This window comes from Anarhichas minor, unplaced genomic scaffold (assembly GCF_050575085.1).
Source record: "Anarhichas minor isolate MPS153535 unplaced genomic scaffold, ASM5057508v1 ptg000028l, whole genome shotgun sequence".
Lineage (NCBI taxonomy): Eukaryota > Metazoa > Chordata > Actinopteri > Perciformes > Anarhichadidae > Anarhichas > Anarhichas minor.
The window spans coordinates 13,153,446-13,223,359 of record NW_027466474.1 but is presented as its reverse complement, the minus strand read 5'-3'; the positions used below and the strand labels follow the sequence as shown (position 1 = coordinate 13,223,359).

The 69,914-nt window shown below is 42.7% G+C and overlaps 5 protein-coding genes across 10 annotated transcripts; 3 read left to right on the top strand and 2 right to left on the bottom strand.

Annotated features, from left to right (window-relative positions):
• Window positions 1-1,384: 1,384 nt before the first annotated feature.
• LOC142962651 (cationic amino acid transporter 2) lies at window positions 1,385-6,206 on the bottom strand. The gene is made up of 11 exons (XM_076103241.1): window positions 5,837-6,206; window positions 5,145-5,300; window positions 4,892-5,057; window positions 4,628-4,764; window positions 3,811-4,033; window positions 2,555-2,691; window positions 2,360-2,462; window positions 2,134-2,267; window positions 1,817-1,983; window positions 1,617-1,725; window positions 1,385-1,531 (listed from the first exon to the last, which is right to left on the bottom strand). The coding sequence occupies exons 1-11, from the start codon at window positions 6,204-6,206 to the stop codon at window positions 1,401-1,403; spliced, it is 1,833 nt and encodes a 610-aa protein (XP_075959356.1). The 3' UTR covers window positions 1,385-1,400.
• Window positions 6,207-11,625: 5,419 nt separating this feature from the next.
• anxa6 (annexin A6) lies at window positions 11,626-21,291 on the top strand. The gene is made up of 24 exons (XM_076103801.1): window positions 11,626-11,688; window positions 12,362-12,446; window positions 12,627-12,721; window positions 12,838-12,951; window positions 13,041-13,131; window positions 13,222-13,301; window positions 13,401-13,457; window positions 14,100-14,193; window positions 14,683-14,778; window positions 14,881-14,939; window positions 15,055-15,177; window positions 15,272-15,330; window positions 15,637-15,715; window positions 16,322-16,403; window positions 16,490-16,584; window positions 16,738-16,851; window positions 17,561-17,651; window positions 17,736-17,815; window positions 18,050-18,103; window positions 18,195-18,288; window positions 18,400-18,495; window positions 18,602-18,660; window positions 18,889-19,011; window positions 20,074-21,291. Exons 1-24 carry the CDS (start codon window positions 11,626-11,628, stop codon window positions 20,131-20,133), a joined length of 2,043 nt encoding a protein of 680 aa, XP_075959916.1. The 3' UTR covers window positions 20,134-21,291.
• A 3,547-nt stretch (window positions 21,292-24,838) lies between these two features.
• Window positions 24,839-35,263, top strand: tnip1 (TNFAIP3 interacting protein 1). Of its 5 annotated transcripts, XM_076102982.1 has the most exons (19): window positions 24,882-24,938; window positions 25,599-25,652; window positions 26,008-26,190; window positions 26,615-26,779; window positions 26,894-26,979; window positions 27,165-27,221; window positions 27,870-28,079; window positions 28,756-28,850; window positions 29,246-29,417; window positions 29,629-29,721; window positions 29,835-29,900; window positions 31,071-31,202; window positions 31,304-31,432; window positions 31,513-31,647; window positions 31,985-32,110; window positions 32,270-32,353; window positions 32,822-33,037; window positions 33,312-33,396; window positions 33,724-35,263. In XM_076102982.1, exons 3-19 carry the CDS (start codon window positions 26,043-26,045, stop codon window positions 33,825-33,827), a joined length of 2,103 nt encoding a protein of 700 aa, XP_075959097.1. In that variant the 5' UTR covers window positions 24,882-24,938; window positions 25,599-25,652; window positions 26,008-26,042; the 3' UTR covers window positions 33,828-35,263. The 5 variants fall into 5 exon arrangements, with proteins under 5 accessions (XP_075959098.1, XP_075959099.1, XP_075959096.1 ...); XM_076102983.1 differs by lacking the exon at window positions 25,599-25,652 and having other exon boundaries at window positions 24,839-24,938; window positions 26,615-26,758; XM_076102984.1 differs by lacking the exon at window positions 25,599-25,652 and having other exon boundaries at window positions 24,839-24,938; window positions 32,912-33,037.
• A 180-nt stretch (window positions 35,264-35,443) lies between these two features.
• gpx3 (glutathione peroxidase 3) lies at window positions 35,444-38,380 on the bottom strand. Its single transcript, XM_076103800.1, has 5 exons — window positions 38,309-38,380; window positions 37,012-37,171; window positions 36,796-36,913; window positions 36,206-36,305; window positions 35,444-35,922 (listed from the first exon to the last, which is right to left on the bottom strand). The coding sequence occupies exons 1-5, from the start codon at window positions 38,378-38,380 to the stop codon at window positions 35,698-35,700; spliced, it is 675 nt and encodes a 224-aa protein (XP_075959915.1). The 3' UTR covers window positions 35,444-35,697.
• A 2,052-nt stretch (window positions 38,381-40,432) lies between these two features.
• On the top strand, window positions 40,433-49,492 carry dctn4 (dynactin 4). Of its 2 annotated transcripts, XM_076103239.1 has the most exons (14): window positions 40,433-40,634; window positions 41,248-41,318; window positions 41,468-41,646; window positions 41,841-41,884; window positions 42,632-42,739; window positions 43,527-43,547; window positions 44,084-44,157; window positions 44,687-44,799; window positions 44,878-44,987; window positions 45,086-45,159; window positions 45,520-45,574; window positions 45,974-46,081; window positions 47,866-47,963; window positions 48,040-49,492. In XM_076103239.1, exons 1-14 carry the CDS (start codon window positions 40,500-40,502, stop codon window positions 48,266-48,268), a joined length of 1,419 nt encoding a protein of 472 aa, XP_075959354.1. In that variant the 5' UTR covers window positions 40,433-40,499; the 3' UTR covers window positions 48,269-49,492. The 2 variants fall into 2 exon arrangements, with proteins under 2 accessions (XP_075959354.1, XP_075959355.1); XM_076103240.1 differs by lacking the exon at window positions 43,527-43,547 and having other exon boundaries at window positions 40,434-40,634.
• Window positions 49,493-69,914: the final 20,422 nt, after the last annotated feature.

Genomic DNA, 69,914 nt, shown 5'->3' with positions numbered 1-69,914 from the left:
AGTCCTCCTCCTGAGAGTGCCATTAGTACCCCAAATTCCTCCTGACTGGCTCAATGGAGGCTTTCAAGCCTGTCCTGACCAATGACGGTCCAGAGACGGAGGCCCCTCCGTGTGAAATCACATAGCCTGTTTGCTTAGCTGCTGGACTGGAAGTGTGCTAGCTGCATGAGTCTGGCCCATCAACACAGCCCAGACAGGGAGTACTGTGGCAGGCAAGGTTATTAAAAGCATTTGGTGCCCAATAAACCCTTTGTCCAACATTTACTGATAGGCTTTAAACGATTAAAACAAATCACAGGCTTTACCAGCATTAGACGAGTATAAAATCATCATCGTCATCATGCAAAATCATTCATGAAAACTAATGATCAACTTAACTTGGTCTTTTTTACCAATATTTTAAACACAATAACCTGCTGTAGAGATTGTAACGTGCTCTGAGAAGAGACTACAGTACAGTACAGTATATAAATACACTTTACAATATATCTATACTACCAACTATCCTTGGTGAAAATGACATGTTTCTAAAGAGGAAAAGAAATCAAGGTTTTGCATATTTGATTAAATCCATAGCATGCTGTACCCAGTGAGAACAATGTAAACCTTTCCTTTTGAGGGACTAGCTAAGCCACAATCTTGAACATGACACAGGTAAGCTGCTGTGAAAGGTCCCTTTGTTCTCAGTGAACTCTGGGTAGTGAGCCGCCTCTGGCTCTTTATCCAAGATTACGAGTGGAACTGAACATCAACATGCCCTGCAGAAAATTACCTTCAGAAAATTACCTTCAGTTTGAAAATTTCTTTCTTTTTAATCAAGGAATACATTTACAATATATAATTAGAAAACATGTACAGTTTGCATATTTACACTTTGAAACAACAATTAATAAAATAGATCTTTAAACACACTAAGAGCAAAAGACATTCCACAAGATGTTCTGTATCTACATTGTACTTTTGTCTAATTCTACATTTTTATACGTAAAAAACTATTCTTTTGTTATTCATAATCGTAATTAGAATTGTAAAAATTGATATGGAAAGTATAAACTTGTTAACAAAATAGTAATCATCAACAGAAAATAGTTCTAGCCCTTTTTTCTTTTTAAACAGAGGTGTAAACTACTTTGATAGTAGATTTAAAGGCTCCAGGACACTCTGACATTGATACATAAAACATATACAGGTCCACAAATACGTCTGGCATCGGTTCAATTTTGGCACAGATAATATTTAGATAAATTCAGACTCCATCATACAGTGGAACAAAAGTTAACAAGTTGGCCCATCTGTCCATTTGCCTGCACCTCATCACCGACCACCTGTTGCACTCTGTAGTTACGAACTTAAAGCAGTTACTGACTGTAACATCTCAATCTATTTCTCTCCAGCTGAGCTCAGAATTTTTCTTCCTTAAAGATGTGCTTGTCTATTTTGCCGCTGACGGTTTCGATCTTCATCTGGCTGGTCCTGAGGCGCTGCCTCTGAACACTGTGACTAACACCGTAGCCAAAATAGATGACTAACCCTGGCGAGAGAAGAGGGGGATCGTTACAGTTCAGCAGCTAACTCAATAAAAGATCTAAACCTTTCAAGCAGAAATATGTTCTTACCCACTAACATCCAAATAGCATATCGTATCCATGTTTCTCCACCTAACTGGACCATCAGGTAGACGTTGATGAATGTACTCACTAACGGCAGAGCAGGGAGAAATGGCACCTGTGAACAGAGAATACAAGATGTGAAAGGATATTCTACTTGATGTCTGTTAGAACTTGCTCAGAATGCTCAGTTGCACAACTCCTCTCACCATGAAAGATGCCTTGGAAGTGTTTTGTGGGTGCCTCCAGATGAGGAAAGTGTTTAGCAACACAATGAAGGCGAGGACGCAGACAACCACCACACTCCATGCTTCCAAACGGGACAGAGCATCTAAGGCTTGCGTCAGGACGACACACAGTGCAACCAAACATGCAACTGCAGAAAAAGAAAAGATGAAAAAGAGACATCAGTTCGTGGACCAGAGAGACAAAGGAATTTTCCAAAGCAAAGAAATTGGTGGTCAAGAAAAGGTACTTAAAAAAAACAAAAAGGCACAGGCGCTTCAGTAATGTTTGCCTTGCTTACCAGAGATTACAGTCAAGATTGTGACTCTTCTTGAGGTGGATGCATTGGGAGTTGAGGGAGGCTTCAGGAGGCCAAACTTGGTGTTTGATTCTTTAATCTGTAGGTCTGTGTCTTCAGATGGACCCACTTGGTACCTTGATTGGGAAAAAAAATACATTTGTATCATAGATATTTTTTCTCAGTAGGTAAAGCACTGTGGGAGAAGAAACGGATGGAATAAATATACCTCAGTATTAAGATGCATATGGCCACGAGTGTGTAAGCAAACAAAGTGCCGATGGACATCATTTCCACCAAGGCTTCCAGGTCAAACAGCAGAGCCATGATGGCTAAAGATGACAAAGAGGCATACAGTGTTACTTAAGTCCGTAAACCTCACCACATGTACATAGAAGCTGATGAACAGCTGGAACATCTGTACCTGCCACAGTTCCAGACGATATGGTAGCTATGGCAGGACTGCCCTTGGGGGTAACTTTGGTCAGGGGTTGGAAAAGCAGGCCGTCTCTTGCCATGGCGAATAGTACCCGGGGCATTGGGAACATCGAACCCAGCAGGCTGGAGAGCCAAAACGCAAACAGTGTCGGTCAACAAACATTTATATACTTTTAGTAACAGGCCAGCATGGCTTTACTCCAATTTAGTAAAAAAATAAATAAAAAAACAGGTTATTCATTATAACATCTTATATGCTGTATTCATACTCCAAAATGTATTTGCTGGCAAGTGTTTGTCATGATATGTTGATTTAGGCCCTTTCCTGATTAATTAAAGTCATACTAATAGACATTGCATTTAAAGAAAAGCTTGTTGGACCTAGATGCTGAACTGAGCTTTGTGATGATTCCTTTGCATTGTTTCTAGATGTCATTTGAAGCCCTTCCTCTTTCACAGATGGCAGTTCTATAGAACATATGTCAGCTGAGGTTGTTCCCCAGGAAGAGCTGGAAAGTGTTGTGGAGAAGGACGTCTGGAATACCCTCCTAAGCCTGTTGCCCCTGTGACCCATCCCCGGATAAGCGTAATATGATGGATGGCTGGAGGATTTTCTGATTAATGTTGCTGTAGAGCACACTTTTATTTCAATACAGGGCATTACAGCAGAGTGCTATGGCTCTGTGAGGTTGTACTTAGACACAGCAGTGCGTTGAGCATGCTCACAATGAAATCATGCTGATGATAACCATGCTCATCGTCTTGGTTTAGTGTTAAAAGTTCTTTAGAATCGTTGTATACGTACAGAGAAGTACATGAAATTTGACCCCTGCATTTATCCCATCCTATACGCATTTAGGACAAGTGGTTTGCTGTAAAGCGCCTGGGCAGAAACCTGGACACTGGGAGCCGGGAAACAAATCGCCAAACTCCACGGTTAAAGGAAAGTTACTACAATTCGTCCTGAGAGGAACATGAATGTCTGTATCACATTTCATGGCAATCTATCCAAGGAAAAGTCAGGGGATCACCAAAGTCACTGTGATCCTCTGGGGAACATTATTGTAAGTTTTATGGCAATCTATGCAATAGTTGTTGCGATATTTCAGTCTGGAACAAAGTAGTGGAATGACCTTGCTGCAGGCATGGCTAAGGAAAGTGAAACGTTTTAAGCCCATACATTGTTTTCTCCAACGACAGTCACATCACATGACCCCGCCTGTACTACCAGTGGTTTCCTACCTGGTGGATAGAGCACACAGCGATCCCACAGCCACAACGTATTTGGCAGGACCCCAGCCGATGTAGTCAAAAGCCACTGGCAGGGGGCTTTTTTCACTGAGCAGGTAGTAGGGCATCATGAGGGTGAGAGCAGCAGACACAGCAAAGTAGGCCACGAAACAGATGAGTAGCGAGGCCACAATGCCCAGAGGGATGGACTTCTGGGGGTTCTTCACTTCTTCACCTATAAAGAAAAGCAAAGAAGTCGGTGAGATTTTCAGCCTTGTTTGGGTAACATGACATTAAAAAGGTAATATCCCACAAATATGACAAAATGATAATTGTAATAATTCAAAAACCCTCAAGGGACTATCATTTACAAGGCAGTTTGATGAACACAATGCTAGGGTGCACTCGTGACCTTCATCAGAGGGAGTTGGCTCAGTTGTAACAGAGACACTTCAGTTGTTATCAAGCAACCGGAATTGCTGATAACAACTGAACCAACTGAAGATGGGTTAGCAAACTCCTTCCACTGATAAAGGCCACAAGACACAGATAAAAAAAGCTCTAGAATGTTTTCAGTACCACTTTTCTTTTGTCAAATCTTATCAGGAGTCATACCACATAAAATCCTTCAATGTTTCAGCAACAACACACCAAACATACTGACATATGTTGCTACACTTCAAAGTCTGGCACACATTTCTGCTTTGTCATCGTGCATGCAGTATTATGTGTGTTTGTGCTTGTTTATTTAGCAAAAGGATCTCATCTACTGGTAAAAAAAATGAACAACATATAATCACACTGATAAAAGGAGACGTTGTCATCTCACCTGTTGTAGCGATGCAGTCAAATCCAACAAAAGCATAGAAACATGTTGCAGCGCCGGCCACCGTTCCACTAATGCCATAGGGGAAAAATCCACCCTCTCCATACAAACTTGTCAGATTGGCAGTAGAGCTCAAATTTCTGCAGTGGACAGGGAACATTATTTAGTGTTTATTTAAAGTGAGGGAGCAATACTACGGTATTTATGTAAGAAATGATCCCGCACACACACAAACACAGAAATGCTTCCATTGCTCTTTGACATTACTTGAATTCTGCCGTGGCGTTTATAAGAGCCTCCTCACTGATTTGCCAGTTGGCGATGTCCCCGTTGATAAACCCAGCGATGATCACAAACACCAGCACCAGGATGTTGATCACTGTGAAGATCTTGTTGATTGCTGTTGATTCTTTCACTCCAAATGCCAGCACACCTTCATCGGAAACATGGTGAGTGTTATTTTCTTTATAGCCTATATATTACTGCTGCCACCATAACCACACCGGTTTCATAATTGTACCTGACAGTAGGATGACGAGAACGGCAGCAAAGACATCTGGGTAAGGTGCAAGGCCAGTAAGGCTCATGGCCGCATTTGCTTCAAAGTATTTCGATATGGCCCCCCCTATTAGGTCATCAAATGTCCCACTCCATGCCAGCGCGACACTAGATGTCCCTGAGAAAAGGATGCAATAAATTAATCACCAGAGTCACCATTTAACTGAAGTCATAAACAGTAAAATACTCATGGTGATAGCTCCTTCGTCTTTCACACTTTATGGCTCTGTTACTTCAAACCACAAGGGTTAATGACACGCAAGCAATGACTTTAACTAGTTTTTGTGAAAACTTTCGCTGTTAAAAGAGCCATTAAGAATCTGCTTGTAGAACAAGTGAAAGGTCAAAGTGTTCACATGTCTCATGTTGATGGTTGATCATTTATAGGTTTCAGTGTTCTCAGTGAATGTTACATAAACACAAACATGTTACATGAGAGGAAAATGTGTTTTTCGGAGGATGGAAATCAAAAGAATTGAGCCAGAAATAAATATTACGACAGAGATTATATTGAAAATATATATTTTTTTCCGATACATTTTTAGCTGGAGGCAACTTTTTAAAGGGGACAAAACCTACCTCGCTGAATAACAGACACGATAATCTATTGTAATTGACATATTGAATGAAACAAATCCCGTGAAGCACACTTGCCTATGACGTAGGAGAGTAACAGATTCCACCCAGTGATAAAAGCCAGCAGCTCTCCGACAGTCACATAGCTGTAAAGGTATGCTGAGCCTGTTTTTGGAACCCGCGCTCCAAACTCTGCATAGCACAGCCCGGCGAATATGGAGGCCATGGCGGCGATGAAGAAGGAGACGATGATGCTGGGTCCAGCAGTGTCTCTGGCCACCTCTCCAGAGAGGACGTAGACCCCGGCCCCCAGGGTGCTGCCCACACCGAGGGCCACCAGGTCCAGGGTGGTCAGGCATCGGTTAAACGTGGACTGCTCCCCCTCTGGCTCCAGGGGCTTCCTTTGAGACACGCTCACCAGAAGGGACTTCATCCAGCCGCACGACATGCTTCTATGCGTTTGGATCAGGGATGGGAAAGGAAGAGACAGGTGGGAGTGTAGTTTGATGTTGTGGAGAAAGAGGGAGTCAATGGAAGAAGGAGCGAGGGGAGAGGAGAGGAGTGGGGAAGAAAGGGCAGAACAGTGAACCTGTCAGTGAATAATTGTCATGTCAGCTCCACTGTAGAACATTTACTCTTCAAATAAATGTGTAACAGTGGCAAAACGAGATAGTTAAAAGGCATCAAGGAAGATCAATAAACCATGGAGACTTGGACAAATTCCATTTTGTTAAACCTTAATCATGATTAGATGATGAAATGTTAAACAATTGCTCTACTAATATTTCATTGGATTTACATTAAGGACAGAAGAAGACTGAATTCACTCACCTCTCCTGTATAATCCTTTGCCTCACAGGGACACTTAGAAGAGACAATTAATAGGATCCGTCATGCCCGTAAATCACATTATTCTTTTATACGTGCCCTACTTTATCACCCCCCCTGATATGATAGTGCTGATGCCTGGAGTTTCCATCGCCGCCCACATCTCAAAAGTAACGCCCTGCTTTGTGAACTGCACTTTACTCAACCTTCAATTACTTACACAATTACTTCCTTGAACGTTCCTGATAATGCAGAAGATCTGTTTATAATTTGCTTTCCCTGCGTGGCAATAAAAATTAATTATTTTTTAATTCGCAAAGTGTGTTTCCACATCACGGGAGCAGTAGCATGTCAGAGATGCACTGATGCAGTGTTTACATTACCTGTGTCGACATGCTTGTTTTTTTTTAAGAAAAGGCATTTTTACTTTTCTTTTCCTGTTTTAAATGACTACACCTCCTGCACAGTTTGTAATTTGTAACGTTCGTTTTTGTTGTTTTTTTTACTTCTAAGCCAGAAGTAATTTGGCTTTTTATCCCACATTTTCAATATCTGACACGGCAGGGAGAAAAGAAATGAAGAGAAGGAAATTAACAAAACCTTTAAGGAAATTACACTTGTTTTCTTTAATGCATATTTTAAAAAATGTGACTCTTGGTGTGTGTGTAACTCATGCTTGTATTGTAAGCCAGAGCGGGGGGCTTTGATGGTCTTTTCATGATTATGCCTTCAAGATAATCCAAGACTTTACACTGTACACATTCGTCTATGACTTTGGATTTTGTCCTTCACAAACCCAATAAAACAGAAAGGTCTGAATGTGGCAGCAGTAGAAACTGAGAAACACTCTGACAACATCCTCAGTGTCTGGCACCCATCAATAAAACGTGATAATTTATAAGAAACAACAAGGATACACTTTATCTTTATAGCACCTTTCCAAACTGTGTTTACAAGGTGCATGTACTTTAGAGATATGCAGATGTGTTGCTGTTCAGTACGTAATACCAAAGAAAAACTACACTATGTTCTCAAAGTTTACATGCATGTGTGCATACAACAAGTCTGTGACCTTATCACTGCGGCTACGTTGGAGTTTTTCCTGCCGTATCCCCATATCTACCTGGGGGTGTGAGCCTGCCAGACCAATGGTTAGAGTAAAGGAAACAGAGGGGGACAAAGCAGCTTTCATGGCTTATGCACACAGCGGGCTGCACACTTGCTCTGTGAAAGGTAGCTTTCGCCATCTCATCTCCCATCATGGGATTTCAGCTCACCTAATCTCTCCTGGCATCTAACGCAGAAGACAGGAGGCGAGTGGGAAAGCAGAGGTGTGGACAGTCAAAGTACCTTTGACCAAACTTGAAGCTCAGGCTTCCTATCTGCAGATCTTGGATGAGATACCGTTTCCAAAAGGGGACAATGGGGTAATACTTAACTGAACAACAGCTACTACGCACGTGATGTGCAGCTTTATGATCAGAGGGTTGATCTGCATGATAGTGAAGCTCAGTTAATGATCATTAATCATCATGTCTACTGTGCAATTACAGAAGTGTTACAGAGAAATATTGCAGTCCAGCATTCAGACAGAAGTTAAAGCAGAGGTCAGGGTTTAAATCTGACCGGCTTCTGGTCATTTCATTCAGTAGATACACAAGTTGTTTACCTTGTCTTCAGTCCCACGAGGAGTGACTGGTGACTGTGTGGTCAAAACAGCAAAATGAAGCAAAAATATCCGCGCTGTTGACTTGGACAAAGGAAACATGATTTTGACTGTGATATATACAAGAGTGCCCTGTGTGACCCTCCCACTCAATGGAATTACTTACAAAGTAGCCTTTCTCACTCCCGACCAGTTCTGTCCATAATGTGCTCATTATTGCATGGGGGGCACGGGGTGAGAATTGTGAACAGCAAATCCCATTCAGAATGTCAAAAATGCTTTTGTGCTCACTTCATTTGTTGTTTTGTTTTCACGTTTTTTTTCATTTAATTTGTTTTAAATCCATGAATTTGTGGTGTTAGAAAAATAGCTTTTTTTCAGATATGTCTCTGTTATTGTTAAAAATTGAAGTCACTGGTTAGTTTAGGGACACAAATATATGGTTTTAAATATATATTACACACATTTATTTTGTGCCCTCGGGGATGTTACTGAGCCCAATTGTTGTTTGTCTGTAGATCCCATTTGGGCTGCAATTTTGCAGTTTTTCCCAACACTGCCTGAGATACGATGAGGTTCTCATGCAATGCATTTTAAACGCAGTAGAGGTCAGCATATAACAATTACATTTCATCACTGGTGCCTCCCACCTCCATCTGTGTTGACCTCATATGGTCCCCTCTCACTCTGAACAGTGGCAGAAAGAAAATCGAAATGTAAATAAAATCCAGTTGGAAGTCATTTCTGATACCATGGTGCCTCTTACCACGCCACTTTTTTTTCCCCTTATCTAGTCCACAATGCTGACATGCCTCTCTCGCTCTCTCTCCCCCGCCCCCACTAACTATGCTGGCAACTGTCTCCCCCTCTTACTGGAATAGAGGCCTGACAGGACAGAAATAGAGCAGGCAAGCTCTCACATCATGTATGTATGTATCAGGTGTATCATTGATTTTAACAAGAGGGAAACACTGTTCGACCGGGTAACAGACATCGACATAACACCTGCAGCTCCCTTCTGTTAAAATCGCATCTGAACTCTTGGTCATGTGACAAAGTTAAAGAAATTCCGGAGTGATAAGGGTCTTTATCCAAACTCAACATGAAGGTGTGCGTGCACACTGACGCTTTGCGTGGCCCATTTAAATTGCTTTTCAATGTTTTTAAAGATGTAGGCAACTTAACAAATACATGCGAACAATTGCGCGGCCTCCACGCGTTTATGCTTCAGTTAGGACTGGGTGATATCGGTCACATATGCATGTCTTCACCGTGGGACATTGCATTGCTAAAACCAGGCTCGCACACACACGCGCACGCGCACGCACACACGCTTCAAGCTGCGCGACGGAGGGGCGCCGCAGTCGTTGCGTCAAGGAGGACACGTAACGGGACTGCTTAGCCTGGCCGGAGGAGACAGACATACCGGGGACACAGCAAAGACAGCAGAAACACTCTCACTGGATACTTCCTGCACACACAAGGTAAAATATGTTTACTATTATTACGTAAACCTTTTCAGTTCGAAGCAAAACTGCTCCTGGAGAAGTTTACTGATGCTTCATTTTTCAACGTGCCAATGGACTGCAGTAGGCAAGATAATTCTGGGAATTATTGCACATAAAAGTGATATCATGTACAACTATAACGTCTTAAAATGTCAGAGAGAGTTAGAAAAAAAACATTAGAAAAAAAACATATGTCCTTTAGTTAATGTAAAGCCCCCGAAGTTCATTCTATGTGGGGCACATAGAAGGGTGTGGTTCTACATGGCCCACTCCCCCCAGACCTTCATTCTGACATTAAACTGTGCCTGCATGCTATTTTGGGATAGCTTCACATTCAGTGGTAAACAAAAAGCACAGCATTTCAAACCACGAAGGCGTTTCCTCTCTTATTCTCTTTAGAAAAGCTGAATAAATATAAGTCTGTATTTACCCTGTCCTCAGTTTGATCTGTAAGGTTTTGTAATTTTGCACCGTGATTCTAAATTGAGAAATGTAGTCACTAGAGTTAGCAGAAATACTGTCTCTATATAGCAGCTGCCTCCATATGCTTTACTGAATGGCTGCATTATATGTTAGAGTATATGGAAAATGTGATGAAATCATTTTCCTGCCAGTTGGCTGAATGCAAATTCCATCGGCCTGCATGTCATTACATTCTTGAGCTGTAGATGGTTTTAACCAGCACACTGAACAGACAGCCCTCATTAGAATTAGCCAGGAAAAAGCAGGGATCGTCATCATCATGAATATTATGTCGTTGCAACATGATTTCCCGCACATCCGAGGGAAATGATACCCTCATTAAGACAAGGATGGTTTTGCAATGCTGTTCCCAGCCCTACATCAGCATGTCTTTCTCTCTCTCTCTCTCTCTCTCTCTCTAGGACTGAAACTATTGATTCCAGTGCAGTGTTGACACAGCAGACCAAATATAGAAATGGTAAGTAGACAGGACCTTTCTCCTCTGGCATTATGTAAGTATGATTCGGATTGTATCTGAGCACACTGTCTGTGGAGCATGGATGGTTTTGTGTGCCACTGAATGGACAGAGTGAACAGAGTGAGGTCATCTTTCTGTCACCTGCCACCATGTGATTCTTCCCCATCATAAAGGCAGCCGGGTAGGGTGTCATTGTAACCTGACAGCATCTGTCCAATAGCTTTGTCGTCCAGCTTTCTCGTCAGTGTCCCGTCCTTCTGATCTTACTTGAGGTGAAACACACGCTTGCTCTTAATTATGCTCTGCACAGTTGTGGCCTTGGCAACAGAGGAAACAAGCAGCACCCAGTGAGAAAGGAAGGAAGGGGTAGAAATGTACCTCCTAAAATTAAATCCACATTAGGACTTTTCCACATAAGAACCATAAATGTGATTAGTTGAAGGCCTGTTGCTGAGGGCTTGTGTTTGTGGCCCGGTTGCTATGTGGGTGAAGCTGTCCAGCTGTCGTGAAGAGTGATGGTCGCCGCGGTGAAGCAGACGATCTGAGCATGTGCAGTGGCCCCTCACCAGGGCGGAGAGCATATTTTGGCCGACTGCCTCGATGCAGCAGTAATCTCCATACGGCAGCAGCTGCAAGTTTGAGCTTTCAATATGTAGGCCAAGCTTTCTGATTTGCCCCAGTGAATGAGCATATAGCCTCACAGCTTCACAGGGCCCAAACGATTGAGCAATCAGCATTTTGAGCCGTTGTATGACAGGCCCCTGCAAAGGGAGCTACTTTGTGTGCAACCTGACTCCCTGCTTCTCCTACAAACCGACTGTCCCACTCCTACATGCACCGGCGACACACACACACACACACACACACAAATAGCAGGTTTTCCTCTGCTCTGTCTCGGCTGGGGGTGAGACAGGTGCAAGCAGTCATGTCCCAGTGTCCCGTCACTGCCACTTTAACACCGTCCACTACTCACACCCTGCAAGGAAGTGTGGGTCAAGCCAGCGCACTGTTCAAAATCGGGACATCGAATGCTAACTTTTTGACCCTGGAAACAAAGTGAGTTCTGACCTTCTGAACTTCAGTTGGGAAGGTTCACATCCAGCCTCTGTCTGTGCTGTCTGGGTTAGGGTGAGCAGCATAGTACATGGTAAAGGAGAAACCAAGGAACACAGACAGTATGTGATGGAACATGACCTTGCTAGTTTCTCTGTGAGCCTGTACTCAGGCACAGCGATGGTTTGAGCTAAATGCTAATGTCAGCATGCTAACATGTTCACACTGGCAATGCTAACATGTGGATGTTTAGCAGGAATAATTCACAATCTTAACATTTGCTAATTAGAAAGATACACAAAGTATTGGTCAATTAAACATGTGACCTGATGAAAGCAGCACTATAGATTAAAAGTCAGGGGATCAACAAAGCCTGTAGGCTTTATCCTCTGGGGACTATGAATGTTAGTACCATTTCATGGCAGTCCATTGAACAGGTATGGAAATATTGCCATTCAAATAAAATGCAGATGATATATACATGACAACTTCTTTATGTTTATCTTTAGTACAAATAAGTTGCATGTCTCCGTATCGTGTCAGAGTTCCACATACCTAGATGGCACAACATGACAATTTTTAATTAAGTTGAACTCTTCTTCTCATAGGTGTTCAGAGGCATAATAACAGATGCTCCGGACTTCGATCCCACCGCTGATGCTGAGGCCCTTTACAATGCGATGAAAGGCATCGGTGAGTTCCTCCCTCCTCCGGCATTTTTGACCGCGGAGGGGGAAAAGGTCATCTTTCATCTTCTCGACTCGTAGGCTGAATGATCCCACAAAGAATTTCACACAGCGATCATGGCAGTCAGATATCAGTTTTCTGTGTGTGAGATGGAGTTTATTGAAGATGTTGCTTTGTGTTCCTCAGGTAGTGATAAAGAGGCCATATTGGACCTGGTCACCTCAAAGAGCAATGCACAGAGGCAGGAAGTCATTGCAGCGTACAAATGCAGCTTTGGAAAGGTACAAGAATACATATTATCATCTCATCTCTGATTTTTGTTTGCTAGAATAGCAACACATTTTCCCACACATTCAGACGGTGGTTAGGACTCCATAATGTGTTGTCGTTACAATAGGACCTGATTGAGGATCTGAAGTATGAGTTGACGGGCAAATTTGAGCGTCTCATAGTCAGTCTGATGAGAACCTCAGCCTACCATGACGCCAAAGAAATGCATGATGCATTCAAAGTAAGATACTTACCTCAGAGTGAGATTCTTTATAATAATCCAGTTACATTGAATGAAGCTTCATATTTAATTTAATGCTCTTTTTCAAGGGAGTTGGAACAAACGAGAGATGCCTCATTGAAATCATGGCATCCAGAACCAACAGACAGATGAATGAGATGGTCGCAGCATACAAGGACGGTAAGGCATGTTAAATAAGATGTCATTTTAAATCAACGTCTTGTTTGTTTAGCACCTGTCAACATTTGACGTTGATGTCTTTGTCTCCAGCCTATGGCAGAGACATAGAGGAGGACATCATCGTGGACACGTCAGGGCACTTTAAGAAGATGCTGGTTGTTTTACTTCAGGTCAGTTCACTGAGGAGTGGATCCAGTCAACCGCACAGTGACTGTCTTAGCCACGGTGCCTTTAACCGCTGACTGGTTGTTTTGGTGTGATGGTTCCAGGGGACCAGAGATGAGTCAGGAGTGGTGGACGCAGACCTGGTGCAGCAGGATGCACAAGTGAGAAACACTTTGTGACTAGTAGAGAAATGCTGCATGCTTTATATGGCCTTCATTCAAAAAGTAACTGAATTTTTTTATGTTGTGTATAGTTTTCTGTACTTGAGTAATACTTAAAAAAAAAAACATTTTAAAGTAACATATAGGCGACAATTTGAATTGCTTCATTTATAACATATTGTCACTTTGCACTAAAAGAGTGCGCCTATTATTCAAGGCATTGGTGAATCAAATACCAATACTAAGAGTCTACTGTCTTTTTCTGTGGGTGTCAATGTCATTTGTCGAAGAACTTACAGGCATGCTCTGTAAGGCTGCACCTAACACAGTAGACTTCATAGTCGGGTCGATGAATGTCTGCACATTTGTTTCATAATAATCGATCCAACAGCGGACATTTGGGCCAAGTTTTGGGCCAACCAACTGACTCTGCTATCCCTAAAACAAAACTTGCCAAATTAATGTATTTTCTTTTTATTTCTTCCAACATGTGATATTAATTTGCAATGTACGATAAGGTTGCTTTTTATGGTGGATAAACTCTGCACGCAATGATAGACTTTGGATGTCTGAAACATTTCATTTTTGTTTGTTTGTTTCATATCGTATCATCTCATCCTGTGTGTCCTTACCTCTGCGTAGGATCTATATGCAGCCGGAGAAGAGCAGTGGGGGACCGACGAGGCCAAATTCATCATGATCCTGGGAAACCGCAGTGTGACCCACCTCTGCATGGGTGAGCACGGCTCTCAGGATAATTAACACGGCAGTGAGGCATCCAGACATTCCCTCTGTGACCTCGAGTCTCAGCAGTTAATGGCAGCTTAAATGTTGTTGTCATAGTTAACGCTCCTCTACCAATGTGCCTTCTATGTCTAATGCCAAGAAAACTGTCTCTGCTCTTCAGAACTTCTTTCTAAACAAGTTGAAATCTCTGTGTCGCAGAGATGAAATCGTTAAATATGAAGAAAACATATGGCAGAAGTGGGTTCCAATTGTAACATTAGTTCAAAGCAAAGAGGCCATATTGGTGCTTTGAGGTTTTACTTTGGCACAGTGGTGCTTTGAGGTAACATCCTCATGCTAACGTGCTCACAGTAATAATGCTAACATGATGATGTTTTGAAGGTGATATTTACCAGGTTAGTGTGGCTCAACATCATGAAAATACCTCAATTAGCACAAGATAGTTTACATTTCCCGATGTTGTCTTCTGTTTGTTCAGTATTCGATGCCTACGAGAAGATTGCCGAGATGTCCATAGAACACAGCATTAAGCATGAGTTGTCTGGGGACTTTGAGAGGCTGATGCTGGCTGTTGGTAAGAAACAAACTGAGCGTAGCGCTTTAAAGCAACATGGGGGGGGGGGGGGTGTCAAGCTGTCACTTTAACACAAGGCTCTCTTCTTGTTTTTTCTCACAGTCCAGGTCATAAGGAGTGTTCCCATGTTCTATGCCAAGCGCCTTTACAAGTCAATGAAGGTAAACATACGAGACAACACATTCATTGCAGTCTACCATTTTGATATGAATTTTTAAATTGATCAGGACTACTAATACTTGCCTGGTATCCACTTGTCCTCTCCGTCATTTCCAGGGTCTCGGTACAGCCGACAGCACCCTGATCAGGATCATGATTTCTCGCTCCGAAATTGACATGTTGGACATTCGAGAGTGTTTCCGCCTATTATATGAGAAGTCACTTTACAACATGATTCAGGTTGGTTACGATTTTTTTAAATATCCTTTGAATTAAATAGCATCAGAAGATCGTACACCTATAACCTGATTCTTTGTCTGTTCAAACCTGCCAGGATGACACATCAGGGGATTACAAGAGGACACTGCTTAATCTGTGTGGAGGAGATGATGAGTAAGTAGCAGTGTGGCTGGAAGCAACAGCAGCGACCAGAGGGGGGTGGTAGAGCACCACTTTTCAGGAGTTACTGTTTTCTGAGGGGAGTTTAACCACGGTCTATTGAGTTATGGGAGAAGAATGATCAAAGCAACAGTGAAGATAACTACTTGGTGAAGTTGATATCCAATGATTGTCTGAAAGAAAAGCAGCAGTGTATCTAATAACAGATCCCTGTCTTCTCCAGTGTAGTACTCACTCTGTACCATCTGAAGGTTTTGGCTTTGCTGACTGTGCTGTCTTGTGTCAAACTGATCATTACAGTTTAGCTGGAGAGTTCTTCCCTGAAGCTGCTCAGATAGCCTACAAGATGTGGGAAACAAGTGCCATGACCAAAGTCCAGGTTTGGGCCCCATCTGCTCCCCCAATAGATGTTTCATTGCATGTTTGGCTTGGCAGTGGCATGCATCCTAATTACCTGCTGGCCCTGCAATGACGCTGCTTCTTGCAATGCCACCGACTTGGTGCTGATAACGCTGACATGTCTACACAGCGAGGGCTTTGTGTAACTGCGGATAGGATCAGAATGCTGTGCACTCCAAAACAAATCATTTTTTGTTATAATGCGCTCTCAAATCCACCGTTTGCCGTTTGCCTTGCTTTGTCCTTGGAGTGAATGTCAAAAAGATTTTGAGCATTTTGGTCGACAAAAGCTCGTCTCACTAACGCTCTATAAAACTCAGTTGTTCTTCAGCCTACCCACCTTTCCCATTGTTGGTGATGTCATGGCTTCTAACCTCAAGAGGGCACACCCCCCCTCAACAAACTCTTTTCTGTTGTATAGTTCTGCATGTTTACTGCTTTAATAATAATTAATTACACATCTGGTGCATTTCATTTTTTTTTTTTTTATATTTATCAAGTGAAACTGTCTCACTTTCCTTTCCACATTATGTGTGTATGTAATTATTGAATCTCCTCTTCTAATCGTGTCATCCCACTACCTTAGCTAAGGTCAACAGTGCGCCCTGCACCCAGTTTTGACCCTGCTGCTGATGCACAAGCGCTGAGGAAGGCTATGAAGGGATTCGGTATGCAACCCGTAAAAGCACATTTACACCGCTACAATTTTACAAAGCAAGTTTTTACGAATGTAACTGCCTGTTGCTGCCTACAGGAACAGACGAAGATGCAATCATTGACATTGTTGCACAGAGAAGCAACGCTCAGAGGCAAGAGATCAGACAGGCCTTCAAATCCCAACTGGGACGGGTGAGTGAAATGAATTATTGCAAACCTAAACCTCAAAACAAATTATGTCTCACCTCTTCGCGTTTTGATGCACATGGATGTGTCAGACTCAACATCCAGCATTCGCTTCAAGCTGTTTGCTGTAACTCAGTGTGTTTGATCATCTGTCCTCAGGATCTGCTGAAGGACCTGAAGTCTGAGCTGTCAAAGAACTTAGAGAGGCTGATCATTGGGCTCATGTTGAACCCTGCAGAGTTTGATGCCAAAATGATGAGGAAGGCAATAGAGGTACAGTAGATCCAAATCACCGAATGATTTGTCTTTGATGACATGGTTAATTTACAGTGCATGTGTAGTAAAGACAGGAGCTCATTAGTGGAATTTACTCCTTCATAACTTCACTATTTTCCAAGTCTGTGCTATATACTGCTTGAATGTCGTGGCAGTTACACAGAATATATTTGAAAGTCAAATATCTTTGCATTTTAGGTATTACTTATCAGACATTGACTGAATAGCCTTGTGTAGAAACCTAACTCATCCTTCACTCTGAACACACAGGAACTGAGTGCAGACATTTTAAATGCATGTCCCTATTGTGTACATTTTGATGCAGTGCAATTTAATAAATTGCTTATTTGACAGCATACAACCAAAATAGACTGTTTGCTGCATTTATGTCTTGAGTGGTCACACAAGCACTTGTCCACTGCGCTATTTAGGCTTCAAAGAGTTCAGCCTATTTTACTTCCTGGCTTATTCATAGGCATGAGATGATCGATACAGATCGTTATCAGGAGGGTCTGTGATGTTGAAAATAGGAAAAATCAAACAGGGATTACGAAACTTAGATTTTGTCAGTAAATATGAGGAGGCACGGTTCATACGAACTCTCTTCCTCGCTGTGTGGTGTGGTTCATGTTCATGTGGTTTGTTGTTTTGTCGCTGTTGCATTTGTGAAACCCCCCTGCCTTTTTCTCTTACTTTTTTTGAACAGGGGGCTGGGACAGATGAACACGCTCTGATTGAGATCCTGGTCACCAGGAGCAATGAGGAAATACTTGCCATGAATGCTGCTTATCAGGGTGGTGAGTTTAATACCCCCAAAAAAAGATGTTAAAAGCACTCACTTGGACTGGAATCCTTTTACATGCAAACCTTTTACATCACAGCCTATAAGAAGTCTTTGGAGGAATCCATTCATTCAGACACATCAGGCCACTTCTGCCAGATCCTTGTTTCTCTCGTGCAGGTAATCATCATCCTCATCTTGAGAACTTAGACTGTTTTTTGTTTCCACACCCACTCACTGGTTGCAGTCTGTCTGCTAACTGTAGCAGAGAACAAAAAATGTCAATTTAATCGCATGCACAGTTTTCTTTCACAACGCCGTTGTAAAATATTAAAGATTAAATATTAAAAAACGAAATGTTCTTGGTGAACCACTGATGGTTAAGTAGCATTCAACCGTCTTTGCTCTGTTCAGGGTGCAAGAGAAGAGGGCCCTGCAGATGAGGAAAGAGCTATTGCAGATGCTCAGGTGACTCAGTCTATGATGTTTTACTGTAACATCTTACTGTATATGTAACGGAAGAATGCGTTTGAATATTTGTTCCTCCTGAACTTATCAGGAACTTGCTGATGCAAGTAACGCCGACACTGACGACATGGAGATGAAGTTCATGAGTATTCTGTGCACCAGAAGCTTCCCCCATCTTAGGAAAGGTAAAGGTCACGAGATCTCAGCGATCACTTTATTACAAATCTAAATGAAATTTCCCGAACTAAATGATTACCTATCTCATGATAACTGATCCCAGTGCTTTCTATTCGCAGTATTCCAGGAGTTTGTGAGATACTCCAACAAGGACATTGAACAGATTATCAAGAAGGAGATGTCTGGAGATGTCAAGAATGCATTTTATGCAATAGGTAATAACTGTCTTTGACCTTTTGAAAGTGTCACAGTGTATACTGCTGACACAATATATTCTGTGACTCCTCCTCAGCATTTTCTTTCTCTCTCTTTGCTTTGTAGTTCGCAGTGTAAAGAACCAGCCCTCTTATTTAGCAGATCGTCTTTACAAAGCCATGAAGGTATTTATTCATAATGCTTTAAATTTGGCAAGTTTGTGCAGTTGTATAATTCTGGCCGCAGGTCTGCAGCACGTCATCCAGGTCTCGCTGATGCGTGCAATGTATTTAGGTTGTGTCTTCTCTCCTCTGTGTGCTTTCTTGGTATCAATGCTGCTGAGTGCTCTCAGACAGTAGCAGTCACTGTAAGTTAATGAGGATAAACAAATGATCGATTGATCTCGGCTGCAGGGCCTTGGTACGGACGACAGAGCGCTGATCCGCATCATGGTGTCCCGAAGCGAGGTCGACCTTTTCAACATTCGTAAAGAGTTCAAGGAAACACACGATGTGTCCCTCCATGAATTCATCCAGGTAGAAACTATGATCGTAAGTCGGAGTCTTTGTCAACTAATACTCTTGTTTGGTGTGTTGTGTTCTCATCTCGTCTGTGGAGGTTCTGTCTCCTGGCCTTTGTCCCACGCTGTGTCAGTGTGTGTTGCACGTTCTTCTTCTGCTGCTGTGGGGAGGGAGGGAGGGGGGGCAGGGGTGTGTGTGTGTGTGTTTGGGGGGTGGGGGTGGTTAAGGAATTTCCCTTGCATGCTTATTAACTTCCTCTCTATATCCGCTATGTGATTGGCTGGCCGCCGCAGAGACAGGAAGTACCCACAAACAGTTCTATAATAACGTACAGATGAAATCACCGTGACACCAATGCAAACAAGCAAGTATGGAGGCCCTGTATTGACTTTGCCAGAAATATTATCAAATCATGCAACAGCAAGGATTGCTTTATATTCTGAAGTGTGGATATAGAGAAGAAATTGTACTTGAATTTTTTGGAGTTGTGCAGTTCTGTTTATATTAAGGCAGTCATATTTAGTTGCACAAGAGATCTAATGTCTGTACCATAAAAACCACCTACTGGCACCTCTAAAGCTACCAGCTCCAGCTTTAAAAGTTCTGGTAGTTGGATGTTGTTTCTACAGAGCCAGGCTAACTGTTTCCCCTTGTTTCCAGTCTTTGTGCTAAGCTAAGCTAACCAGCTGCTGAATGTATCTTCACATTTACCGTACAGACATAAGAGTGGTGTCAATCTTTTTATCTAACCCTCGGCAAGAAATGAAATGGCTTACTGAGGAACTAGTTCTTAAAAAAGATTTAGACTTGACAATTGTGATGATGATTATAAAGATACAAATCTGTATCTATGAGTGTCAGCTGATAATAATAACAACTGGGTAATTCCACTTGATCGCCGTGACTCACATCCATTCAACATTAGTGGGAGATTAACAGTGTTTTGCTATTGTGTGAGTGAAAAGAATAAACCCTGCTTCCCAGTTTCAGCTCTGTGATGACCAAATGTCAGCAGACAAAGACAGTATTTCCCATTAATTCAAGCTCCCTCTGTGTGTGTTCTCCATCGTTGTTCAGGGTGACACCTCAGGAGACTACCGTAAAACCCTGCTGGTGCTCTGTGGAGGGGAAGATTAAACTCGTCAAGTCTCTGCAGCTCCGTTCACAGACTTCAATGAAAACCCACAAGACAAGTCTGGTCACTGAGTGAAACTGCGATGGTTAATGTCAGTATCTGTTGTCAGTGTCCCGAAACTGCTGCCTCTCCTTAGCCAATCCAAGTGACCCATGACCTTCCGGCCTCCCAAGCCAGTTTCCTGTCTGTCAGGATGATATCTTTCTTTTTCTTTTTTTTTTTTTACACATCATATGTGACATGAAGATGTTCACGTCGCTGTAGAAATGTGCTTCACATGTACAGCATATTGGAAATTAGCAAGTGGAATGGTGCCTTCAGATTGCCGGCCGTCCAATGATTACTGTGATTTTAAGGTATCATATAGAATAAAATGATTAAAAACACAAAAAATGTACTCTCTCTCTCTTCTTCTTCTTCTTCTTCTTCTTCTTCTTCTTGGAAAACATTTTAATAAATGAAGTTCATGTGAAATGTAAATCATGCTAGCTAACATGTTCCCTCCTGGTGTTTTTTTCTTTTCTTTTTGGGTGTGGTGCCCTGGTTTGTGTTTGGCAGGGCAGTTCAATGATTACCTGTGTTGATACAGCAATGGGCTGAGCAGAATGAGAACTAGAATATGTATCATCAGGAAACTACCGCTCCAATTCTCTTCTGCTTAATAAAAGCAAACATACCCATAAGCTATTGTTATTCATAAAGGTTAACTATGTGTAAACAAAGGGTTGTATTTACAGAATACAAACAATTCATTCAAACTGATATTGGATTATTGGATTATACTGTAGTCCTAAATCTAAACTAATCAGGTTCTTGCTGAGTATTTACATTTAAACACACTGTAGAGGTATAGCATGACTTCCTTGGCTACCCGACTATACCATGACTGAACAGTCATCTATACCCCTACACATTTAAATGAGCGAGGAGCAAATATGTCGTTTACACTCAACTGTATTAACATGTCACTTAACCCTTCATTTCGTCTTGTATATTTGTAAATGCAGAAGAAAAGTACAAGACAGCTGTCTCTGTTCTTGTCAATGTCTCAGTTCATGCGTACGTGTGAGCGCAGCTGTTGTCGGGCCATCTTTGAGTTAAAAGAGGAAAGGAGAAAAAAAAGATGTATGTGGCGCGGAAATCCCCTGCAGTACGCCAAAATCCAAGGCAACAAATAGAGTCTGCAGCAGTCAGGCACACTCCGGTTTTAATGGCCCCACCCAACCTGAAATTGCTCCATTTGATGATAATTGTGAGGGATTAAGAGATAACTTCAGTAGCACATTGGTAAAAGGCAGCCAATGTCACACATACAATTTTGAAATACCCTTTTGACAGTTGGGGGAAGTTTGTGCTGCGGTGCTGTTCAGAGCAGCTTGCATTAAATAATTTGAAGTTCACATATTTCAAAACGATTGCCTCCTCAGAGAGCGTTATGGGTGTTACTTTAGCCTTTGACTTTTTTTTATCAGCAGTCTCCATGATTATAGTGGCATCATAGTGTGTTTTAGAGGTCATCTGTACATTTTTCGTGAATGCTGCTCTCTTCATGTCGTTGTGTGATATTTTTGTGGCCTCTATTCATTGAGTTTTGTTGAAATGCTGTGGTGTGCATGCTGCAAGCTACCGTACAAGATTAACTGAATGCATTCAGTCTTTTTCATGTGTAGTGTTACTCAGTGAAGGCAGGCCACACAGTTGGACAAACACCAGGTTGTGTTCAGGCTCAGCGTACAGTATCAGTCCATTTTATGGGAATTCCCCAAGCCTCACATTGATTGCTTCCCCCCTGTTCACCAGTTTCCTTAAAAAGCGCTTCTCTCCGACACAAGCTGAATGTGTGGGTGAGTTGTTGTTTATTTGTTTTAAAATTTGAGGTGTATTGTAACAGAGCATATTAGATTTATTATCAGTATTTTGTGGAATCATCTTGTCTCGTTTTGTTATTTTATTCAAGGCAGGTTGAATACCTTTCATGTTGTCACTGAAACAGGCGTTATTGTTCTGTGTTTGGAACACGTAACATAATGAAAGGATTAATATCTGCACTATATATGAGAAAAAAAAAATTCTGTGAGCTCTATAATTGTATGTCCTGGGGGGTACTTGCTTGCTTAAGGAAATACGTTGCTGGTAGATATGATTTTGTAATTCATTACAACACGAATATTGATGTCAAATCCATTTTAAGAACAAAACAACACGATTTTTTAAACTTAAATATAAAACATATTCTTTATCATTATTATTATTTATACATAAGCTTGAGAGCAATGTACTTATCAACCTCTGGTTTCTTGGTCATAGTTTCGATTTTCAATAAAACTTGATAAGAGCCTGTTGGAGTTAACATTGAAGCCTATTTAGTTCCAGTGCACGTCCACCACATTTTTTGCATCGTGATAGAGACTCTTCAGCTATGCCCCTGGTCTAAGGCCTCGAGAGGACAGCCGGAGTCACTAGTCGGCTAACAAAAGGACATTTTGTTTTAAGCAGCACAGCGATAATGACTATCAGCTGCTGATTTCTGATCTTGGAGATTGGGAACTGGACCGTCCTCGTGTCTCAGCAGGGTGGGGTGCATACTCTGTACTTGTTACACTGTGGGCTTCAATTTGACGATTACCCCTTTCCACTGTCTTTGTGCAATGAGGAAAAATGCTTTTAAATATTGTATGGAAAAAGTAGGTGGGAGGAGAAAACAAAGTGTACATTTTGTTACCCAGGAGGACTAAGAGATGGGTGACATTTCCTGTGTCCTCTGGCTTTTGTTTTTGTGCACCAGCCTGTTTATTATTCCATCAGCCGGCGATGGAAACATTGTGCCCCTATTAACAAGGACAAGGTGTTCGGTGGCACACCGTGCGAACTGTATGTTTGTTTTTTCTTGTAGCCGCTGACAGCTCTCCAGTGTTTTCTGGCCAATGGGACGCTGCTGGTCGACATACCATATGGTCTAAAATCTGAATGTGGTTTTAAGCTGCATTTGAAGGTATCTATTTTACGTTATTATCTAAACTATTACTAAACTGGTTTATCTATTACAGCAGTTTTCACAGTAGTTGTTCCTTAGTATGGTGTACACCCTCAATGTGCACTTTTTTTTCGTTTTGTGTAATAATGTAATATTAATCGTGGCCACATAAATAGAAAAACAAGGGTGTGATTCCGATTAGTTTAGATTAATTTATCATGAATCATGTCACGTATAATGCAACACAATTTGGAAACTAGGTGTTTCCCGTGTTAACACAACACGCTTTCCGATAAGACCTTCAAGGCTGATGCTCTAAAGTCTAAAATTATATGGAGGGTGTTTGTCTTAAGTCTCTGTGTTGTCAAGCAGCGGCATATTTTACTTGTGATTCATAGACTTTTTGGTAGTTAAAGTGATCATTTTAACCCATTACAGAATAGTAGAAATGAACAATACTTGGTTGGGATTACCAAGTACCCTTGTATGGGTCAGTCTAATTGTAAATGATCACAAGATGAAATGCATCAGAAGTAGTTTGTGCTTCCAGTTAACTGAAGAATGATCTTTGTAACTCTCTCGGGAATAAATATGACCACAGATTACCTGTTTGTTTATTCCCACAAGATGTCACTATTGCTCTAAATCATTAATCTCTGTCAGGGGCCTGAAATAATGTTCAAAGAACTGTGGCACAGTGATCCTCAACAAACACCTCTTTACCTGTAACATTTAAAATACATTGCATTTGACTTCAAGATCAGGAAAACATTACATTTAAACTTCACTGTGGTATTATTTTACAGTAACCACATTTGACATATCAGTCAGAGCTGAAAAGATTCCTTCATTATTAGTCGATTGACATACAACTAATCAACAACTATTTTCATAATTGACATATTGTTTAACTCTTTTTCTATTGCTCAAATATGAATACTTAGCGTATTGCTGTGTGTTGTGCATTACTTCTATAAACTGAGTGTGTTTAAGTTTTTGGACTGTTTCTTGTACAAAGCAACCAGTTTGAATAGTCAAATTGAGCTTCATGGGCATATTTTTAACTATTCTTTATTTTATTGAATAGACTGAAAAACTAATTGATAAAGAAAAATAATCGTTAGATTAATCATTAATGAAAATAATAGTGTGTTGCACTAATCACAATATGAATATCTTATATCTCACAGCAGCTTTCATACCAGATATGTCTTGTTAACCTATAGTGTGGACGTATAAAGTTCAGTGTAACTTGAACAAGCCTTATTGCCCTTCTGGTTCAAAGGAAATGTGTGATGCAATAACAGAAACCCCCACCAGCCCCTTCTCTAAATTTATCAATGAAGAAACAAGTAATTCTGTGAGAATGGTTGGGTTTGTCCCTGGACTATAAAACGTGAATTACAAGAGGTAAAAAAAAAAGAATAAGAAGCTGTTTAATAAAAATAATTATGACTCAAAAGAAAAATCGGTCTGGTTTTGATTTTTACTCACCCGCGTCATTGTGTCATATGAGCCATTCTTGCTATATATTATTATTATCATTATTCATGAACATATTTAAAAGTCCACCATGTGTCATTCTGGTGAAAACTTCTTCCAAACTCATGTGAAAATGTGAAGCATTTTGCTCCAGTGTTTACATTACGGCCAGCGGCTCCCGTTGGTGTCCCGCTGACAGAGCGCTGTGTCCTGATTGGTCCGCTGGGCTGTCAATCAGTCGTTGTTTACATCAAACGAGGTGGAAATTCCCGGGTTACAGCATAGACCAGTAGACCACTTCCGCAATAGATGTCTGAGCTAGGGAGACGAGAGGCCACTGCGAACTGAAAGGTATCCAGACAAAAGACACCTCTTTGTTCTTTTGTTTGTCGCTTAACTGCGCTTTCCAACTGAATTGCTGCATCAATAAAAGTATTATTAGTGGGTAAAAAAAGAAGCGCTAGCGGCTTCTTGTCCCGCACTGTCATCTAGTGTTAGCTAGCCGAGAGCTAACGAGGATGTTGCTAGCAATTTGCATGACAACAGCGAAAACTAATATTAGCCTTCTTCAGCCAATCAAGGTAGCTATCATTTGCTGGATTGTGCAGTATTTGACTCTCGACTATTGGTTAGATGATTGTTTGCAGGATTCACCAAACATTTACCATTTTTTCCTCTGCTTTTGTCCTTTTTTCCCTCGGATATGAACGATGTAGTTGTCATATTTAGCCATCACAAACGTTAGCACATTCTTGCCATATGTTTCACTCTGGCAGGGTAGCGCTGTGGTGGCAAATGTTGCTGCTTTTGTCCTCTCAAAGCTGTCGGCTAATCTGTATTTTATTCGCTGTGCTTCACCGATAGTTTCACTTGTCACTGCTGTAAATTATGAAGTGAGAAAGAGGGCTTTCTAGCCTGGTAGCTCAAAGTACATGCAGTATCTGAGTGGGTGGTATTTATTTAATCCGCGATCAAGAAGTAACAGAAACGCCTATTTGTTTTATTTCTTAGTGTTTGTAATAGTGCTACAGTACACGTTGTGGTTCAAGGGGGTTTCTAGTGTAGGTAAGTTATTTTTCCTCTTACTCTAACGTTTCAGCCAATGCTTCTGTTCAACTATTTCCTTCCTCTGCTTAAACAGTTGGGTGTCGACATTTGATGTTGGTTGCTCTCATAATGTACCTACCATACTTTCCATGATACATGATCAGTTCACCTTTCAACCTGGGATTCAAATGTGTCGGTTTGTCAATGTTAAAGTGGCTTCTCTCATTGCAAAGGGTGAAGGAACACAAGTACTCAGTCCTGCTGTAAATCGTTTTTTTAAATAGGTGTTCTTTAATCCTCTACCGAGTAGTATCATGTACTTTATTTGTTTTGAATTCAGCTGACATGAACTGTTTGTCTCTTCTTTTTACAGTTCAGAGAACCATGTCTAGGAAGTGAGCGACGGCGATGGAAGGGAAAGGCCCGTACCGCATCTATGATCCAGGTGGGAGTGAGGTCAAGGCCAGGGACGAGGCTGGAGGGGGAAGCAGCTACAGACAGCTACTGGAGGAGAACGGCATACTGAGGGAGCGGATGAAGGGACTTAAAAGCTTAGGTAAGGTTCCCAAAGACAGCATGGTTACCTGAAAGCTAAGGACCGAGGACTAATGCCAGCTGCTCTTTGGCGTTACACATCTGTCTGAACATCTGAGGATGTTTTTCCACACATATTTGTGTGTATGTATAAGGGGAACTGTTGTGCTGCAAATGAAGTGGAATGTAGCAAAGCTGGAGGATCTTCATTTGTAGTTTGAAAAGCATGCATGCGATGTGAACGGCCTGATTGCTCCTTTTGTGACTCACCAAAGGAGTGCTACTTGCACAAAGTTTGTCACCGAACTGCTATCATGTCATATTTGATGACTGTTCGTGCTGATAGATCTAGTCGAAGCAGTGTTTGTTAAAAAAATAAATAAAATGAAGTTTAGATCATGTACACTTGCTGCTGGACGGAGACGAGATCTCTCTGAAACTTGCAGGTGATTTGCTGGAAGAGTCTCAATCGGAGGCATCAAAGCTTCGGCAGCGAGTGGAGGAACTGGTGAGAGACAACGAGGCCCTCAAGTCCTCCAGCTTTGCTGCCAGTCTGTGTATGGGGGGGCCCATTCAGACTGAGACACAAAGTAGGCCTCACATACTTGATGGTAATTGTTAATTTAAGTTATTAACTAGACATATTTTCACATTTGTATTCACGCTGTACTCATAGGGCTGTTCTACTAAACTGAAACTTAACCTTGGTTTTGGTATTGCTTCAGGTAAACACTGTTTACACCCCACTGCAGAGCAGAAGGAGGAGCAAACGAGCTGTTTAGGGAAGGCCCTTCATTCTGAGAAGCCCATTGTAAGTAATCTGTACTGTGAGTGAGAGCTTTCGGTACAGACAGAAACAACTTTGTGAAGATTGTAAATGACATTAGATGCAGAGATTTTAAAGGCAGAGACTGCTCTCATTATTCTTCCAAGTTAATTGATGCAATTACAGTCAGTGCGTGTACTAAAGTGCTGCTTTCTTTTTGTTTTTTACAGGAGGCCTCAGAGTTTGAGGTCGTGAATGTAGATGGGAAGACTTCCGCCGCCTTGATCGTACGTACCAGACTTTTTGTGACACAAATTATGACGAATAATTTAACAACTACCACAGGAACTCAAAAGAATGGGGGGAAAAAAAACCTTTTTAATTTGATCAAACAATTGAATATGACACTGCTCCTGGTGCTCACTCGTATAATTAGGCTAGCCTTTCCTCTTTGATAGCCATTGTCTCAATATTAGGAACATATCCTTGGTGCGGTGACTCACCAACAAACTCAATACTGGTAGCTCCAGCCTGAGTCAGCCAGGGGAAAGTCCAGGATTATTACTGACTGGAGTTACACCGCTGATTCATTCACACACTACATCCAAGAGGATGTGTTAATGGGACACGATGCCAGAATATTTCTGACACGTATTTTGTCAAAACTAATGTTCTTGGTTATATAATAAAACTCTTTAGCTTACTTTTGGCTCAGTTTAACATGTTTGGTAAAAGTATTACCACATGTGAGGTTTAAATTTAGATCCAACAGGAAGAACTGGTTTGCCCTTTCAGATAAATTAGCTGCTGCTTTTCCTAAAAATAGTAGCATGATGACTTTTACAGCTTGTTGATCTTTCAGTCTTGTGCTGGTTGAAATACATTGCACTCTTGAGTAGAAGTGAGGGACTGTTAACCTGTCTGCATATCTCCAGGCCGGGTCAGTGGCCGGAGTAATCCCCGTCCTGCCTCAGGAGAACATCGAGCTAACCAGCCAGCTGAAGAGACTAGAGAGCTCCTTCAGCATATTCGCAGAGGAGTCCAACCCCAACCAGCTGTTGGCTCACCTCGGTCGCATGGCCGTGGAGTTTCACCATCTTTCCTCTAAGGTCCAAAAGAATGAGCAGAGGACTTCCCTCCTACAGGTATGCAACACGACGACTGCCTGACTCGCGTTAAATGCTACACATTAACTTTAACGACATGCCAGATTCAGGGATCTGATATGTGATCATTTAAAGGCGATGTTTGTTTTTTGCTTTTATTTACAGTAAAATGTAACTCATCTCCCCATTTTGTATAAGAAGTGATCTGTGTTTTGGTGTGTTGTACAGTTGTCTGTGTGGGTTTTGAATTTGCTTTGCATTACGTTCACTTAAACTACTACTACTACTACTGGCACACAGCACAAGCTTTTCTTATGTGAACATTTGAACTGTAATAACTTTATTGCTATTGCACATTTCTAAGCAATGTGAGCAAAGTGCTTCGCAATAAAAGGAATATAAATATCAAGGCCTATATAACATGGACAATCACACAAAGAGTGAGCAGTACCAGAAACACATTACCGCTTCATTTTTATTTGCAAAAGTACAAAATTGAAGCCGTATTTGCAGTGACTTGGTCTATTTTTTCACATTTTATTAAAACATTTTTTTTTTTTTTAAACCTCTCGCATAAACTTCTAAAATCGTTGTTGGACCATGTGCCTGAATACTAACTTTGTGGCTCTATGTCGGCATGAAGATGCTAAAAACGAATGTTGACGTCATACAGACAGATGCCAGATATTGAGATTTTTTTTTTCTGGTTTTCTAGACTCTCTGTGAGCAGCTCAGACAGGAGAACAATGAGCTTCGGAAGAAAATGGAAGAGGATCATCATATCAGGAATCAAGACTTGGAACAGCTGAGGTAATGTTTTTCTTCCTCTTTTACATTTCACTGGTCTTTGTGTTGCTTCTGCTGGACCACAAACTGTATCGTCAGTAAGGTGAAAGAGAACAAATAATTATTTTTCTTTTTACTTTGGGACAATTATGTTGCTCATAACCTTTTGAACCTTGTGACTAAGCCCCCCCCCCCCCGAATACTATATGGATGACAAAACCCTCCACAGTTTTGACTTCGTCCCGTACTTTCACTTTTGCCGGGGGATTATTCCACTGCTTTCTGTTGGCGTCATTGCACTCAGAAGGTATCGTAGGTTCTTCCCAAAGGACATCCTGAAGCTGTGCGAAAACCTCAACAAACTCTGGGAAGGGACCTTGCTCACGGACTTGTCATTTTCATTTTCTTTGCCGATTCAGGCAGGAGAATCTAAAACTCAAGGAGGTGGTCGTCACGGGAGCAGCAGCAGCAGCAGCAGCAGCGGCCGCAGCAGCGTCATCTGACACCGAAGCTCCAGAGGCCAAAGAGGAGCCTGTGAAGGAGGAATCGGCTGCTGTGAGACCCAAGATGGAGGCCACTACACCGCAGAAGGTAGTTTATATTAAATGACATAGAAATTGTTTTTTTTTTTTACTTCGCCTCATATCAGTAAATCTGTCATTTACATGCCAAATATATTTAATTTTAAAGGTTTTCTCAATCAGCTTGTGACTTTAGACTTCTCCATTTATAAACTCTTACGATGTGGGGGTCGAGTTATGGAGGAATGTTGCGGATTAAGAAATGTTTGGTGTGCCCCCAGAGTGGAAAAGCTGCAGAGAAAACCCAGACTAAACCGTGTGATGCCGAGGTGTATGAAAAGAAGATCAAGCTTTTGGAGAAGCAGAGAAAGGATGTGAGTCTTTTTGTCGGCCCTTACTGCTCATCCTCTTTTTGCCATAAGGGAAAGTCTCTGTGTAGTCAGTTTCCTATATGTTCATCTGTTTCACTTTGTGGCGCTGCTTACAGGTACTGGAGGTGAACAAGCAGTGGGACATTCAGTGGAACTCCATGAAGTCACAGTTTGAACAGAAGGTACAGTGATGACTTTACAGCTGTTGTGATTGGTGTGGGAAGACATCGCTGCGTCCTCCACTGAGGAAGGAGGATTAATAACTATGACAAACATTTTCATTTTGAAATCTCGATTTTAAATAAAGTAAAACACTTCATTTCAATCCAGTCCATCAAGTATTGCTGACTGGTTGTTATTTGTTTTAAAGTTTTAGGATATTTCAAAGACCACTTTAACGTGCCAGGCTTCTTTTTTTTAGATTCAAAACAAAGCACTTAGAAATGGTACAAAAATGTCTCCATGTTTATTTAGTACATGGAGTATTCATCTTGCATTTTCCATAAAACTGTCCTCATTCAATATAAATAATGTATGTGCTCAGAACGGAGAGCCCGTTGTCTTTTGCTCTAGATTCAAACTGAACTCGACTCAACATGTTTTGCTGTTACGCCAGTGGAATTATAGATAATACCTATTTTTTTCCATTACCATTAAAAGTTGACTTGCTTTTGAAATGACAGATGGCAGGGATTTTGTAATTCGGAAATATCTTAAAGGAACGGAGGACTCTGACGTTGGTGTGCATCAGTTGGCAGTGCAGCAGCAGCTGTGTGCGCGTGTGTTTTTTCTATGTGCTTGTCCAGTGGAAAGGTGCAATCTTGCAATAGCTCTCTATCTCAGCATACTTACCACACGGCCTGTCACACCTCAGGCAGAATTCCCCTCACCTCTCTGGTACCCGCTGACTTCCTCTCGCGGTGCAGTCAGAGGGCAGCAGAGAGACACACACACACACATGTGTGCACACGCTGACACTCATACTCACACACCTACGCATGTGCTCACCCACAATCATGAACAAACCTACATTCACACTTAGTTGAGACAGAGACACCATGCAGCTTTGGGTTTAGACCGCAGAACCCTAGATATATCCATTTGCGTCACTAGGTTTGTTCATATTCTGTACAAAAACCGAACTGCATGCGTTTGCAAATGTGTCCTTGTCGCTGTGGTTTAGTTTATAATTTCACAACATACATTTGTAAGGACGCATCCTAACGCATGCAGCAACAGATGTTTACTGAAGCACATTATTATAATTTTATTTTTTGGTTTGACTATTTGAGAATTGTGTTTCGTAGCTTTGGTTAGTTGTCCTCGACTAAATGGTTTACATTGTCCCTCAGATCACAGACCTCAGACAACGGCTGGCTGAGTCCCAGAAAACTGTGCTGGAGCTGGAGGCCGAGCGAGAGCAGAGGCAGCGCGACTACGACAAGAAGCTGCTGCTGGCTAAGTCCAAGATAGAAAACGTACAGGTGAGAACACAAGGACACGAAGCCCAGGGGGAAAATGGTCTGACGTTTCAAAACCAGGACACAGAAACAAAAAGTGGTGTTTTCGGGTGTGTGTATTTCAGGGGGAGAAGGAGTGCCTCAACTCTGAAACCACTGAGCTGAAGCAGAAGATTCGCTACCTGCAGGATCAGCTGCTGCCCCTCAGCAAACAGAGGGAGTACCAGGAGAAGGAGATCCAACGCCTCAACAGGGTGAGTGCACTCGCTCTCTCCTCTCGTTCTGCAGCTCTTCCACTTTCCTTCTGTGTAACACTTGTTCTGTCTTACTTCAGGCTTTAGAGGAGGCCTTAAACCTGCACATCCCTTCGTCCTCACAACAACCACCTGGTCAGGGTAACTTTGCCGATGCAGCCAATAACCTGAAGAAACAGGAACTGCTCACTCAAATTGCTGTACTAAAGGAACAGGTCAGACATGCAACAAAACATACACACGCGTGTACTAGATGTTCGGATAACGATACCAGTATAGGAAATGGCTCTGATGCAATGCATGGCCTTTTACCATGCATTGATCTGATATTACGTTATCGGATCATTTATCAGCTGATTTACGCTAAACAGGACCAACAACAACAACAACAACATGTGTCCCTTGCTACCAAACCTGTACATCTGGCCTGATCGGTACACTCGTGACCCGTGTAACTTTGTCGGTATCGGGAAGGAAAAAAAATGTTAGCCGAACATTGACACAGTTCTGTTGCAATTACACCTGTATTTACTCGGCTGTTTTGTACTTCAGGTGAAGATCTTTGAAGAAGACTTCAGAAAAGAGAGGAGTGACAGGGAGCGGATGAATGAGGAGAAGGAGGACTTGAGGCGGCAGGTTGAGAGACTTCAGGGTCAGATTACTAATTTGACCAATCAGGTAAGCTGTGTGTTCTCTCTCTCTATACATATATATGTGTGTGTGTGTGTGTGTGGCGTGATGAGGAATGCTTTATCTTTTGTTTCTTGCATTTAATCACAATTAGAACTGAACTGCTCTCTAATGTGGGATTTGTTTTTTCCTTTGTTTGTGGTTCAGCTTCATCAGGCACAGAACGAGTGTCAGAGAGAACGTACGGAGAGATGTAAGCTGGAGAGACTGCAGATGCAGCATCACAAACAGGTACTGTCTGCTGCTCAGGTCTCAGCCTGGTAGTGTTGCAGACGAGTTGAACTTCTAAATGAAACGGTGCCGTCAGCCTGGAGATGTGATGTGTTTTTGGCCACGCTCTCGAGTGCATTTACTTAAGGGGCCGAGGCCTTCACTGAAAGTGGCTCTACAAGCCTTTAGGGACGCATCATGCAGTAGGATGTGACTTGTGGTAGACCTTGCTGACTAGCGCCCCCTTGTGACAGAATGCTGTCATGTAGATGCTGACTGTAATAAGTTCCTACTGGCCAAATTAACACTCCAGTACAAGAGCCTCACTCCAGCTAGGTTTGTTTGTCAGGTGGAGCATTCACACTCCTCAGTGGGAGGCAGCTGCAGCAGGTCAGCGGTGGCCCGTGCCATGATAGGGCCACTGCGCTCGCTCAGACTAGCAGCCGGGCACTGATTGGGGATCACGTGTGCACTTGTGATCCCTCGTAGGGGCAGCAGCAGGAAAGACGTACCTCAGACCCCACGTCAGGCTCAGTGAACGGCCCGCTGAGCCCTCCCTACTGTGGTCCCTTTGTGCAGGTGGGACCGCAGGGCCCCGAGGGCTGGCCCGTACACTTCCCTCCCCGGATGCCCAATGCAGCAGGCGCCACAGCCGCAGCCGCCGCAGCACCGCCCCCCGTACGAGACTTCCAGCCCGTTACCCCGGTAAGGGTCCTCTAAGGCCCCTCTGTCTCTGTCTCTGGGGTGACTCTGGTCCGATGAGGAAACGAGGCCCTTTTCTCTCTCGCCTCTCCTCCCCTTATCTTTTGGGGGGGGGGGGAACAAGCAGTTGTAATTAGGTCTTAACTGTAGCTCAACCTTAGCCACGCTTACATACAATAACCATTGTTGGGTTACGGCAAAGACTTGAGGGCTGCTGGTTGTGATGAATGGGTCTATGCAGTGATTTCAGCTGAGGTGGCGCTTTCTCTTTGCTCAGGGTTTTCCGTGGCAGTCGTCATTCCCGCAGCCGAGAGGGGCCAGAGCGGTAGGAGAGAGCTCAAGACCACCACCAGAGAATGCAGGTATGGTACAGCCAGCCAAGTGCAAGACAGCTGGTGTTACTCTGTATAGTTTGTGCAGTAGTCCGTCTCTCAATGCTTTGTGCTTAACCAGACGATACTCGTTAGGATGATCAATTCATTGTTGTTTTAGTCGTTAAATGAGATTTGTTGACAAGAAAAATATAGAATTCTGCCATCCTCTTACCTCTCATGCTAATCACCGCACTCATTAGATCACCCCACACAATAGTTAAATGTTTACTGTATTCATTTCAAATGAAAAGTGTTTAGCAGCAAAGTCTGTGACTGTGACGATAACGCACTCTTGTTTCTTCTGTGTGTCTGTAGATCAGTCCGCCGCCACAACCGCAGCATCAGCAGCATCAGCTGCAGCTGCAGCAGCAGGGTTTGGAAAAAGGGAGCGACAGAACATTGACCCTGGAAAGCACTAAAGCATCACCGTACCCACCAAACGGAGTCTGGGTAGTAGCATGAAATCAGTTTGTTTTTGAGTTGACAAGGTGTGATTTGATCTATAATTTTCCTACTGAACTGTAGATATCCTATTGTAATGTTGTTTATACTTGCGTTTTATAAGGCTATTTGTGAAACACTTCGCTATTCTAAATATATATACATGAAATATTTAGGCGTTTATTTCTTCTTTTTTTAATCAGGAACTGAAGTCATTTATTAAATAGGTTGGAATAATCAACAGTTTTTTTTGGGGTTTTTTTCACAATATATACTTATGTGCTTGCATCTCTGCAAATGTGTAACAACCGGACACTTGGTTTGTTACTTGTAGGGTTACAGGAAGCCATTCCCCGATATGAATAAGGCAACATTTACTCATTCCAACAACGAATGACTATAGAGGTACATTGAATCATAGACGTTACAATGTGAATGTTGATTGATCCTTCAGTGCCATCGATGTTCTAGAAATGTCCCATACGTGTAACTGTTCAAAAGTGGTTGTTAAAATACAAAAATTTGGGGGGGAAATGCATTTTGATGGTATCATACCAAAAACATGATTGTGATTGATAATTTATTTATAACCTGCTGTTTTGATAGTTGCATTGACTAAGTGTAAATCATTGTCTTTAGTAATGCTGTTCTTTCTATGTTGTTAGTGTAATCCCAATATATTGTAGCTATTGACATTGTATGTTTGTATCAGACACAATACACAATGCACAGTACACACACAACCTTTTTCTTTTCCCCATGATGATGGACCTAATCTCATTAAACACAACACTTCTACTTGACCACATTTGATTTGACCACTCATTCCGATTCTCATACTCATCTAACTGCATCCTGTACTATTGCCCACGGTTTAGCCCCGACATGCAGTATCTAGACGTCACCACACCAAAACCTTTAGGCGGCAGCGATGGCCACATTTATACCTTCACTTACCGAGTTGTGATCTTACAGTAAGATTTCCATCAGTGTTTAGGGGCCCCGAGATCCAATGTTACAGCAATACAGCTGCTCCTCAGAGGAAAACATCTGGCAGGAGCAACGAACGAACGTCCTGTGAACTGTTGTGACACAAAGTCAAGCGGCCTGATAGACACAGGATCCACACCAACAGAATACCCACTAAATTCACACAGTGAAGGGCTTTAAAAATGTGTGCAAGTGAATAAGAGGAAGCTCCATCTGATCAAACAGGTTAACTTACAGGGAACAAAGTCCTGATGGGTGAGAGCTGAAATGAAAAATTTGCCAAATTGCACTTTGAAAGGTGTGCTGTAATTACTGGCAGTTGTATTTTCTTGGTTTGTAGCCCTTTTCCTTCTTTTTGCTGTAGGCAGAAGCACATGTGAGACTTTTTGTATTTGACTGGCTTAATAAATCTATTCTAAATGTCTTTTAGCATCTTACCCTGCTTATTCATGTCCATTTTCTTTTTTTTTATTGCACGATAGAAATGTCGGGGCCACAGATTCTCTAAATCATGTTCACTTTTCCATCACACCCTCATAATATTGGTTCTCTTGTTTAAAGATGAAAAAAAAAAAGGTCCTCACATTAGTATGTTCTCCGTGATTTATTATAAGTAAGTAACATGTAGGATGCAATGGCTAACAGGTCCTGGGATGAGAAGGTGACATGAGGCTGTGGGATCACAGGGCAGCTCGAATGCACTGAAGAGCTGCTCTGAACCCTTAGACTCAGAAGAGGCTCCACAGACTTCCTGTTTTAAAGCCTCCTCTTCATTAAACATGCCGTCTTCATGTATCAGAATCTGTTAACATTACTCATTACAGGTACTTCAGTAGCTGGAGAATACAGTGTGATGAATCAGATCTCGCCTAACGTCCGCTGTGCGAACAGCTGGAACAGGTGATGGCGAATGTCAGCTTCGACCTTAGAAACGGGGACACTCGGGTGCCACCTCATCACCGGCTTCCCGTCTGGACCCACCAGAAACTTTTCAAAGTTCCACTTGATGTCGCTGAGTTTCACGGGCGTCCAGAACATTCTGGCAGGGTCACCGAGGAGGTCGGAGACTGGAGGGCAGGAGTTCTGCACAGCGTTATATAATGAGAGAGCGACAAAGTCTGAGCACCTTTAAGTGAGCAACCTTACAGAGCTGTACGTTATAGAAATAGACAGCTGACATATTGAATACATGAACTCCTCGCACTTCATCCATGATAGGAAACAGTGAGAATGTTTTCCAGTGGATCACAAATCAAAAAGCTATTAATAGCAGTTTACAGCTAATGAATCATTTAAAGAGTTTGTGCACAGCTGGAGTGCAGCAGACTACAGTATACATGTAAGCTTTTCAAATCACACAACGTACCTTCAGGAAAGTGAAAACCCCTTGCTCGTCTTTTCCATTCACGTCACCTTTCTCAAACAGCAGGAAGTTTGGGACGAATCCATTGCCTGGTCTAACATGCCTGGAATCCAAAAAGAGGGCAGCTTATCAGTGGACGTGCCTGTGAGCACTTTGTGGCTCGGCAGCTGCCCTACATTCACTACGAGCTGAGAATAAAAACACGAGCCTATTGCAGTGGCTTTGCTTTGGGTACAAGACGACTGGTGGAACCTAAGACATACATTCTATGCGTGTTAAAGCCTCGAACAGAAACTGATATTACTGCCAAAGGATGCTTTCCTTCATTAATGAAGCTTTGTTGATTGACAGAGGATTTAAGATGATTGCAAATTCCTCTCTACATCCAGCTCCGAAGGCTCTTATGTTACAGAACATTACAATGTATACCGTCTTGTGACTCACGTTTAAAGGGATTCTCGTGTTTCCACATCTACAAGCTGAAGGAGGTTTATACTGCTCTGAAATTAAAGCGTATTGTTCAGTTGGTTGGGTTTATAGTGTTTTCAGGCTGACCCGACATGGATTTGCATTCAACGAGAAACATTGCTCACTTTAAACCGGGAAGAATTTCATGCCTCTGCCCTGGTTCCTGTTTCCCAAATTGGTTGCTGGGAAAGCCCAGGATGGTTAGTCCGTGAGCTTTCAGCTTCTCGTGTAGTGCATTCAGGTCTGATAAAAGGAAAAGAAAATGTATTCAGATAGAGAAGCTTGTTTTTATTTTTGATACTGCAACAGAAAATAATGCTGCTTGTCGAGCCGTTTCTTACCCGGGTACTGGAAGGCGAACCCTCAGTACGTGGCCACGTTGATGAAGAGGACACTCTTGCCCTTGAAGTCACTGAGGTTCACAGTGCGACTCTCGTTTAGAGTCTTCGCCTGGTATTTGTAAATAGTGTCATCTGTGGGTTCACACCGCTGGGGAGTAGAAGGACGGGTCAGAGCACGTTAGGTTTGTTGTAACTGGCCATAGGCCAACACGATCATCGGCACAGTATTTTGGCTGATAAAAGGAGAGAGAGAGAGAGAGAGAGAGAGAGAGAGAGAAGATAGATAAGATAGATAAGATAGATATAATTTGTTACACTGAGAAATGTTGAAAAATCCCTAAATATTAACCAAACAATTGTCTCCGTGTGATCCAGCTGTTACCAATGGAAAAACCAGGTGCTTTTTAGCCAACAGTTAAAGCCTTAATCATACAGACCCGTTAGTAACAGCTGCTACACTTTCACCTTTCTCCCACCTCATAGATTGGTTGTTATGTTAGGGAGACATACGGACATTTCCCACAAACCCAGTGCCAACAGAGCAGCAGGACATTGCCCTCGTAAAAAAACAAAAAACAGAGGCACTTAGTTAAATACACACTCACAGATCTCAGTTTATTCTTACCCACTGAGGAATAATGCCCTCTACATCTTGCAATTAAATCACAACAAGTTTCATACGGAAAGAAAAATACAGAAAACAGAAGCTAAAAGCTCCATCTGTGACGTCCTGCTAATTGTCACGTTTGCTTTAATTTCCACGTGCATGTAAACCACTAAGCATTAAAGGCCAACAATTGTCATTATTTAAAACATTTGATGAAGCTGATGCACTTAAAAACTAGCTGCAGAAAATAAGAGGTGTAACCATAAACCATCCCTACTGTGGATTACTTATTTTTTGTTGTCGCGTATTGTTGAGACAATGCCTACCAAGTATTCATAAGGATGTCAACACCACGTGGATTAGACAAAAATACCATTCTATTTATTTATTTTTTACATTATTGCGTAACACCGGTTTTCAACATAAAAGTCGATTTATGACAAAACGTACGCAGGGCAATACTGCTTACCTTTTAGGTTACGTCATACATCTAAATCAGTTCTCCTGCTACAGCTTAATTCAGGTTTACACAGCGCAGGTGTGAACGGTGCCTTAACAGACGTCATCTGGTATTAGGTTGTCGGTGTCACGTCTGTCTTTATCTATCTATCTGGATACACACCGTGCGTGTGTGTGTGTGTGTGTGTGTGTGTGTGTGTGTGTGTGTGTGTGTATCAACAGGTAGCCTACCTGTGTGAGTGGGGTTTCGCCGGTGCAGGGTCGCAGCAGACCGAGCAGCAGCAGGGGTAAGAAGGACCGCATCACGTCTCGTCCTTCACCGACACGGTGGTCGACTCACTGTGAGCTGTCTGTCCGCTTCTCCCACGGGATGATATGACTCCTCTGGCTGTGGGGGCGGAGGGCCGCACAGCTGGCTGAGATAACGCCCCCTGCTGACGTAACGACTTCTGGTATCACAGCATTCACATGGTGAGGAGCCAGCTCTGAAACTCACTTTCTCTCATTAAAACAGTCTGTCAAAAATAAAGCAAACACAGTTGACTAGGTGTGTGTGTGTGTGTGTGTGTGTGTGTGTGTGTGTGTGTGTGTGTGTGTGTGTGTGTGTGTGTGCGCGTGCGTGTGTGTGTGTGTGAGCATGTGTGGGGCTTAACCACTGTGAACATTAATAAACAGCATTCATTTAGACTAGAGAACACAATATATCAGTGCCGGGCCGTGTGTTTTATACCTGGGCCTTCAGTGATGTCCTACTACAGTTGAACTACCTCTCAATAACCTCATTATGACGCCACAGCTACGGGTTGTTATTTGTTTCGTGTAAAAAAAACGCATATTCACATAACACTGCAACATTTGACAAGTGAACTAAAATGTTACATGAAGCTCAACACCTATGAGGGCTACAAACACACTAACTGCAGATACATGAATGCGCACATGACGGGATGCTTCGTCATTAACGGGCAATGCATATAGTAAAAATCAATGTAATTAACACAATGACAGGAACAAACTCACAAGAACCAGTCACATTTATTTATATGACAACAAAGCAGGTATAAAATAAAACCCAAATAACACGATTCAACAGGCCTCTGCACATTCCAGCAACAAACTAAAACACGTATTCCACCACACACTCAAGAGCACCATTCAAATATTATTCACATCAGAGGGAACAATATTAACCATATCATAAAAACAACACGGTAGAAGGTATAGTAACGCTACTGCAGATGTAAAAAATCAAAAGCAGTTCACTTACCAAAGCTGCTGTTCACTATTTAAAGACAAAGTACAAAATACAGAATGATATAATATGCATAATGCTTGTACTTTTCCATGATTATTGGTAACAGAAACAGACCGTGCAGCTGTCTCATTATAGCCGTGATCTTGCAGTCCACAGGATCTCTTTGAAGAGAGATAACATTGAAGTTTGTTTAAAAAGAAGATAAAGGAGGACTGGTTCAACCTGGTACCAACCCTCACCATACTTTGTTATGAAGCTTGTTTATCACTGTGTATGAAGGACAGAGACTCAGAGACAGATCTCCGAGCAGCAACTTGACGCATAACTGTATGTGATACAACTCTGCTCCTTCTAGCAAGAAAAAAAACGGCCCACCACTGCTATATATATAGCCTGAGATATAAATGAATAAAGGAGACTGGAGTTGGAGTTGAGCTTTGTTGAACCTTAATGAATACAAGATGATAAGCGCTACCTTCCTAAAAAGAGGAGAAAAACTGTCGGTTTAGTTCATATTCATGATTCATTTCTCCTCTCTGGGATCAGCTGTTGCCATGGTGAGCTGGTACTTGGCCAGGTGCCCTGTGGGTGGCTGACGTTCCTAATTCCACTCCTGCTGCAGCCCCTCACAGACCATAGTTTACACAGTGTTCAGTGAAGATCTGCACTGTCCCACAAGGCCACATACATTCTTTTTGCAGCAAGTTAACCGGAGTATAAAGGCATATTCAATTTGTGAATTAGTTTAGTCTCTTTAAGGGATTTATAAAAAATGAATTCACATATGTTATGATCCCAAGTTGAGTGACAGACCCCGGAGCTGCTATTGGAGCAAACTCCAAGGACACAATCACAGCGGCAATGATGATTTCTTAAAGAAATACAGGTACATTTTACAACACAGAACCGTAAGACATTAATTGTATATTTTGTAAATATTGAATATAAAAACTTAATGTCCAACTCATATCCAGAAATACGATACAAAATACGAGAGGGCCCCCTGACGCCTTGGTCCCGTGTGTAGTTCATCTCTGGGTGTAGGCTGGCAGTTCCAACATTGACCACACGAGGTCGACCAGACGACTAGCGGGGAGTCGGGGACATCCACACTAGCCAGGAGGAGTGCAGTCAGTGAGCCCATTCACTCGGCTGAGCTGCTCAGAGATGGCGTCCCTTCTGCAGCCGGATAGAGTTGTCTATCTGGTTCGTGGAGAGAAAAGGATCAGAGCCCCTCTATCCCAACTTTATTTCTGTCGCTATTGTAGTGAGCTACGGTCTCTGGAATGCGTGTCTCACGAGGTACGTGGACGTTTTGCCTTACTGTCCTCAAGCTAGCTGTTAGCTTAATTTAGTCAGCAGCTACTTTGTTGTTAGCCGGTTTGCTAGTAGCTTTGACAGGTAGGTGGGATTAGTCCAGCCATCTCGCGCATTGTATGGCTAAGCCGCTTGTCAATCAACAGCCAGCTCATCTCATTGGCTACAAGCGACGGGTTAACTTCCGCTGGAGTTAGCGTTATTTCGAGCACAGCATGAATCGGTGGACAAGCAAGCTAGCTAGCTAGCTAGCTCTTGGTATTCTTTGAGTGTAACGTTTAAGTATTTGCCGAGCTCATAAATAAAGAATATGTCCGACAAGTACAAACTATTTGTTATTAGGTCACCCCAGCTCACGTCTTCACAGTCAAAATCCATCTTGTTAACGTGGCTCACAGTCATGGACACCACACCCAGACCGCTTTAGCTTTCTCACATATTGCGATTTCAGATTATCAGTCAGTGATTGTTCTTTGTAAACACGTGATTGCTTATCGTTACAGTAAAACACGAGTCCTATTCTCCTGAAAAACATCATTCAGTTTAAGATGCGCAGGTTGACTGACTCCTCTCTTGAACCCCTGTTTTTGGTGATCAGGTGGACTCCCACTATTGTCCCAGCTGTCTGGAGAACATGCCGTCTGCAGAGGCTAAGCTTAAAAAGAACAGGTGAGACGCTCATGCTTAAAGAGAGCTACGTGCATACACAATATAGAGATCTTGCAGGTCACTGCTGACTGTACCTGTCTGGTCTCCTTACGCCATCAAATAAACGCTGTTTCTGTCCTCTCATTCATTCCTGATTATCTGTGCTGCAGGTGTGCAAATTGTTTTGACTGCCCATGTTGCATGCACACGCTGTCCACTCGAGCCACCAACATCCCAGCTCCTCTGCCCGATGATCCGACCAAGACGGCCATGAAGAAGGCCTACTACCTGGCCTGTGGCTTCTGTCGCTGGACCTCCAGGGACGTGGGAATGGCTGACAAATCAGTTGGTGGGTGCAGACATGAATAATGTAGACGCATCAATGAGCTCATGTTTTAAGTATTTCCAAAAAACTTCAAAAAGAAGCATCCACGGTACCAAGTAGGTCTCCAGTTGCTCATTAATTCAGCACATGTACAAAGCTGTTGTCTGTTGTATTTGTTTCTTATGACTCATGTTTTGTCTGATTTTTGTTTACTGCAGCCAGCGGTGGATGGCAGGAGCCAGACAACCCTTCTACTCAGCGGGTAAGTCCCCCCCCCCCGTGGTCATTTAGTCTCACAAGTTGCTCACATGCTTCCTGACCATGAAGTCATCAATAGATGTGCCTGTGAATAATAAGTGACACCCACACATAGCTGGCCAGAGGCAGAAGGTTGCTTAGTTGCCGAGTCGAGAAATGCGCCACAAACAAACCATTAATGCACAAAATTAACCATTTCTAAGCCTTCAATTATTGCACAGAAGTATTTTCAGTGTTTCTCTTCAGGATTGTAACTATTAGTGATCATTTATCTGCACTTTTCCACTTTTCACAAGTTGAAAGTTTGTCAGTCGATTGTTTTGAAGGGTGCCTGTAAGGCCTTATTGTACTATTGTCAAACTCTTGTGTAACCAAACATTACATCATATTACAGTCATTTAGCAGACGCTTTTATCCAAAGCGACTTACAATAAGTGTATTCAACATCGGTTTTCGAGAGAACAACTAGTCACAAGTGCATCTCCTCTCTTCAAACAAGCATCTAATAGCATAAACCAGAGCCAACATACAGTGCAGAAACAAACGAATGCAATAAGTGCCACAAACTAATATGAATACAATAAGTGCAATAAGCTAGTATGAATACAATAGATGCTAAGTGGAAGGCTCAGGGTGTATATACTATATGTAGTGTTGGGACACTTACTGTGTTGTTTTATAAAAAAAAAAAAAGAATACAGGAGGCATTGATGACCAGTTGATTGATGACCAATGATTTGTTTCCCCACAGATCAATAAGCTGATCGAGTATTACCAGCAGCTGGCCCACAGAGAGAAGCAGGACAGAGACAGGAAGAAGCTGGCCAAGAGGCGACAGTGCATGCCTCTGGCGTTCTCGGTACTTTACCTCCTATGAGCCCAATTCAGCCTTTCAAAAAAAATTAAATGCCTTCTTCTTTTCCTGTTCAAATGCAAATAGCCGTCGTCTCACTGTAATCTGTGACAGAATCTAGAGATCAATGATGATATGCATTCGAGAGAGCTATTTGATACGGAGGTTCTAACTAAATCTCAATAACATTACCAATGACACATTGGTAATTAATAATTTTGGGGATATTATTTGATAAGCAAACATTTAACCAAAGCAGGAGTGAGTTATAAGCAGCTCGGCTGCTCATGTGTTTCCTTGGAGTAAAAGATTTACACCATGTCTACACTTGGGCGGATAAGTATGAACATGCTTTTTATTTGTGGAGACGATTTTTGGGTACATTTTCAAAAGGTTCTCCTTCCATATTGAAATTTCCAAACAACAGAAAAGAATCCTGCTTAGTCCGTCTGAAAGGTCAGACCGGAGCAGAAGATGTGCTTTCTTTAATAAAGCGAGTTGCCCCGGTGTGGACATGGTCTTCCTGAGCTTGTTGGCTCATTCTGCTTCTACAATGTTAACATCCAATAATGCAAACCAGTCTGTCCTGTCGTGTGTTGGAAACATCTCCAGACATTAAGCTGCTATGTCCTGCAGTTGTTTTCCATCACTGATAGCATTTCTGTTGCTGTTGCATGTCACCAAATGCCACTAATGTTTGCTGAATTGCTTTTGTTTCACCTGGTTCTTTGTTCTCTCCTTTTCCTTTGCTTATGCACTCTGATATTTTGGTTTTTGACCTCCCTCCCCCCAGCAACACACTATTCATGTGGTGGTGAGTTGTATTTTTCACAACTTGGATAGTCTCATCTTTACAGTAGCACTGTCTTCTCTGCGTCTCTCTTCCTGTCTAATCTGTAACCGGGTGACCTCACAGGTCACATTGAGACGGAGATCCAAACAATGGGAGCCTTTGTGTTCATAAGAGGGGGAGAAGAAACCGAAGACTTTGTTTAAGTCTGTGTGACCAGATCGAAATATTTTCATACTAATTAAGTGGTGGACCCTCAGTCTGTCCGAGTTGATTCCCTCCCACTATCCTGGGCAGAAAGGCTCCTGTTATTGTCTCTTAACACAAGATTAATTGAATTGTTTTTGGCTTACTAATTGTTTATTTAAATGACAAATACCATTTCTGTCCATTTTAGTTTTTGAAAGTTGTCATGAACTCCGCTTTTGGATCAAGATCGTGTGTTAAACGTAGTCATGTAGAAAATCATTGTAGATTAGGTACATTTCATGAATTGTCTTTAGCTCTTCTTTTCACTCGGCAGAATGTCTGATCTTGTTTTTATTCCAAAATTTTCTCAGGAAAAATACGGCCTCGGAACCCGACTGCAGAGGCAGAGGTCTGGAGCTCCCATATCCAGCCTGTCTGGCCTGTCGTGAGTAGTCTTCCTGTCATATACACAGAATTACTGCCGACTCCACACACGGAACATATCTTCATAGTAAAACTACTCTGATAAATTGACTTCATACCGTCCAGCAGCGGTCGTTTCATTAATTTCAGTGTGCCATGAAAATCAATTTTGTAGAGCCCTGAAGCTCTGCTTGAGATACATGTGAATCCATCACAGTGAACCGCTCGTCACCCTTTTATATTCTCTCAAAGTTCTATCATCACCTTTGTAGTAATGCAGCGATCACCAGTTTTATATTAAACCACCAGGATGCATTCAAGGACCCTGCTTTATGTCTGTAAATTAATTGGCTGACAGAAGGCAACTTTGATCTTGACTAAAAAAGTAATATAGCTAATAATGCTCATTGGCAATGTAAGATATAGTGTGTTGTTACGTGTATGTAATCTGACGTAAACATTAGAAAATCTCACTAAGCTTTACCGCGTTCAGTGTACACTATGAGAAATACAGCAGGTTGTTGACGGCAGTATCTGTGTGACTCCACCAGCCTGAAAGAGGGCGAGGACCAGAAGGAGATCACCATCGAGCCGGCCCAGGCCCTGGATGAAGTGGAACCCCTGCCCGAAGACTGCTATACCAGGCCCATCAGCCTACCGGAGGGTAAGAGTTCTGATTGGAGCTCGCTAAACAATACAAATTATTTTGGGTTGAAGCTGAGCTTTGTTTGTGTCCCTCCAGTGACCACGCTGCGCCAGCGGCTCCTGCAGCCCGACTTCCAGCCTGCAGGGGCGTCTCAGCTCCACCCCAGACACAAACACCTCCTGATGAAGCGCTCGCTGCGCTGCAGGGTCGGTACCACTTCACGCTTGTATCCTCCTGGATCCATTTTTTAAAAAGGCCGATCACGTTTACATCATGGTTTTCTGTCTTTATCTCCTCCTCCCAGAAATGTGAGCACAACTTGAGCAAGCCAGAGTTTAACCCGACTTCAATCAAGTTTAAAATACAGCTGGTGGCTGTGTGAGTATTGGTCGTCAGGTTCTGTCCAAACACGTGTCTTCATGAGGATGCAAATCTTTTTTTTTTTTTTGTTAATAAATACAACTACAGACTCATGTTAATGGAATTATCCATGCAAAGGTAGCTTAATCTTAAAAACATTTAAAGGAAAATAACCCCAAAATATACACACTCTAAAATGGTCTCCTGGAAAATACATCAAATGACTCATTTGGGGCAATCCATACTGCACACATAGCACGTTGTTCTCAGGGGTTCATCAGGAGTTCATGGTGTGCTTGTGTTTTAACCCGCAGTGAATGTGGTTGAACGCAGTCCGTGGGTTTGAGTGTAACTGTGTATTGATTGTTCCTCCTACAGGAGTTACATCCCCGAAGTGAGAATTATGTCCATTCCAAATCTCCGGAACATGAAGGTCAGTGTGTGTGTGTGTGTGTGTGTGTGTGCACTGGTTCGAACATGTCGAGTGTTTCATCTTTAACATGTTTTATTTGTTCTGTTGAGTCTGTAACATGCTGCTAACACAGCTAACTCACCACTAGCTAACCCTTTTGGAGCTCAAGTCTCTATTTTTATTGTCTTACAAGGAAATTAGCTCTGCTGTCCGGCTATGAAACTAAAACGAAGCCTAAAGATCAAAGTGCTAATACAGATGGTGGTTAAGAAAGAGGCTGAAATGCACTTGGCGTCCCGAATCAGGACAAAACTTAGTTCTAATAAGTGTATTGAGCTAAATGGTGAAAAACAGACCTTTTTAATAAGTGAACTCAATCAGCTTTGAAAGATACATTTTTCTACATCCTGTCTTATTTAGGAGAGCCAAGTGCTGCTGACTCTGACCAACCCAGTGGAGAACATCACCCACGTCACCCTGGCTCCCTGTGAGGACGAAGATCCGGACGACATCAACAGCACAGCGAAGGTCTTTAACACTACTTTCCCCTTTTTTATTTGTTGAAATAAACTGTAGTCGCACACAAGTATCAGACAGTTGTGTTGAATACTCATTGCGGTCCAACCACTACCAAACATTGACTGTATGATTTAGACAGTAATGGTGTGAATTCTTACTGCATTAAACGAATATGTTAAACCTTTCATGACGGTCCCGAAAACCACTTCAGGAGGCAATAATATGCAAGGGCTGTGTGTTCATCAGCTTGTTTGAGAGTAACTCTGCCCCACATGGTGGCCAAACATCACTGAGCGGAGCTTTAACTGCACCACGGCTCAAATACAGAGGATATGAAATGTGCACAGTCCCAGATTATGGCGCTTGTGGCCACCTGCCTGCTCTTACATATTGCATATTCTATCAAGCAATATTTCTGCGCTGCAGGGCGGTCTGTTCATTCACGCCGCCTGTAGCAGGTAGCCTTATCATCTTCTTATATGCAGAGCAGTTGGGTCCAACTCTTACCTCCGTCTGTCAGCTGTCACGAGCACAGCTAAGAGTGTTCCTGCGCTAAACGGTCCGCTGAGCTCCCGGTGACTACAGGCCGTTTGTCTTTGGCCTTTTTAGCGATGAAGTCACGGCCCAGACCGGGTAAGGAGGAGGAGCTCCTGGCCAAAAAAAAAACGGAGTGTCTTCGTGACCCATTTCCTTTCACATTGTGGCCAAACGCAGTGCATTCCTGTCATCCTGCTGGACCTGATATTCAAACACCTGGAGGGCAGCGTGAACCACCGCTTGGTTGATTTCATGGAGCAGCTCTTTCCATAGATCACTGCTTATCTTATGTGTGTTTACACTGATGACTATAAGAGCACAATACACTCATTTTAAAGGTAATTTCCGTTTTGTAGGCTGAGAAGTATTGACCAATCCCGTTCGAGCAGATGAAACAGTCCTCCCGTTATCTCTCAAGTGAAACTCCAGTCTCCAGAAATAGAGCCTCTCGCCCCCAGATGATAGATATCCGTCTGTTCAGAGATTAGTGTAAACATAAATTAGTTGTATTCAATTTGGATTTTTGGAAAAACCTTCACATGAAGTGAGCAAGGAGCAGCAACACTTTAAAGAGCTGCTGGTTGTGCTTTTAAAAAGCTCAAAGTGGAAACCTGCAGTAAAGCGGTCCTCCATAGAGCCCCAGGCTGTTGTCAGAGCGACTCGGAAGAGACGGACCAGAGACTCAATGGTAAAGTGATTATTTTGGTCTTTATTGTGACCGTAGCGTAAACGCTTATTTCATGTTATTTCAAGAGGAATATGCTCATTTTAAGGGTCATACTTGTATTTGGGTTTCTACAAAAAATGTAATAACCGTTAAAAATGATTCAGTTGAATTTGTCTCTTTTCCCTCTTTGGAAAAAACAAAATCATCCAGAATCGATGAATATGCAAATATTGTTCACTTTAAGAGTCACAAAATGACGCTCGTACATACAGCACACGTCCTAAAGTCAGATGTAAGCGGAGCACAGGAAAAGTTCCTCCTCCAACAAATGAATTTTAAAGCAGCCGTCTGGTGACAAACTGCACGTTCATCATTCTGCTCAGTGAAGGTCAAACAACAATAAGCAAGGCACCGGTATTTATTTTGAGTTGAGGCGGATTGTTTTTCCCCAAAAACCCACAAATTGACATTGGCGTGCTTAAAAACAGAGAAACTTTATGGTGTTTAAAACCTAAGTTGACTCATCCAATAGTCTGAAAGTCACTGAATGTTGAACTGTAACTTTTATTTATTTTAATTTTTTTTTAAGGTTATGGTACCCAGCAAAGAACTGGTCTTGGCAGGGAAGGATGCTGCTGCTGAGTACGATGAACTGGCTGAACCCCAGGACTTTCAGGATGACCCAGAGTAAGTGAACACACACACACACACACACACGCGGTGTGAGGGAACTCTCGGTCTGATCCCTCTGTTCTTTCCACAGTGTTGTTGCCTTCAGGAAATCCAACAAGATTGGTTTCTTCATCAGAGTGATCCCTCAGAAGGACGAGGACGCGGATGTCACCGTTTCATTTAAGATCCGACACGACTTCCGCAACCTCGCTGCTCCCGTCAGGCCGAGCGAGGAGGGAGCCGACACCGCCGTCGCCGCCGCCGAGGCCATTTGGCTCACGCACCACGTAGAGCTGAGGCTGGGGCCACTCGCTCCCTGAACATGAATACTCTGTTTGCTATCAAACAGTCCTAGTGTCGAGCTCTTTCAACCAATTTCTGTGGGACGAGTTTAATTTAAACATGATTTCTGATTCTGCTCATTGACGTGTAAGAACTACGTGCGGTCTGCTCGGCATGCCGCTGTGCCAGAGTTTTAGTTGCGTCACCAGATTACACGGTGGAGAATGCAATGCATTACAGCCCACTTTATAAAACTACATGAAACCATGACACTACCGTTAACAATCACTTTTAGTGTGACGCAGAACCTCATGCATACACACCGCCATTCACAAGTGTGGAGTCACCTCTTGTGTTGATGACATCAAATCTATTATTTACCAAAAGAAGTGCTCAGTGTTTAAAAACTTCTCTATAGTGTTACCAGCCAGGGGAGAATACTGTTGTGTTGAGAATACCCAATTAGTCCCAAACTTGAACGGCAGTGTACATAATATTACTTATTAGGAAAATGCTAAGTTTTGTTTTTAACCCTCCACCTTTTTTGCTCGAGTGTGAATAAGGTTTTTGTCTCTGTGCCGCATTGAGTATTTTCTTAAATGGCAAAGTATGTTGTCCTATTCCATGTGTCAGCTGTGGATTGGTTTTGGTATATTGGTCTTTAGTACATGTCGAAAATAGCAGTTCATGTTGAAAGATGAGTGAGTTGATATACGTTAACGTAACATCGAGAATAAATGAGCGATGGGCAGAATCAGAACGAGTCCCCACTGTGCAGCACTCTGCTCCGCGCTTTCAGCTTATGCATCCTCGCCAACATCCTTTCTCTGCAGACGGTGATATCGTATTAACTCGCATGCTTCAGCTATAGCAGGTATGGCACACGGTAGACAATGTCGTCCCACTTACTGATCTACTGGTTTCAGATCAACAGACAAGCTTCTCCTTGGGTTGAATCGTTTTATTATTGTTTTAAATCAAACCGTAACCTTCACTGGCACCGTGGGGAGGAAGCTCTGTAGATCACATTGCAGTACAAAGTGTTGATTATTTAAATGTTTTGAGACACTATCATTTTTTTTCTGATTTAATATCAAATGTATCTTCCTGGTTTGTAGAGCTCACTGACCTCTCTGCCAGTATATATCGTGAGCTGCTGTCATTTTTGGTCCGCAAGTGTGTTAGTAAAACAGAGCCTTCCAACACAGTTAATCTTCTGTACAGGCTAATAAAATCATGTGATACTGTCACAGTACTCTTGACTTTGTTGTTTGTTGTTGTTGAGGGCTGACATGACTTTTAATGCAGGTGGGAGTTTTTCCCCATAAGTTGTGACTCTGAATCCCACAATGCCTTTCAAACTCTCCCTGTGCCTCGTGGCGTGTTTTCATTCTCACCACAGGATGGCGCTGCAGGCAAACAGTTTCCAGAGAGTTTGTTTGGAGGAGAGCTTTCGGTGATGCGTTCTACAGTATGATCTTGAATTGCCCTACAAGCTGAAACCGTATGTCTGATTATTGCAGTAATGATTTAACTGAGAAGGTACCACACACTCTGATCCAGACAGAAACATTTGAATACTGATCCAAGCAGAAGCTCAATATTAGCTTTTTCAGGGTGCGAGTCGTGCAGATAGAAGGTCTACCTGTCAACATTGGGAGTAGCTAATAATGGAATGTTTGTCCCAACAGATACCATTTGGTATTCAACACATATCGGTCCTGTTCAGTGATGCTTTGCACACGCATGGGACAGTTTATTGCCTCTGGAAAGGCCGAGCAGATACGCGGTGCGGGCCTGTCCGCTGTGTAAACGGACCCACTCCGTCTGGGTAATAAAGCCACGATTTTCTTTTATCTTCGGCAGATATAAACAGCTCGGAGGAGTGGCCAGTGTAAGAGCCATACATCACCACAGAATATGAGGTAATAAAGCACACATGGGGCCGCTCCGTACCACTGAAGCAGCGCAGACTCTCACTTCAAGCACAGCTGATGAGAGCAGCAGCTGACTTTGAGTGCACAGCAGTGGTGTGCTGTACCTGCACTTACTGGGTGGTTGCTTCCTGCTTCAGATATATTTTATTTAAAAAAAGATGAGTGCTTGCTATGCTAAACTTGTGTATATAATCATGGCCATGCTTTAATTTAGATAAACATGGACTCATTGAAAATGCCTGGGTTGCATAAGGCCTTGAATGATCTCCAAAAACACCGCCTGGAAGACAAATTCTAGATTCCTCTGGTCAGGATAATATTTTCCTGGGTCAAGACTCTAATTATTTCCTGCTCAGCAACAGCGTGATCTTATTTGTAGAACCTCGTACTGTAAACAGCACAGAAATCTGACCTGTGACCGTGTTACGGGGATTAGAAATGAATATGGTTTCTCCAGCGGTGTTGAGTAAGTAAGTGGGTTAGTGAAGGGCTTTCACGTCCTTCCTCTACCTCTGTTTTCCCTCTTTTGAAGCCTAACATCTTTATTTATAAAGACAGGCCCGGGCCAGCCTTGACCAGATGAAAAATTCCTCACTGAATTACAAGTTTGACTGCACCCAGGACGTTTCCACAATTACGTCATCGCCCCAAACCGCCAGTAGCTCAGCCGCAGGAGAAGCATGACACAAACGAGCGAAAGAGGAGAAAAACTACACCTCGACAGAGCCAGTAAATTCCCTCCATCTCATAAAACCGTGACATCTGGAAGCCTGGACGACTATCATTTCTCTGTGTATTATTACCCCTCTCACGGATCAGTGCTACAGTACATATGAGCATAACAGTGTGCATTCTGCATTCGATCTGTCAAGTGCATAGATATTAAATGGCATGCGAACTCCTGCACACTGTAACTTGCGATCTACTGTATATGTGACATGTTGGTGCTAGACCTTCAATCCTTAGAGGAGTCTTTTTGCTTGTGGACCAGAATAGTTTGGACATGTCCTGTCTCTGGGAATGAGTAGGAGAAGCACAAAAAGACCGAAGAGCCCTTTTTTTTTTTTTTACTCGCTTCCCCCTTATTTTTAGGTTGAGCAGTAGGCCTGGAGGTGCTGTGAGTGATTAATCGCCTGCTTCATTTTATGCTCACCAGACCATCATCTGGTTAATTAGAGGTAATGGATGATGTCTACCCAGATGAATAACTGTAGACATGTGGGCTTCCAAAGCTGGGAAAGCCAAACCTGAGAAACATTAGCTTTTTAGGAGGAAAAAAAAACAAAAACCCTCTCCACGATGCTCCTTTTGTCATTTTCTCTCCATCTCCCTCCATTTCCTCTCGCTTTCATTCAGTCTGCATTCAGGCGGCTGTAGGTTAGCTGGAATGTTGACTTTGGACGTCTGGTTGAAAAAGATCGCTCTGAGAAAGCAGCTGACCCCTGACACCCCCCTCTGAGCCCCCGTCAGACACGCAGGCTGCAGGCCCGCTCATTGCTTTCATTTAGTATTTGCTCAATTGCTCACCGGGTGTATTACGTGTGTTAGGGCTCAAGTGTGTCAGCACCCAGGCCAGTGCCACACATTGGAGCCCTGGGAGGAATCACTGGAGGGCTGGAAGTCTGCTGTCGGCTCCACATTTTCCCACTCAATGAAGAGACCAGAGTAGATATGAAATCAGACTGAATCAGGATTAATCTAGTTTAGTGACGGACATTGGATAGCACCATTAGTCACCATACGGTACTCTGTAATTCGGTCAGTGTTTCTCTTTGCAAACCTGAAGAGCAAAGTCAGAACGGTTGTGACCCCACAACAGTCTTCTGTCTGCCCAGAGAGATCAAATATTTCACCAGTTTTGAGGTAAACATGATACTATATTTCTTCACAGGCCACTGCCCGGCCTGATTCGACGTAGGCCTGTTCCCGTGATGAGTAAAGAGTGGAGCGGCGAGGCGCAGCTTAGCTTAGCACGAAGACTGGAAACAGCAAAATGGCTTAATTTAAATGAGATATAATGTGCAAATTAGATAGTTGTAGACGTGCTGGTAGTTGAATTTCTTTTTTTTAAGTTTGGACTGAGTCCCCCTGTTTCCAGTCATTATGCTCAGCTTAGTCAGGCAGCTGCTGGCTGTAGTTTCATGTTCAGCTTACAGATACGATAGTGGTATCTTTCTGTACGGAAGCATATCAGTGAAGTTCCCAAATTGAATAAGAGGTGATTTTAAATGGCATGGTTCGTGTACACCAGTGTGCAGAGTTGTGTTGACACCTTGAAGCTCAACTTGAGCAATGCATGCTGTCGGGAATCACACCGGGGCCCGAATTTTCCAAAAGGCTTCGGGTCTCTTTGCAGGGACGTGCAATTCCACCCACAAGATATTTCACCCCGGAACAAGAATCATTTTATTTGCTTATATCAGCAAACAGAGACGAGCTTGACTTCCTCTGACTTCTACAGAAAAGAGTCGTGCATCTCTGCACCTGCCACACTCGGATCTTAATTCAGTGATGCTCAGCACAAAATCCTCTGTGGTCTACAAGCATCCATCCCAAAACTAGGTTCATTAACTGCCCAACTGAATTACATGCCCCAAAGAAATTCAGCCACACGCCAGCAATAATGCAAGTTCAATAAATAGAGGATTTCAATTAGGGCAACACTTGTAATAGAAGCACTATTGTTGTCTCATTGTGGACGCCGGTATATAGCCGGAGGCATCTTGGGCAGCAAAGCCCCATTAGGTCTGGCTGAAACTGTGCTGGCAGCTCAGACGCTGAGGACAGAGGCGACTGGTTTCTGCTGTGCAGCTGTTCCAGGCCAAACATACAGCCAAACCCACGGTTGTCCAGCCCAACATGACCCACCAACTCACCACAAATACTGTAGGCCTCAATCCAGATCCAGTATACACACACACACACACACATCACTGAGCAGTGCCGTATTTCACCCAGGAGAGGCTAAGTTAAATCGATGAGAGCTTCATTGGATTTACCGTGCAGGAATATGAAATGTCAAACTGTAGATGTGGATTTGTTGTGGACTCTATCAGTGGCACATTTCACAGACTGAAGAGGTCCTCCACTGAGTAGACAGCAACACAGCGTTTCCATCCTAACCTGTGATGAGAGGTCATATGCTCAGACTGTATATTAGAAGTGGATGTCGTCACTGTGACACATTGGTTGGTGGACTGCCGTTTGGAAGCCTTGAGTTTGGTATTTTTTGCCGTCACCATCTTGGTTTTTGGCACTTGCCATCTTGGCTTTATGCAACTAGAAGTGACACGAGAGGGTGGAGCTGAGAACAACCGAACTCTGAATAAGACATTTTTAGGCTTCCCTGTCAATCACAGGGAAGCCACGCCCCTGAAGCATACGCTGCTTTATTGTCTTTTCCTCTTAATAGGACTATAGTTTACTAAATGAATACCATGCTGTAGTGAACAAGAATTGAAACTAGCGATTGATAATATAAACTCATGTTTACAATGTTTGCCGAGGTAATAAATCAGGTGAGAAGTAGAGTCCTTTTCTTTTTGACTTCTGTACAATCTGACTTGTTTTTTGCCTCCAGAGCCCCCTGCTGGCCAGTAGAAAGAATGCAAGTTTAAGGCACTTCCACATAGGCTCCACCTTTCAGACCTGGTCGCAGGTAGGTCACACACTAACACACCGTTTTATATACCAGTATGCTAGCTGTCTGAGGTCAATGTTTTACTAGTACAACATGCTAAATAACTGTTGATGCTAAGTTCATGTATTTTACTCTTGTGCATTCATTATTGTGTTTTGCTTCCTGTGAGAACTTGTTACTTCCTGGCATGATTTAGTATAATACTTGTAGATTTTGTTTGCCAAACTCATTTGGAGTGTGACTATTCATTAAACACCCTGCATAATTAATTATCCAGCAGCTGATGCAGCCACAGATGTCGAGTTTTTGTTTTTTTGATTCAGTATTAATTATCTTTAAGTCCTAAGTGATCTTCTTTTCCACCTGCACCCACTGAATTAATGAGAGCATCATCTGTAAAAAAAAAAAGTTGTATAGATACTCAGGCTCAGCTGTGGAAACAGAGTCAGACTAAAGATCTCACCGGGACCGTCGGCAGAGAACAGAGGGCTAACTTACAAATTGCAGTCATGCCGAAGGAATTTAAAACGGATTATGCTTTGCCATCCCCGCTGAAACAATACAACAAGGAACATAGAATGAGAGCATCAAGACACACAGTGTGTGCGATTAAAGGAAAGCTAATTGTAGTGAGAGAGGGCGTTGGTGAAGTAGAAATGAGTAATCTAAGAGGCCGTATTAACTGAGCCTTATCAAAAGCAGAAACGTATTCATGAAATGAGCTCAGAGAAGCCTCACTAGAGGATGGAGACTACAATCAGTGGTGTTTTGATAGACATTTCCAAACATTTAATATTTACACAAGGATATCTGCTGTCTGAGGACTCTGGCTGCTGTTTGTCTACAGATTGGACTGAGGAGTGTGTCACGGTCAGGACGTCCTGAAGCATCGCCAGGCTTATCGCTGGTTGAAGTGGCTGCTGGGAGGATCTGGGTAGACCGGGTTTTGTTGGCTCTTGTCTAAACCATGTTGTTTTCTTTAATTTCCTGTTGATGGGGCTCACAGATCTGATTTCCTGCCTACGCAGGAAAGATAATCTTGCTGTCAATATGCTGACTTTGTCGGGGGAGAATTTCCCTTCGGTGAGCCACGATGACTTTATCTGAGGCCCCTCTCCACCACCTTCGCTGTTAGATAGGCCTCCCTGTTATGTGTACTTTCATAATTTAGTTTTGATAAGACTTGCTGAGCGAGTGTGTAAAAGGAGAGAATGGAAATGAGAAAGAGAGTCCGTGTAGGTATATAATACATTTTACAATTGAGATAATAATCCAGCTACCACCGGCAGCAACAACTACAGATAAAAATCAGGTTTTATACAATATATCTGACGTTACATCGTGTAGTGATATTGCAGTGCAGTAGACGTGGCTTGACCTGGCAGCAAGATAGACGAAGGTCAAAGAAATGGAGGAGGAATAATAAAGATCGAGCATAGGGAGGAAGAGAGATGTCCCGTGGGACGGAAATATGTCTTCAATGGACAGTAATATTTTGGTCTGGGCCCAATCTGAAGCATCTGCCACTCCTTTCCTGTGTTACATACTCTGGTAATGGTTAAGACTTAGCATCAGGGACTCCTCATAGGATCTCACTTTCACACGAGTCGGCTTCTTCTGTGTCTTCGGCTGTAAACGGTGTCATTTGTGTTAGAACAAGATGCTAACGGCAGTCGGCGGGCAGCATCCGATCTACAATACTATGAGCATAGGGCTTCCAAATGGAAAGTCTGTGCACACAGCAGCTCACCCACATCTGCAGGTATATGGGACAGCAGTAGTAGTAATGCATCCCTGACATCTTTCCGTTTGCCAGAGGATGGATGAGCTTGACCCCTGAGTACTTGACCTTGTTCGCCCTGAAGCTGGAGCAACACATTCTCCACTGTATCAACATTCTCTCTTTTTAAAAACTTTCCGTTCGCTGGCTGTTGAAAGAGGGACCACCTCTGAGGTGTAGCCCCATACAGATTGGAGTCGCATGGAGACTTTTGTGTTGCTGTTGAGATATTCCTTTAGTCGAGTAAAACAACATGTGGGTGTCAGCCCGACCACTGCAATGACTTCATGTTTCTGGTGCGGCTTGCACAACACCGTTAGCAGGAACTTGTTTCCAACATGATCTATTATTAAGGGCCTTACTTCCCTTCACGAGTTCATACGTATTTTTATGGTGAGGGTTATCATAACATGACCTCATGAAAAGCTAAACAAAGCATTCCTTCTCCTCCTGCGCAGAATAAAAATCATCTACATCCCTCCCCATGTATTTTTCATTTCCTCCCTCTTATTCACAGCTCTTATTGACGCCTTTCCTTTCCTCTCTTTATTTCTCTGGCCATCTTTCAATTTGTCCATCCCTCCTTCTTTCTCTCCTCCATGGTCCACCCAGCCCTTAATTAGAGGGGAGTAAAAATAAGAGTGGTGTTGCTAAGCTTTGGCAGACCGTAGTCAAGCAAACCAGGTCCGGTGCCAGACGAGGAACCTTTCAGGGCACGTTTGCCAGCACATTAGCCTTTAAGTGGGTCACGAAACTGAAGCCATGGCAGGACCTTTTAGTGCTCTAAACAGCCCTCTGGAGGCAGAGAGCCCGGACCAGAAGGTCAAACATCCCCTCAATCAAGACCCCCAAATCTCAGACACCTCAAGGACCCGTGGTGCTGAATGTATTAGTGAGCTTTTCCACTGGCTCCATCACCTGTGGGCTGGAACAGGAGACGGTGTTTTTTTTCTTGAGTCAGCCAGAACAGGAACTTGGTACTGCAAGCTATTTATCTTCTTATTTTCTTATTCAGCACTGTAACTGGAGAGGCCCAGATGGCGGCCGCCGGCTGGATTGTCAGGCGTGTATTTCAGGCTGTTTATATTTGGATCCGTCTCCAGGGATACTCTCATAACTGACATGGCTGTTATATCAATACCCGATGAGTTTATAAATAACACGGCATTGCTAAAGATGTTACTTACTTAAGGTCATTGGTTTTTTTTTATTCATTTTTTAATTCAACTATGTGACTGTTTAGTCTGCACGGAATGCTTTAATGGGGAGTTTTTGATGTTTTTTTTCTGGATGCTCTGTTAAACATTGTACCCTGGCATTAGTCCCTCACTAGTGAGAAAGTAAACAGTATCATATTCAGCTGCAACGCCTTGTGTTGTGACAGTATGATTTTTAGTTTCGCAGTCAAATAACCTGAGCTGAACCCATTTCTTTTTGGCATGTGTTCTTCAACCTCTGCCACATACCTTCCTAGTTGATGTTGGGCATCCTGAATGGCTGATTTCACGGCTGGTTATGGCCCACCCCAATGTTACAGTTGTCAAAAGTAGACCGGCCTGGCTGCCTCTCGCTGTGCAAAAGAGGGCTGACAAGGAAAGGATGCTTTTCTATGAGTGTGCAGTTTCTGCAGAAAGAGCTGTTTGTCACATTCTTGTTTTAATGGGTTGTGTGGTGTTGCCTTACATTATTAAAGGTTTATGAGGGGAAATTTGGGAGAACCCAAACTGTCAGTTAACCTTGGCTGCAGCCAGTAATTAGACTTCAAGCACACACAATGGTTAGACTACTGACTGAGATTGCTGGTTTGGATTTAATCCCAGAAGAAATGGTCGCTTCTTTGATTCTACAGACAATAATAACAGTGTGATGCACCGGTGTGAGCTTTCAGTCTCGTGTTCACTTCATTGCGCACATTGCCTGCATTTAGTACGGTTAGTTTTGTGATGCTTTCAAGCTATAGCACGAAGGAGTGGGAAAAGTTTGATGTTTTGGACATATTATCTTTTGCTCTCCTGTTGAGAGTTAAATGAGAAGATCAATACCACTTTCATGTCTTTACGCTTACTACAAGGCAGCTGCCAGTTAGCTTAGCTTAGCATAAACACTGGAAACAGGGGGAAACAGCTAGCTTGGCTCCGTCCGATGATGACAAATTCTTCCTACCAGCACCTCGGAAACTCGCTGAGTAACACTTTATATCCTGTTTGTTTAATCCGTACAAAAATCAAAGTGTAACAACCCCCGAACAAGATACCAAGTATTAATTTGTGAGCTTTAAAGGTGCTGGTTGGTGGGTTTTGTTGCCTTCTGACAAAGGAAGACAAGCTGTTTCCAGTCTATATGCTAAGCTAAGCTAAACAGCTGATGGTCATAGCTTCATACTGAGCGGGCAGACATGAGAGTGGTATTGATCTGCTCATCTAACTATCGGCAAGAAAGTGAATAAGCATGTTTCCTGAAATGTCAAACTATTCTTTTAAAAGAAAAAACAGGACATGTTGAATTAGCTTTTTATTTGTAATATCCAGCTGTGATGTTTTTTTTTGTTATCAGCTCCTGAACTTCTGATAAACTTCCACTCCTCTTCTTGTAACTTCCTCAACATTCATCATCGATTTATGGTCTGCCTGAAATAATAAGGTTATGAAACACGCTGGTCTCAGCTGAAAGTCTGAAAATGCAGCCCATACAATATTCAAACCTTTTTGCTCGGAAATGTGGCACAGGAAATGTTTGACAGAATGACTAGTGGGTTATTATTTTTCTCTAAAGGAGTCTGAACTTGTGCTAGACTGCACTGAGAGGAGGAGGAGGAGGAGGAGGAGGAGGAGGAGGAGGAGAAGGAAAGGGTGTTGCCGGGGATGCTAACTTAGAGAAGCACAGTACCTTCCTATTCATGCTCGCTGGCTAACAGGTGGCCAGGAAATGGCACACGGAAAGTGCTGCTGTCACCTAACACACCTATTTAATTTCAGCCAACCACCACATCCTCATGCACTTCATCTCTCCATATACACACACACACACACACACACACACACACGCGCGCGCACACACAAGCTATCATCCTGGTTTAACCTACACACCCTCTGTCTATCCTGTCCAAATCGTCTGTCATTTGCTGTCGCATATCACAAACCTTCCATTGTAGTTAATCCAGATTTGAGTAAAATGACGATTTGCCCCTCTAGCTCATGTATCTCTGATCAGCATGATTACAGTAGTACACTAGAGGATGCTGTTTTCATTCCTTCAGCTTTTAATAGATTCACGATGTGCCTCGTCTTTCTTAGTCCTGATCAGAGCAAAAGACAATTTAATCAAAAAGTATTTTGGAGGGCAAAGAGAAGCTGAATGTGGATTTCACCATGACGGCCCTGTAACTCATTTTGTTGAGTGGAAAATGAAACAAGGGGGCATTCACATGGCAGCGCACACTGTTTCAGCTGTTTCAGCATCACGTTGAATAAATCTTTTTGTATTCAGCTGCCATGACATAATCTAGATGTACTGCCCGTCATCAAAGTCAACTTTGCCTGTCTGCTTTGATGTCCTCCATATCACTTTTGGCGTACAGTAATGCCTGCCGTGACTTGTCTGATCGGAGAGATGTTACATTTTTCCCAGATTTTCCTGTGGTTTGCTTGATGGCAACAGTGGGACAACAGCCCATGAGTGATCTTAAAAGTAGATGTGAGTCAAAAGTAATTACGTTCCTCATCGGACCTCCTCTCCTTCTGGAGAGCATTGGGACAGAAACCAAGAAAGACAACATCAAGGCTGATAGCACTCTTGGCTGCCTGCCCTGTACACAACAAAAAAAAAAGCACGAGGCATGCAGAGAGACGGGAAGCAGATGCGAAGGTTTCATCAGGCTGCTGTTGAAAGGCAGATTTAGCACCCTGTGTCCAGTTAGTCAGCCAACCCATCCTGGGCCTGGTCCATGCCCACTTTCTCCACACATCTGTAAAAGCTTAGAAGAAGTCAGTGGGCTGGATCACAGAGACAGAGCTAGGCTTTGTCAGACCACAGATTCTCTTCAGGGACTCGATCTGAATGGATTAGACTCAGAGAGCGCCAGGGGAGGACCGAGTTTACTGCCCCCGACCAGCAGCCCCAGTCCCTTTCGTTCATCAGAGCACTGGTTTGCACAGTGCCAGGACTGGGGGACTGCTCTCCGTCCCCCTGAAGGGGTTTTCTTTAAGAGCACTAGAGAGTAGAGGCAATGCAGCCAGCAGAGTCATGGGTATGAGAACACTAAACAAAGGCGGAGAGGGTGGTCTAAACAGACTATACAAATGCCTCTCTTCATTTGATGACTTTGGCTTTTTAGCAGCAACAGCTTACCCTGGTATTTCTGTCTAAATGCCTCCTACTCCTCTCTTTTCTCTTTCTGTCACCTTCCCTCTCTGTCCTTGTATTTTTCGTCTCCAGGCCTCTCACCCAGCTGCCGTATAATGGCATGTGTTTTGATTGGTGCGGCACGGGAAAGCCGGGTATTGTCTGGACAGGATCTAGGCTGAGATCAGCAGATAGATCGAATGGTGGTTTAGGGCAGCGCTCGAGCTACCAACGTCATCTTTGTTTTAGTTGGACCTTGCGAACACTTGGCTAATCCTAGAAAAGAGCCAGACATGCAGGAAGTAGGGACAAATGAAAACAAGCAACAAGTCCACCATTATTATTATGTCAAACTCATTCATTAGAAATATGTTACTGTTAATTATGTTTCCAGATGTTATCGGACATCTTGTTTTCATTTTGAGGACTCTGAAATGAAATGTAATCACAAGGATTTATAACTGGTTGAAATAATATCAATTGTTGAATTTCCTGCTTTTTCCAACCTGTACACATTTTATTTTGTCAGTTTGAGCATCCTGAATGGCTGATTTCACGGTTGGTTATGGCCCACCCCAGTGTTACAATCGTCAGAAGTGCAAAAGCCTGGCTGTCTCTTGCTGTGCAGAAAGGTGCTGACACTGAAAGGATGCAGACAACTGATTTATGTTTTCTGGCAAAAAAGTAGACAATTAATTGCTGGCGACGGGCTCAAATTACAACATGCTTGGGCCGTTGTGGCAGGGGTGCCTGAACTGAAATAGCTGGTCTGTCAGTGCCATGAATCTGCTATGATATAGAGGGGTTGGTAGCCAGTATGAAACAGGGCGGGAATGGTAATATATCCCATATGGTGTTCCACGCTTTGATCAATGCGGTGAGAAGTCAAAATGTTTCAAGACTTCTCTTTTGATTTATTCAATAGGCTTGTGTGATGTACAGCGTACAGAGTATATGTACACATTTAGAAATACTAAGGTTGTGAGTCCAAGTTCCCCATTGCAGCCCCTGCCAACCCAGCCCCCTTACAAAACAATTGACCAATAAATAAAGTAAAATCAAAATATTGAGCCTAATAAATACTGGAATCAGCCTGTAAAATACAGTACATGTACAAGTACAAGTGTAGAATGTCAACTTGTCCCAGGTTGCTGAATCTACAACATTTCTTTAGAAAGAGTATTCAGCCATGCTAGCAGTTACTTGTTTGTTTGCACTTAGGCACAGTGGTGCTTTAAAGTGACAGTTCACCCCTGTAGTGCTGTTTTGGTGTGAGTTCCCTAGTTGTGGAGATATTGGCTGTAGAGATGTCTGCCTTCTCTTGAATATAACGGGTCTATTTGGCATTCGGTTTTGTTGCTCCAAATACAAACTACAGCTGAGGCGAATTGAAATGTCATTAGTTTTGCAGGTGTTTGGTCATAAACCAAAGTATTGGACTAACTGAAATGTTGACCTTATGATAGCACTAAATTAGAAGTGAAGGACTCACCAAAGTTATTACCATCCCCTTCTTGAGGGGAACATTAATGTTTGTACCACAAATCATCTGTGAACCATGATTGTCAAGGCACAAATGCACGGCAATCCATCCAATAGTGAGATATTTCAGTCTGAAACCCGAGTGGTGGACTTACCGACCAACATGATAGAGTCTTCGTGATGTGTCCCTCTCCTGTATTACACATTGTACTGCTGTCAGAGTGACACGCTGGCCAGAGGGACAGTAACACAGGAATCAGAATATATGCCCAGTTTGTTGAAATAACTTCCTCTCCTTCAGGGGTGGACTCCACATCGCCTGATGTTCTGTGGGATTCAAGGCCTCTGAGACTTTCCACAGTGTGTCATTTCCTCCCTGGAATCTGTGGATTCGTCATATCACTTCCTAAAGTCCTTGCCAGGCAGTGGCCCTCTTGGCTGCAGCTCCTCTTTGTTCATGGCTGCTTTTATGGCCTTATGGTTGTGCCACGGTCAGCACATGTCCACTTCTGTCAAACACATTATTTCCTCTGTGTTTCTTTTTCCTTTCCCATTTAACCGTTGGAAAATTAATGAGTGCAACTGTCAACTATTTCAATATAATTCCCAGGCTTTGAATGGCGTTTGGCGGAGGACTTTATTGTGTGGCCAAAGGCAGGCAGCAGTTATCCAACAATCTTTCAAAGCCATACCCGTATTGGTTAAACCATTAAATAGACATTTAGTAGTCATTTGATGGTAAGTTCAACTTTGAGTGATACAAGTCTGGAGTGTGTCACTAAAATTAGAAAGTGTTAATGAGAAAACAGTTGCTTCAACACTTTTTTCCCTAAACTTAAACACTTTCTGTGAGGAAGATACTGCTTTCTTTCCTGAAGGCTTGAGTTGGCCACTGGTTGGAAGAAAAAGAAGGGAAGAAGGGGAAAAAACATTACTTTTCCATCCAGCCCCTGGATCTGCAAGTTTTAATGGGAGTCAGATGTGCTCCTAATCAAAGGAATATGGCGGGAAATGTTAGTGAACCCAGGCAGGGAGAAATAGGTCTCCAGGAACTGTGATAAGACTCAAACGACAGTGACAAATTACACTCCTTGACTTCAGAGCCAACAAACAAAGGCACAATAGGTCTAGAGTTGTTCTTACCTCTGCTGGGAACATGGTCATATGCAGAGATGGGCAGTATTTCTATTACTTGTGTTTGAAATACGTATTTCAATTACTTTTGAGTATTTTGTAACAAAATAGTTTAGAGTGGAGTAACTTTGTATTTAAAATACTCAAAATACTTTCTCCACGAATCAAAAAACAGTTCACGAGTTCAGTCTTCAGATCTTCAAGTTCAACAGATTGTCTGTCAAGTTAAATATTGTATCTGAGTGTGACAGATGTCAACTAGCTTGATGTATAATTGATGTCTGGGTCTGGCTACATAGCCTATTGTGTATATATACATAGTGATGGTTATAATATCAAGCTCGATGCTAACATGCTAATGACGCTAGCATGCTGTCTAGGCTAGTGCATAGCCAGTGTTTAGCAAGTTAACTTGTCAGTGGAGTAGCTAGCTATAGGAGGAGGGAGATTGGGAGCTTGTATGTTCATGATAACCTTATCAAGAGACGTCTGACCATCTAATCTTGCACTGTATTACAAGTTATGCTGTATCTTCTCAATGTGAATGTCATAATGCCATATCAATTACTGGCAGATAATATAGTTCAGTTAGCCAGGCTATGACAGTAGATGTCCATTTGTTCAAAAAAACAAAAAAACATTAAATATCCAATTTATTTTATTTAAAAGGCATATTATGAAAGTAGTTTTATTCTTTCATACATTCTACAGTTGGCCAGGTGGACAACATGTCTCAGCAAGATGATGTTCAAGAAGGACCATCAACAAGCACAGATGTGCTTAGTTACACTGACATGTCTGTGACTGTTCTTCCTTTTTGTGGGCTTCACCAGAGCTTTGTGTACATTATATATAATTATATTATATTATTATTATATTATAGAGCCCAAACCTGAATGCTCTGCTATACCAAATTGTGAGAAAACGGAAAATCCAGAAAAAAGTATTTCCTATATTTTAAATACAAAATACATGTATTGTATTTTGTTACATTTTCTGGCACCAGTATTTTGTATTTTATTTTGATACATTTATTTGAGGGGTATTTTGTATTTTATATCAAAATACATTTTGATGTATCTTTGCCCATCTCTGGTCATATGTTGGTGTTAAATACCATTTTATGAGGTTCTGTAAGTGATGGGACTTGACACAAAATAGCTTGTAAAACAGAGACAGGCTGTATATCTCTTTTAATGGCTACAATGTTAGAGTTCTTACATATTGTTATTATATTAACCATGCTTATTCATTTTCCTTTTGTAGTGACGAAGCAACAGAGAATTATCACCCGACTCTTCCCCCCCCCCAACTCTACAGAACATTTTAACGTCTTTCCGCTCATTGTTTCTGTTTTACGGCCCACAGTGTCTCGTCAGTGTTGTGATTGGTTGCAGCTGACAGCTGTTTCATCGGAAAAGCTCTAAAAACCAATTGCACGTTACCCGAACGGCACCAAACTGCAGACAGACAAAGTTAGCCACTAGCTGATATAATATAGCAGAGCATTTAGCAGCTTAAGAGCCAGATACTTCTCTCAAGAGTTGGTGGAGGCGGAAAACAGAGCTAAACGGAGAGTGAACATTGGACTTGCATTCGTCAGATGGCCAAATATGTAGATCCAAATGAATGCTAATGTTGCTCAATGTCTGCTTTATATGTCAATTGGCAATTGCTCACTAACAAGTTAGCCACATCAACTTAAATGTTGCTATGTCAGTGTTGTATTTATAATTGCTTTATGTTTCCCCCGAGTAGCCAAACATTGTTTTATTGCAAGTTATTCTGCCTCTTCAAATAGAAAATATACTCTAACAAAATAATTAATTTGCATGACAAGTAAAACTAATAAATATGAATGACCTCGAGTTGAGCTTTAACTGACATTAACCAACTGCATTCATAGCTTCTCTTTAGCATTCTTCGTCACCTCCAAGTGTGTGTTATATTTTCAGTATAATGATTTTCTCTCCACAAAAGAAACAGTTACTGTTGCTCAGCGTATTTTTTGCGCTGATGTTGCACATGTAGTTAACACTCTGGTAATACCGCAGCTTGCTCTATCCTGTGACAATGGCATACCGCCTATCTAATCACCCACTGCACCCGACCTCGCTCTCTCTTCCTCTCTCCCCCTCTGTTTGCCAATCATGCATCCCGCTTATTATATATTTCAGTGCCTGAGCATGCCCAGAGCACACTGACCACCAGTCCGGCGACGGCATGAAAATGGATGTGATGATGTCATGTGCTGATACACGTTCACAGGAGAGGAACAAACTCGGCTATTCGTCTTTGTCAGACCACAAGCTCCTTTCCTCCGGCCTGTAGACTAAACACACTCGCACGCAGACAGGCACGCACTGTGTGCACGCATGCTCACACAAACAAAAGCCGCCACATACACAGACAGCACATTAAAAGACTTATGCAACAACAGACTGACAGGCACGCACTAACTAACGTGCCGATGTTCACCAACGTGAATGTTCTGTATATCTAATTTGTCACTCATCTGCCTGTCCATGATGTTCCCCTCTCTTGTGTGGTGGTGACTTTAACTGTTTCTGAAGCTTTATTTGCATCCATCTGACTCTCACAGACAGACGAACCGCAGAGCTGTGACGGCTGTGCCTCGGACTCTCATAAAATAACCTTAGGTCATGCACAAAGAGCTCATGGGAAAGCAGCACTGAGTCTTCAGCCCCCCCCCCCCCTCTTAACGCCCAAGCATCGGCTCGATTATAAAAGGACATTTCATTGCACTCCATTTTTGGGACCGAACTGGCTTGCTTCACAGAGAATGGTGGGTGTAAGAGTACTACTAAATCGGGTGGAGTAGGAAAAACCAAAGTAAAAGTAAAAGACAGCAAATGTCGCAAAAAAATAGGAGTCGATGTCGGAAGCCTGTCGAAGCATGTTTTGTCTATTTACAACACACTCATTGGCGCAGTCTGGAATGCCTGCATTTGACTGGAAGAGCAATAATCAAGAGAGCTGCAGGCTGTGGTAGCCACACGAGAGAGGCTATTGGTATGCAGCAGTTTGCATTAACTATGTTTTTGGCCCACTCAGTCAGTGAGACAAAACCTTAAAAACATGCTTATGTGGGTTGGCTAAAAAAAGAGCCTCTGATGTCTGTTTTTATTTAGCGCTGCACGGAAGGGCCACAGGGGTGTCATCATCCAGGTGGGTGGCTGAGGGGTTTTCTTGAGGCGTAGATAGTTTTTCCATTAAAATTGGATCTGGTGAAAAAACATGTTTTCTTAATTGGCCATTGTAAAGAGCGAAGATAGTTTTTCTCCCCGAACCCATGTGCTGAGCAGATGGGATTAAACCTTACTGGCATTCACAGGCAGTTATGTATAAACAACTTGGATGGCCGGAGGTGTAACCTCCTCTTTACAATAACAAATTAGTTATTTTTAAATTGAAAATGACACTTCCGCTGCACGCTGTGTGAATAATTCGGGTATTGATTCCACATTGTCCTGCCTTGCTTAGTGCCTGTCAGGGGTCAGGTGCAGGAGCAGACATGATGGAGGATCTGGTATTAATGGGAGGAGACGATGATTTCAGAGCTGCTGCGTATTCTCCAGACATCCGGTTGAGGCGTTGTCTGATGTCGGGTAAGGTTCAGCAGACTGAACACACCTGAGGCTGATTTAACAGGTCTGGGAAAGGTGTCTGTGTTTATGTGTGTGTGTGTGTGTGTGTGTGCACCCTCACGTGCATTCACACACTAACACAGACACAAACACACATACAGAGTGTAGAGTGAAGCTCCAGTCATCTGAATCACCTGGCCAGTGTCTGAGCTCACAAGGGCATAGTCAAAAGTGGTGTACCAAGTTCAAAGAGTTAATGTTCCTCAACTCCTCCGCTGAATTCTCATCGTCTGAGTCACCCTTCCGTGGTATTAAGGAATGTTTTCAGTCCTGTCTGGTATTTAGCTTCCCAAAGGAGCAATTTTAGGAGCTCGCAGTCACAGTTGATGGAGAAGAACCGAGGAAGAGCTTCAGTGGCTTCTTTACTGGGGCAGAAAGTACAGTTTGTCAGGTGTTTAGACGAAGGGCCACTCTATCCTAAATCAAAGGAAAACTGCAGATTATTACAACTTCTGTTTTCTTTTGTAGCTCCTGCCATAGGTTATATAAGTTATGATAATCATTTAGATCGTAGGACTGAAATAGATCCAACTGAGCAACATACAAATGAAAGTTGTAGTTTTCGTTACATTGGGTATATATTGTGTACAGTGTGTACTGACTTTATGATGTCAGACTGTATCTTGTACGCCTTATATCTTTAAACACAGCACTGGTAAAGAACAATGCCACCAGTCCAGCACATACAGTAATACATGCTTTGGTTTGCTTTGGTTCCATAGTGATGAATGGAGACGAATATTGAATGCTGTTGAATAGACACAGACAATATATTGTGAACACGGTACTGAAACAGAATTGTCTTTTGACAATGAAATTTCCCAAACGTCCAAACGTCTTCAAGAATATACGAGTGCAGAGAGACGTAGATAATGAACTGTATCATTGACAATTACACTGCCATCAGTGTTTACGTGACCACTGAGCTGCAACTGGCATTGACAGGAGTTCAGAGAGGACACTGAACACCACAGAAGCTGAGTCCTCCCAGCGTGAGCCGACAGTAATATCCCCTCCCAAAACACTAAGGCATACAAAGCTGATTAGCCAGCTAATAAATCTGATTAACCAGTTAGAGATTCTGGGATGTAATAATAGACCATGAGCCAACATATACAAGCTGGGCTAATCACCACGATTTCAATATATCCCCCCCTCTGCTGGGGATGTAATGTCTGTCCAGCTGCCCATGGAACCTGTATGCTCTCATTCATCACGCAGTGGCTTCTATTTTCTAACTACACATGATCTCAAAATTAAAAAAGTATTAGAATTTGATTGTGTTTGGCTTGTTAAATGTTGAGGTTGTAATAAGAATCAGAATATAACAGAAAATCCCCTCACTTCCTGCATCTCACTTGCTCTTTGCTTAGCTGTTATTTTTTCTACTTTGTCCTATTTTTTGCTACTTGTCTCAAACTACAACACATCTGTTTGCGATTATCTTCTTTGAACTGCTTTCTGCTACCCACAATGTTAACGTGACCCACACAGTAACGTAATGGACTACAGACAGAGCTGTGCCCTTGGCTGCTCTATGCCTCTCTGCTTATCAGAATCGATAAAGTGCACAGACTGTCAGACATTGTTCCTGAAGATTGGATTTTCGCACTGGAGAAGTCCTCCACAAATGGACAGCTATCTCTAAATTACACCATAACTTTCCCAAGACTCACTGAAACGAAACCAGTGAAGTCGTGCTGTGAATGGGATTTCTACCTGCTGGGATAATCTCAGTGCTAAACCTAGAGATAAGTGCAAGACTGTCCCCCCCACCGAGGGCAACTTTCATGGATTAAGCTCAGCCAACTTTTACCCCGGACATCTGGCGAACAACCAACGGTGGACATAAGCACAGGCCACAGTCAACCCCGACATCGTAACCGGAAAACAGCTTTGAATTGTTATTAAATCTCAATGAGACAGAGGTGGAGATGACTGCTGATGAGACATGGGAGTATTATGAAGAGTGCCAGTTGACCAGATAAAGCAAAAGTTACATGCGTGGAAGCCCAGTTTTTTCTGAGTGGACCACAGCCAAAAGTCAACAAAGGGATCAACCGGTTCAGCACACTCTTAATAAGACTCAACACATGGCTCAACAAAACCTACATTGATATATTCTATCTGTTCTGGGGACGCAGGCGTCTCTTCAGGGCATATGGCCTCCACCAAGCAGATCTGGAGTCGAACTACTGACGGACCATTTTTTGTTCAGTCATGTCTGAGATAATGCACCCTGACGACAGCAGCCTCGGCGCCACAAAGACGAAGCGCCACAGCCTCGATGTCAGCATGTTGACAACCAGCTCGAGGATCACTCTCTTAATTCCTCCTTTACTTTCCCCTGCCTCGTCTATAATCTGCATTGACAATGCCCAGGACAGCAGCACTGAAGAACTGTGTTGTATTCTATATAACTATGGACTGAGCTCACGCACAATAAGGATGCATTGATTGATGGTATCAGATCTTCCGCCGACAATCAACCCTTCTCTACTCTCAGCTATTCCCCACTGAACACTCTAGACACCTCACAAATGAACAATTAGAGTCCTAAAACATTCTCCCTCAGCAGCTAAACACCGTCTTGGCCCTAAACAATTGTTGCTGGACCACAGCACTGAGATAAGGTCTTGAATGACGTCGTGGTATTTTGGGATATCAAAGCTGCATTCGATACGGTCGACCGCAACATATTACAGACTGGAGAACTGGGCTTTCTGGCACTGTGCTCAACTGGTTTGAATCCTATTTGAAGGATTCTCTGCTCTCTTCTGTTCCACTACTACATTTTTTCCCACTAGCCGAGTTTCTGGAAAGCAACAAAATATCTTACCATAATTATGCAGACGACACACCCATTTATATAACGATCTCACCAGGTGGATTTCTTTGATATTTTTTTGAAGGTGCAACTCAATCAGCAAACTTTCTGTTGCTGCCGTTACACAGGTTAGAGCCAGCGTTCCACCAGCCCGCTGTGACTCCTGATGCTGGGGTTTGTGCTGGCTGAAGTTGAGTTGCTGCGACAGATGACTGGGCCGCTGCAACTGCTGATGTAAACTCTAGGCCGACACCACACGTGAAGATTATAAAATAGCAGTGTTATTTTAACCGGCTCTAAGAGTTTCAGCAGTTTGGTTAGTTAGGAGTTGCCTCTTTTTGATAACTGATGACCCAGATGTGAAATGCTGGCCCCTGTTTCTTTGGAATAGGTGGCCTGGCATTACACATTGCACCTTTAACGCCTTTCTGTCTTATGTAAAGTACTTTGAATTGCCTTGTTGTTGCAAGGTGCTATTCAAATAAACTCCCCTTGCCTTCAGTAAATTAATTGGAACTGTACTTGGTCATGATCAGCTGCCGTCACTGACTAATGACTTAAATCTGTCCAATCGCTGGAAAACACCATGAGGAACATTATTCTCATCCTGAACCACTGTAATCTAAGAAGGAGGGTGCGACCACCTATCCGTACTCCATCCAAACACACACATACCTTCACACACACTCCAAACCCCAAAGTAATGGCCAAAGATCTGTCGGTGTGGCTGCCCACCACTTCCACAATGAGCACCAGTATTCCTTTACTTTGTAGGAGTCACATAAACCCTTTTTAAAAATGTAATATTCACACAGATTTACTTTGCATGTGAACCCTCCTGAATGTGTCAAAACTTTTCCTCACGACAACTGTGA

Excerpts from the sequence above, each read along its gene's own strand:
- LOC142962651 (XM_076103241.1), bottom strand. The coding sequence starts at position 6,206 with ATGTCGTGCGGCTGGATGAAGTCCCTTCTGGTGAGCGTGTCTCAAAGG. Across the intron at positions 2,692-3,810 it reads CTGTGTGCTCTATCCACCAG|CCTGCTGGGTTCGATGTTCC; the intron begins GTAGGAAACCAC and ends TTGGCTCTCCAG. Across the intron at positions 1,726-1,816 it reads CTTCCAAGGCATCTTTCATG|GTGCCATTTCTCCCTGCTCT; the intron begins GTGAGAGGAGTT and ends CTCTGTTCACAG.
- anxa6 (XM_076103801.1), top strand. The coding sequence starts at position 11,626 with ATGTCCCAGTGTCCCGTCACTGCCACTTTAACACCGTCCACTACTCAC. Across the intron at positions 12,722-12,837 it reads ACAAATGCAGCTTTGGAAAG|GACCTGATTGAGGATCTGAA; the intron begins GTACAAGAATAC and ends TCGTTACAATAG. Across the intron at positions 12,952-13,040 it reads AAATGCATGATGCATTCAAA|GGAGTTGGAACAAACGAGAG; the intron begins GTAAGATACTTA and ends CTCTTTTTCAAG.
- tnip1 (XM_076102981.1), top strand. The coding sequence starts at position 26,043 with ATGGAAGGGAAAGGCCCGTACCGCATCTATGATCCAGGTGGGAGTGAG. Across the intron at positions 32,354-32,821 it reads AGATGCAGCATCACAAACAG|GGGCAGCAGCAGGAAAGACG; the intron begins GTACTGTCTGCT and ends GATCCCTCGTAG. Across the intron at positions 33,038-33,311 it reads ACTTCCAGCCCGTTACCCCG|GGTTTTCCGTGGCAGTCGTC; the intron begins GTAAGGGTCCTC and ends CTCTTTGCTCAG.
- dctn4 (XM_076103239.1), top strand. The coding sequence starts at position 40,500 with ATGGCGTCCCTTCTGCAGCCGGATAGAGTTGTCTATCTGGTTCGTGGA. Across the intron at positions 41,647-41,840 it reads AATGGCTGACAAATCAGTTG|CCAGCGGTGGATGGCAGGAG; the intron begins GTGGGTGCAGAC and ends TGTTTACTGCAG. Across the intron at positions 44,800-44,877 it reads GCCCATCAGCCTACCGGAGG|TGACCACGCTGCGCCAGCGG; the intron begins GTAAGAGTTCTG and ends GTGTCCCTCCAG.